The sequence below is a fragment of the Furipterus horrens genome, unplaced genomic scaffold, assembly GCF_987537825.1.
Source record: "Furipterus horrens unplaced genomic scaffold, mFurHor1.1.pri manual_scaffold_11, whole genome shotgun sequence".
NCBI classification, from domain to species: domain Eukaryota; kingdom Metazoa; phylum Chordata; class Mammalia; order Chiroptera; family Furipteridae; genus Furipterus; species Furipterus horrens.
The window spans coordinates 29,887,787-29,959,875 of NW_028327181.1; the positions used below are offsets into that span (position 1 = coordinate 29,887,787).

Consider the following 72,089-nt stretch of genomic DNA (forward strand, 5'->3'; position numbering starts at 1 on the left):
AATTAAACTGCATATGAGTACCAATTCTGAAAACAAAATTCTCATTATTAAAATGTTAGAAAAAGATAAAATATAAATATGAAGTATAATTTTGTTGTATTGTAAAGTCCAAAGAATTAAGAGTTCAAAATTCCTCCCTTCACAATTTCATATTCATCTAATTCTGAAGGGTCTTTTTTGAGATTATGGTTCCTTTTGTTTGTGTGTGTGTCTAATTTCTGGCCTCTCTTCTGATGAAATGAGGTGAGGTTCCTTTAATACTTCACAGTTTGAATTACTCTAATAGGAAGATTTAAATTAATTTACACTTCCCCAAATGGAAAATATCATTTTCACAGACCAGCTTAATACCTAAAATATTAAAAACAAAAGTAAATTCTTAGGTATATAGTAACATTCCAAACAAAATAATACAAGAGAGACCCCAAAAAACCCAGAATTATATTCTGGAGGGTGGGCCCCATGTAGTACAGGCTTCCCCAACCCATCTGTATTAATGTGCCAGCTGGTGTTGTGAGAGGCTGCATTCGACTTTGGTGAATTTTTTAAAAGACTCTTTCAACATGTCTGCCCATTTCATGATGGATGATTTACGTATGCACCTGCTCACACCATGCTGAGTGTTCAGTTGTTTTTGACCAAAAACGGCACGACCCCTGTGCCCTATTCACCTGATCCCACGCTGAACAACTTTTTTTGTTTCTTTGGATGAAAAAAGTCCTCAAAGAGAGGGATAAAAGAAAGGTGGAAGAGGGGAAACAAAAAATGGCAGAAGCACTAAAATGTATCAAAAGAGAAGTTCAAAAACTGTTTTGAGCAGTGGAAAAATGTCTCGATAGGTGTATTGCATCAAATGGAGAGTACTCTGAAGGTGACTGAATTTTAAACATGTAAGAATAAATACACAATTAAAAACCATAAATTATGGGCTTTTTTGGAGTCCCCCCCCCCCCCCATGTCCTCAGGACTCCGTACATGATATCATTATTGTCTAACTGCTATCTAGGCAAGAACCATGTGAAAGGCCTGGGCACTCTGGGCTGAGGGGCACAGACAGAGGCATGGGAGAGGAAGAGTACCACCACCTGGACCACCTGCCTGTCGGCCAGTCAGTTTGTGCAGGCGGCTGAGAACCCACCGACTGTGGATTTAGATTTCAAATTCACCTGTGAGAACTACTCTGTTGAGAGGTTGATTACGGTGTCAGGCTGCCATATCCTGGGGAAGAACTCACTTATAGATCTTCTCTTTAATAGAGAAATTTGAGATAGTTCAGATTTTTGGCAACACTCAGAAATTTACAGTGGTGACACTAGTCTCCCTTTCATTTGATATGTTTCTTTTCTTCTCCTTGTGTTAAATTTATTGAGGTGACACTGGTTAACAAAATGACACAGGTTTCAGGCGCACAATTCCACAGCACATCACCTGTATATTGTAGTGTGTGTTCACCACCCCAAGTCCATCGCCATTTTCCGCCTGTGTCCTCCCCCACCTCTCCCATTTCCCCCGCTGCTCCTGTCTCTGGCAATCACCACACTGTTGTCCACGTCCATGAGTGAAACTAAATGTGGAGTGAGATGAACGATGAAAGTCTTGATGAAATTTTGAGACACAGTTCCTTTTCTAATTCTGCCGCACCTAGTACAGGAACGCGCTCGTGGACTGCAGCGTCCGAGCACACAGGCTGAGGACCCTATAATGTTCTCAGTTTACTGTGTTTTTGGTGTTGTCGTATAATACTGAGATTGATGACATATATCTGTCCCCGGCTGAGGTATTTGGCAGGGCATATATGCGGAAGTGGTCTAGCCTTATGCTCTAATGTCCATTCATTTGGGTCTGAAGGTAGTAGTGTTTCTAGAGGTGAACTTACTCATTCCTATATCATCACAAACATCCCTGTGTTCAATGGTGATATTTAGGTCCAAGAAACACGTATCTTTTCTCTTAAAAATATTGCTGTTGTCTCTGCCATCTGTCTTGACTATGCCAATTGCCTTTTACATCTTACAATAAATAAATCCTTTTACTTGGTGTGTGGTGTCCTTGCCTAGCTTTTCACATCTGGTATTTGCAGCTCACTGGCACCAAGCAAGTGAAAAAGGAATTGTTTTTATTTGGTGGGTAATTTAGCAAAGATTTCATGCCAAGAAAAAAAATGTTTCTCCTATTTGCATTTCTTGCTTTATCCTTACTGCCATTTCCTCAACCAGATCCACTGGTCCCCAGTTTGAGACAGCTATATGGAATCCCATGGTTAGCATTTCAGAGTTGGAATGGAACTTAGAAATTATCTAGTCCAGGGGTTGAATCTTTTGAGATATTTTACGTTTTCTATCCTAAAAAGTGATGCTCCTCCCCAATGACATATGATCATCATACCCATCATTCCAGCAGACAGAGTTGGTCATATTCTCAACTAGATAGGTATCATATGCTTTATTTATGTTTTTAAAATATTATTTTGATACAAATAAATATAAGAGAAAGGAAAACTTTCCCTCATAGTAGAAAGCCAATCTGTAACTATCATAGGAATGATTAACTTACAAAATAATTATTTGGCAACTGTTATAATAATTGATTCAGGCAAGCATCATCCATGGATGCTAAAACTAGCAGGTAAAGATTTGAGGAGTAATAGAATAGTTTCATAATCACAAAGTGCCCCTATTCCTAAAAATGTCACTATTAATTAGGAAGGTTAAAAATAACTTTGACTTGAGTAATCTGGCAGACCACCTTAAGAAAATGGTCAACATTAACCTCATTGATAATGGGATAAATACACAGAAAATGTCTCCTGATAAGATATACTGGAAAGAAGAAAACTCTGTTTCTGAGTTAGTCCTTCTGCAAAGCATAGCCTGAATCTAATGCAAAGGAAACATCACACATGCTGAACCTGATGGATGTACTACAAAAATACCAGGCCTAAAATCTGGTTTAATGATCTAGAATACAGAGTATGAATCAGAAACATTCTACATAAAGAGAAACCAAGGAGAAACAACTTATGGAATGTATAATCCTGGATATACATATATTGCTATAGAAGCCATTATTGGAATCATTAGAAATTCTTACATGGCAAATGACAAAGCACCAGTGATGGGACTCACCTGTCCCTGGGGCCCAGTTAATATTTTCTCATAGCTCAGTCCACACTCATTGTACTGCTTACAGTTTCTACCTGCAGGAGTTATTTTCAATCACTTGTGCTGATAGACAAGAAGGCAAGTAAAGGAAGATAATCTTTCCATTATTTAAAGAGTACAGTTTTACTTCTAAAATACAGCTTTTGGAGGTTTTTGTCTTAATGCATTATTTCTTCTCTGTTTCTTTCCAAAATGGACTTAAGGACTAAGGTGGGTTATCAAAAAAGCCATAAACAACTGGTAAATAAGATAAAGCAGAAAAACAAAACAAAACAAAACAAAACCCAGATCAGGAAGAAAAAAAAAAGAGAATTAGGTAAACTAGGCCCGTGGGAGGATGGGAGCTCGGGTAGGTCCAGAAGCCGCCGCAGTGAGGCTGGTGGGGCTGGAGCGGCCTCAGGATGTGGCTTCTGCTTCTGTGTCCCTCAGTTCCAGATGCGTATCTGATCTCTTTGGTTGGTCACATGGCAACCTCTGTGGCCAGAGTACAGGGTACAGTGGAATGGAGATGGGCAGCTCTCCAAAATGTAGGGTGAAGGCCTATTGCCAGGAGAAAGGGGGAAGAAACATGCCAAGAAGCCAAAAGTAACCTTCAGCTGTCGTTTGAAGTATCTGTCTTATGCCACTTAGCATCTGTTAAAGCTCTTAGTTAAATGCCTGGCATACCCAGTAGATTTTTGGGGAAACTGCCAAATTTCTCATTGAATACATTTATTTATTTTTGCTTATTTATGCATAGATGGATTCATTTATTCCAGTGAGTACTGAGAACCAGTTATGTGGGCAGGGCAGTAATTTGCCAGGAGAGCCTGCAAGGCCAGGCTGGGGGTTAGACATGTTCCCTCTGCTAAAAGCACTTCATCTTTCTGCAAAGAAAAGGGTTGTATTTAAATCTCATAAACCTCATAAACTGCTCTTCAACGGGTAAGGAAAGTTAGGATCAAAGAACTTAAACATTTTGTCCCAAATCATGAAGTACAATCTGAAAAGAGTTGGAGTTTGGCCCCTTCTTTCGGACTTTTGGCCATAAACCTGAGTGTCAGGTTTCAGAGCTTAAGGACTCGTTAGGTGGTTGTGTTATTTCAGTGAATCTGAAATTTTGCCTTTACAAGTAAACTTAATGTTTTTGTTGCACATCTAATAATTAAAGGATATAATAGTCAATAATTTTATCATTCTATTTATTCTTGTCTTTAATAGTTTTTGAAGCATGCTGACTGACTTGGAAATATTGGTCTGTACACATAAAAGATGGTAAATATATTTTTGACAAGGAAGTAAAATGCCATTAAATTTATTTGTCTGGCAAAAACTTATTCAGGGAGTCCTGGACTCTCGGATGTCCAACAGAAATGTTTCAGAATCAAGGTGGCACATGCTAAGTTAATATCATGGTAACAGCAAAAACACAAATGTTCTGCATTCTCTCAAGGTCAGCTGTTGTCACCGATGACATCTATCAAGGAACAAAGAGTAATCAGATCTCAATGAGAAAGACAAATAACTCATAAAGGTTTCTTATTCTTGTTTATAATATCCACCAGAAAATGTAAAGATGATCCAGAACTATCATATACAACTAAAGTATAATTGTAAGTTGTATTTTATCTACATTTTAAAACAAAGATTCAATTTTTTATAAGAATAAATTGTTATTTTAAGCCGTTAAGTTTTCTGAATTTTTAAAATCTTTTAAAAAATTAAATTACAGTTTAGATTCAATATTATTTTATATTATTTCAGTTGTACAGCTTAGTGGTTAGCAAATCATATACTTTACAAAGTGTACCCCCTGACACTTCCAGTACCCAATGGGCACCACACATAGTAATTATAATATTAATAACTATATTCCCTATGCTGCACTTGACATCCCCAGAAGAGTTTGTATCTACCAATCTGTGCTTCTCAATCCTTTCACCTTTTCACCCAGTCCCCAACATCCCTCCCTCTGACAGCCATCACTCTCTTCTCTGTATCTATGAGTCTGTTTCTGTTTAGTTTGTGTACTCGTCAGATTCCTCATATAAGTGAAATCATATGGTATCTGTCTTTCTCTGACTGATTCCCTTCACTTAGCATAATACCATCCATAGGTCCATCCATACTGTCCCAAATGGTAAGATTTTGTTCTTTCTTATGGCTGAGTAGTATTCCGTTGTATATATGCACCACCGCTTTTATATCCACTTGTAACAGAACCCCTGGGCTGCTTCATTGAAACAGAACCCACGGGCTATTTAGTTAGGGGCCCGATTGCCCGCCGCCAGAATTGTAACTCTGACCAGAGTTTGGTGAAAAGAAAAAGAATTGTTTATTTACACATAGTCCTGCCTCCCCCTCCCAGACCTGGCCAGTCTTAGGAAAGTCAGAAACACCGTTTCCCTACTTCCTAGGCACAGTTCAGCTTTACCAGTAGCTGCCAATCACTCAGTTCTGATTGGGGAGGTCCTTTCTGTGCTATGGTGCCCTCCAGCTTTCAATGCAGGACCGCCTGGATTCTCAGCCTCCTTGTAAACTGCCTTCTTCCTGCAAACCGCATGGATCTCCTCTCCTTCTCCAAGCAGCCTGGCAAGAGCCCCTTCTTAAAGCAGCCTGGAGACCCCTTCTCCAAGCCAGATGGAGGGAGCCCACAAGAGCCAGAGAGTGAGGGCGTGAGGGCCAGAGAGAGCCTGAGAGAACCTCCTAGAGCCAGAGCCAGCCCAAAATGTCCGCAGCTGCTTCCCTCTTCCTCCCTGCCTCCTCTCTCCCCCTGCGTCCTCTCACACAGTGGGTGTTGCAAACAGTCCTGACCATTCACAGAACCCTATGTAAGCTCTGTCTGCTTCTTCCCTACCAGCCCACAGTCCAAGATCCCTCCCATCTTCCTGAGTCTTGGAAGTAAAGCGGATCTTTGCAACAATGTATCCAGCCACTAGCTCCAGGCATGCAAGGGCATCCTGAAAGCTGCTTCCTGCTGCCTATCTCCCAGCCGCAAACTCTGGGGTTTGTTTTTGGACTCCCCTGTTCCTGTAACACACTCATCTGTTGATGGGCACTTTGGTTGCTTCCATAACTCAGCCATTATAAATAATACTGAGATGAACATAGAAGTGTATTTTTTTTCCAAGTCAGTGTTTTGAGTTTCTTTGAATATATACCCAGAAGTAAAATTGCTGAGTCATAAAACAGTTTCATTTCTGATGTTTTTGAGGAACCGCCATATGTACTGTTTTCTATACTGGCTGCACCAGTCTGCATTCCCACCAACAGCGTATGAGGGTTCTCTTTTCTCTACATCTTCGCCAACATTTGTTGTTTGTTGTTTTTTGGTGATAGTCATTCTGACAGGTGTGAGATGGAATCTCACTGTGGTTTAATTTTACATTTCTCTGATGATTAGTGACATTAAGCAACTTATCATATGTCTGTTGGCCATCTGTCTGTCCTCTTTGGAAAAGTGTCTATTTAGGCCACTTGACCAATTTTTAATTGGATTGCTTGTTTTTTTTTGGTGTTGAGTTGTATGAGTTCTCTCTAAGTTTTGGATATCAATCCTTTATCATATGTATCATGACAAATATGTACTCCCATTTAATGGGTCATCTTTTCATTTGTTGATGGTTTCTTGGCTGTGCAAAATTTTTTTAGTTTGATGTAGTCCCATTTGTTTATATTTCCTTTTGTTTCCCTTGCTCAAGAAAATATATCAGAAAAAAATTACTGACAGAAATGTTCCAGATTTTACTGCCTATGTTTTCTCCTAGGAGTTTTATGGTTTTGAGTCTTACATTTAAGTCTTTACTCCATTTTGAGTTTATTCTTGTATATGGTACAAATTGGTGGTCTAGTTTCATATCTCTAATTTTTCCAACATCATTTATTGAATAGATTGTCTTTACTCCATTGTATGTTTTTGCCTCCTTTGTTAAAATATTAATTGACCAGGAAGGCATGGGATCACTTCTGGGCTGGCTGTTCTGTTCCACTGATCCATATGTTTTCTGCCAGTACCATGCTGTTTTGATTTCTGTGGCCTGGTACTATAGTTTGGTATTAGGTGATGTGATTCCTTCCACTTTGTTCTTTTTTTCTCAAGATTGCTTTGGCTATGTGAGGTCTTTTGTGGTACCATATACATTTTTGGATTATTTGTTCTAGTTCCGTGAAATACACCATTGATATCTTGATAGAAATTGTATTGAATATATAGATTGCTTCTGATAGCATGGACATTTTAACAATGGTAATTCTTCTTATCGATGAACATGGTATATGCTTTCATTTATTTGAATCTTCTTTAATTTTTTTTCTTCAGTGTTTTATAACTTTTTGAGTACAGGTCTTTTACTTCATAGGTTATATTTATTCATAGGTATTTTTTTCATCATTATTGTGCTTTGCTTTCCTTTCTAAATTTTTATTTTATTGTTCTTCTATTACAATTGTCCCAATCTCCCCCCCCATTGCTCTCCACTGCTCTGCCACTCCCACTCCCACAATCTCCACACTGTTATCCCTGTCCATGGGTCATTCATAGATGCTCCTTGACTAGACTCTTCCCTTTTTTCACTCTTTTGCCCCCTTCCCCCTCCCTTCTGGTCACTGGCAGTCTGTTCTGTGTTTCCATGCCTCTGGTTCTATTTTTCTTGTTTGTTTGTTTTATTCATTAGGTTCCTCTTATAGGTGAGATCATATGGTATTTGTCTTTTCCACCTGGCTTATTTCACTCAGCATAATACCCTCCAGTTCCATCCATGCTGTAGTGAAAGGTAAGAGTTCCTTCTTTCTTCCTGCTATGTAGTATTCCATTATGTAAATATACCATAGTTTTTTTGACCCACTCATTTACTGATGGGCACTTAGGCTGTTTCCAGCACTTGGCTAATGTAATAATGCTGCTATGAACATAGGGGCGCCTAGGTTCTTTTCAAGTGGTGTTTCAGGATCCTTTGGGTATAATCACAGAGGTGGGATCACTGGATCAAAAGGCAGTTCCATTTTTAGTTTTTTTAAGGAAATCCCATACTGTTTTCTATAGCGGCTGCACCAGTCTGCTTTCTCATCAACAGTGCAGTAGGGTTCCCGTTTCCCCACATCCTCACCAGCACTTGTTGTTTGTTGATTTGTTGATGATGGCCATTCAGACCAGTGTGAGGTCCTACCTCATTGTGGTTTTTATTTGCATCTCTCTGATGGCTAGTGATATTGAGCATTCTTTCATATGTCTATGACCCCTCTGTATGTCCTCCTTAGGGAAGTGTCTGTTCAGGTTTTTTGCTCATTTTTTAATTGAAGTTTTTGTCTTCCTGCTGTTTAGTCATGTATAAGTTTTTTATATATTGTGGAGGTCAAAATCTTGATACTTGTCCAAGGTATCATTGGGAAATATGTTTTCCCATAAGGTTGGTTCCTTTTTCATTTTGATGATGTTTTCTTTAGCCATGCAGAAGCTTTTTAGTTTGATGTAGTCCATATTGTTTCTTCTTACTTTATTTCCCTTGTCCTAGGAGATATATCAGTGAAAATATTGCTGGGTGGCATATCTGAAATTTTACTGCCTATGTTTTCCTCTAGGACTATTATGGTGTCACAGTTTATATTTATCTCTTTTATCCATCTTGAGTTTGCTCTGGTATATTGTGTAAATTGGTGGTCTAGTGTCCACCAATTTACATGTCTAAATCTCCCAACACTATTTATTGAAGAAGCTATATTCACTTCATTTTATACTCCTGCCCTCTTGTCAAATATTAATTGACTTTAGAGACTTGGGTTTATTTCTGGGCTCTCTATTCTGTTTCATTGACCTATGTGTCTATTCTTATGCCAGTATCAGACTGTTTTGGTTACAGTGATCTTGTGATATAGTTTGATATCAGGTATTTTGATCCCTCCTACTTCGTTCTTCTTTCTCACGATTGCTCAGGCTACTCAGGGTCGTTTTTGGTTCTATATACATTTTTAAAATACTTGTTCTAAATCTGTGAAACATGTCATTGGTATTTTAGTATGGATTGTGTTGAATCTATAGATTGCTTAGGGTAGTATGGACATTTTAATTATGTGAATTCTTCCTATCCATGAACATGGTATATGCTTCCATTTATTTGTATCTTCCTTAATTTCTTTCTTCATGTGTTCTATAGCTTTCTGCGTACAGGTCTTTTACCTCTTTGATTACGTTTATTCCTAGGTACTTTATTATTCTTGTTGATATAGTAAATGAGATTTTTTACCATAGGTCATGCATATGAGTTTGTTGGCTACTTCATTTCCTATACTGTTCTTAACATCACCCTATTCCAAACCTACAAATTTGTACTTCCCAGTCCCTAACCTTTTCCTCATTCTCCCCCTTCTCTCACCTAACTGATAACCCTCCAAATGGTCTATTTGTTTGCTTAGTTTGTTTTTTTGATTCAATTGTTGATAGTTGTGAATTTATTGCCATATTAATGTTCATGGTTTTGATCTTCTTTTTCTTAAACAAGTTTCTTTAACATTTCATATAATATACTTGTTGGCCATTTTTATATTTCCTTAGAGTGGTGTGTGTATGTGTGTGCACAACTGTTTATGTTGGGGACTTTACTGAAGTGTTCAATGTAAGAGAAATCTAAACTGTTTTAAAGATTTTTGTTTTTTCTGTGTGTGTGCGTGTATCAAACTGTCATTACCACACTGATTGAGAATTAACCAAAAGTGGTCTGAGTTCATTCAGATTTCAGCTTTCATATTCCTTTAATTTTACTTAAATGCAAATATATATTTATATACATTGGCCCTGGCTGGTTTGGCTCAGTGGATTGAGCGTCGGCCTGCGAGCTAAGTGTCGCTGGTTCGATCTTCCAGTCAGGGTACATCAGAGAAGGAAAACTCTGACTCCAAAAAACCTCCGCTGCCTTGCGGCATACCTCTTCAGGGGAAAGGCTAAGGGAGTAAACCCCGACAGAAAATCCGGAGCCGGAGTCCCTAAGGCGGTTTGACGTTGTAGTCAACACCGGCAACTCCTGCGGCGCACCTGAAGCCAAGCTGTATTGACTCCGTCTTTCCCTTGGACCCTTCAGCTGCGAAGAGAGGGGGGGGGGTCTGCTGCATGGGCAACAGCAGACCCTCCATATCACCCTGCCCAGGCTCTGTAGCTTCAGTTTCACTGGAGAGGACACTCCAGCGTCATCGCAAGATGTCAATTCAACACGGGAGGAGACAGATACCGTGTCACTCCCGAGTCGGACTGCACAGCCATTCTCGGCGGTGCAGATAGACTCTTAAGAAGCTACACCATCGTCTCTTGAGACGGACGGCTGCCGACGACGATTTATATACATGTATATTGTTATCTGAATCCTAGTTATTTCCCCCATGTTTCTCTTCTTATGTAAAAAAATATGCAATTACATCATAGTTTGAATTGCTAAGTAGCATTTATGTCAGCGAGCTATGTCCTCTGGATGCAAGAATGGATAAGACAAACATGATCTCTTTTTTTATGAAATTTTCCTTTGTATGAAAATATATATATTGAACAAGTATAAGTATTGATGCAATGAGTATCTGTTCATAGCACTGTTCAGGCTTTACCAGATATAGGATGTGGATTCTTCCATCAATATCTAGCATTAATAGGACAAAAAAAACCCCAATACTAGAATTGCCTGTATACAGAATGTATCTAGAATAGGTAGTCCCAAAATGTGAGAATAAGATTCTGTGAAATCTTAGGTTTTGCCAGTCATGTTAAAATGGGCTTTAGAAACCTCATATCATACATGAAACCATTTATTTATAGTTGAATGAGCTTAATTTTCTCCTTTATGCCTCATGCCTTTTTTAAATGCAGCAATTTATTTTATTTGGGATTTTTACTTCTTAGTCTGTTTAAACCTTTACCAGTAAGAAATAGAATTTGAAAGTTCTACAATGGAAACATAGAACAGAATGACAGTGACCAGAGGGGAGGGGAGAAGGGGCAGTGGGGTAATGGTGGACAGAAGAGGAAGGGACTAGTCAAAGAACATGTATGAATGACTCATGGACATGGACAGTGGTGTGGGGATAGACTGTGGGAGTGGGTGGGCTGGATGGAGGAGGGAAAAGAGGGAAAAATGGAACAACTGTAATGGAATAACAATTTTAAAAACCCTACAAATCACTAAAATGTCACAAAAACTAATGGCTACTGTATGTCTATGTGTACCTAGTAAATGGTACCCATTCTTTCTCCCTAGATTCTGGAGAAAATTGAGAAATAATTATCAACTCAGTGTTGGTGAAGGACAAGTTAGCAAATGTAAGTTAGTGGGAGATTCAAATGAGCACAGTAACCGAACCCTATAATTAGGCCATCTTCTCTTCAAATAACACTGGGCAGGAAGGCTTTTCAGTCCTTTACACTGAGGCATGTTTTGGGGTACTGGCGGCACGGTGCAGCAGGGAAACAATGACAGTAGGGGTTAAGAGGACCTGGGTCTGTGTCTGGCTTTCCCATAACTAAATGTGTCATGAAGGGCGAGAGACTCCCTGCTCTACCACAGTGTCCCCATCTGCAGGTGAGTACAATGACTAGGGGCACAGAATAAATAGAGATAATAGTAAAGTCAATATATAAACATGACATGTCAGTGCACATTTCACCGGTTTTTTATTGAACTTTAAGCTCTGGAGAAAGGTAATTAGGTGGCTAAACTGTCAAGTAAGCCTTTCAGGCTGTCATGTCATAGACGGACTAGGAGTAGGGACTTAGGAGTTAACTGGATCTGTTTGAGGTCCAGTTTGCTGTTTAAAGTTCAACCTTGGGTCCATTATTTTAAAGAGCTAATTCTCAAACTTTTTTTTTTTTTTCAGAAAGAAAACTCTACTTTATGGGTGTGATGTGGATATTAAATATGATGAAATGTATGAAATGTTCATCATAGAACCTGGGGACCAGATCATGCTCTATAAACGTTAGTTAATACCAGCTTAGCAGCATGGGGGAACTGAAGTGTTTATAGGCAGAGAAGGGAAATGATTACATTCCAAATGAAGCAAGAAAAATGAAATGAGGTGTGATTTTACTCAAAGACAGACTATTGAAGTGTACTTCTTGGACTGATAGAGATCATCACTATCCTCAAGCAGGCAAAATGGGCTGCCCTTAGTAATGATCAGAAATCTGCATGCTATGCCCTTTGGATTCCTTACCCAGAATTAAGGCACTGAGGATGATATTAGTTACAAAGTTATTTATAGAGTCTCACAGGTTAGGGAGACAAATAAGCATAGAAATCTTATTAGGCAAAGAAAATATAATAATTTAGAGGAAGTAGTTTTTATTTAAGAGGAGTATATTCATATAGAAGAATGTAGTTAAAAAACAACAAATTTCCAAAACCCACTACAAAACCCTTAACTTACCCCAGAAGTGTAAGTACTACATTGTGGAGCACTCTTTTCAGGGATCTTTTCACTTCCTTGTTCCTTAAAGAATAGATTAACGAGTTCAGCATGGGGGAGACGATATTGTTTAATATTTGCATCACAGCACCAAGCAAGGGGTTGGGTACGGGCTGCAGGTAGATGACGATTACAGGCCCATAAGCACAGAGGATGGCAGTGAGGTGTGCGCTGCACGTAGAGAAAGCTTTCTGTCTGCCTTCTGCTGAACGGATTCTCAAAATGGCAATCCCGATGTACGTGTAGGAGACACAAACACTGAACCAAAGAATTAAAGCCAGAAAGCCAACATCAGTAGAACCCACTTTCTGGGCCACGGAACTGTCACCACAAGCCAGGGGTAAGACAGCAGGAATGTCACAGAAGAAGTAGTCCACCTGATTGGGGCCACAGTATGGTAACTGAAAGGTGAAGGAGGTCAGGATAGTGGCGTGAAGACAACCCACCAACCAGGCTCCCATGACCAGACTGACACAGACTCCAGGCCTCATGATGAGCGTATACCTCAGTGGGTGACAGATGGCAACAAAGCGATCATAAGCCATCACGAAATAGAGGCAGCCTTCAGCGGAACCCAGGAAATGATAGAAGAAGAGCTGTGCAGCACATCCCTCATAGGAAATGGCCTGGCTCTGGCCAGAGAGATACAATAACATCTTGGGACAGGTTACAGATGGGAACAACATGTCAAAACCAGACAGGAGTCCTAAGAAAAAATACATGGGGTTGTGAAGACCAGAGGAAGAAACAATTGCTGTAAGGATGAGTAAATTGCCGAGCAGGGTAAAGAGGTAAATGAATGAAAAGATGATGAAGAGCACGGTCTCTAGTCCCTGTGTCTGAGGTATTCCCAGTAGGATAAACTCCTTTAGCTCCGTGTGGTTTCTCATGTTTCTGGATGGGAGGTCTAGATAGAGACAAAATACATGAAAGTATGGATGCGGAGACTGATCTGTGACAGACTCAAGGCCAACAGAATTATTGTCACCAATTTTTCTTCAAACATGATATTGAAATTAAAAATTAAAAATTTTTCCAAAGACATTTAGGGGCTAGTAAAGCAAATTTATGCCTCCATATCTAGAGATACCATACTCTTTAATGAAACAAAGCAAATAAAGCATTAACATGGTGAAGTACTGAATGGGCTAAGAAAACAAGGATTTCAATACTGAACAGATAAACATAATTTAATGAATGTTCCCAATCAATTATTCAACAATAAGTGCCTTAAAACAGACCAGGGTGGAAACCTAATCCTTCTGATTCCCTTCCAGAGCATGTCTACAGTTACTCAGAGACGTGATCAAATACTCTAAATATCCATCTGTGATCATTCTGGGCATCCGCAGCTCTGCTGAGAACAATGGATTCAGATCATGCATCTTAGTCCATGTGATAATTAGAACTAGAATAGTATTATCACAATATACTAATGCAATTGATTTACTTTGTCATTATTGTCTTACAATGTCAAGTCTTGAGGGAGATTCTGCTTGTGGAGGAAAGCCAGTATTCTTCATTTTTTTTTCTATACTACTTTAGTCAGCTCCCAGTTAGAGATCATCTAGACCTGAAGTCCCTTTTTACTTGTGGCTGATGCTGTTGAAGAAAGTGTGTGGCCACTGGGAGGTCCCCTACTCTGAAGTAGCCAATTGTTTACACTGGTATCTTTGCATGCTTCTGAACAATTTCAGTTAAATTCAATGAACCGAGAGGGCTAATAAAATTACCATTGGGGGTGGGGGACAGAATTCTGATATGGAAAGACAAAATTGTTGTGCCAGGAAGATGTGATTTTAAGTCTAGGTTCTTGCTTACTAATTCTGTAACTTTACTAAGTTTTAGTTTTCTTATACCCAAAATAGGCATGGTGTTACAGTCTAAGGATTGTTAAATAGATAAAATGCAATAATGCAGTATGAAGCACCTAATGTGGTGTGTATCATGTTTGGGTACCAAGCCACTGTTACAAACTCCTATACTCTGGGCAAGAGTAAAAACACTCTTGTAATGTAGTGGCTTAATATTTGAGCATGGCTAATGCTAAACAACTCCCAGTTTGGGGGAAGTGTTTAGAAAATAACTCTGGGTACCCAAACCAATGAAGTAGGTCAGGGTACCAAAGTAAAATGTGTCACATGGGAGACTGGAAACCATGCCTTAAATATCTACACTATCCCTTCCATCCTACATATAAGCACCCACCCACTAAGCCATTCAAAGCACAGTAACGTAGAACTCTTGCTAATGCCTGATACCAGTGATGTGCAATGTGACACATGAGACACTTCCGTTGGTTCCAAAGCACAACAAGCATTATTTTCTGTAAGATGCAAACTGACAAAACACTGAAAGCAAAAAAAAATTTATAAGAAATACTTTGTGGAAATAACACCATTTCAGATTGAGGTTTTATTTACCACGTTATTTTTAAAAAATTGTCCTATAACATCAAATACTGTTTTAAAAAAAAATCTTAAACGGTCAAGCTCCTCACTATTTCAAGACCCACAGCCAGACAGGTTTGCAGGTATCATGCACACATGGAACTAAGAATGACCATCCAAGCAGTAATTTAGGATTGCATCCGTAATAGAAATGGATACAGCTTTCCTAGAAGATTCCACTCAGACTGAAGCATTTATTTAGGAAAGAGACAACATGGCATATTAAAAAACAAACAAACAAGCAGGCTTGGATTACAGGCCTTAAGTCCAAGTTCAAGTTGCGATTTTTGGTGATGTGATTAAACTTAAACATCTCCGAACCTCAGCTTCTCATCTTTAAAGAAGCAGAAAGCATTTTCGGCACCAGTAACCTCAACCTTAAGTAATTCGTTGTAAGAACTAGGACACTTTTGAGAGTGAAAGGGGGCATTATAAATAATTAAGGCAGGACAATAAAGGTACACCAGGCAAGTCCCTGCCGAGGCGCTGAGCAGTCTCCTTGGTGTGATGCCCTCACTGTGTCCCACACCATTGTGTTTAGCAAGCACCGCTATAGTTGTAGTCCCTGGAAATGTGGAATGTTCTTATAATTGTGCTTGGCATATAGTGGGTGCCCACTAACTGCTTTGGATTAATTTAGGCAATCTTTACCGCATAGAATTGCTATAAAGATTAAATATGTATGATGATGTTCACAATTTTTTACTTCTTCATTTTTAATTAACTTTATTGGGGTGACAATGGTTAATGAAATTATATAGGTTTCGAGGGTACATTTCTGTGGCACACAATCTGTACATTGCATTGTGTGGCCAGCACCTGAAGTCAAACCTTCTTTCTTCACCATATATTTGACCCCCTTTACCCTTTCCTAACCCCACCCACTTCCCTCTGGTAACCACCACACTGTTCTGTGTTCTATGTTGCTTTCAGTTTTATTTTCCACATATGAGTAAAGTCAGATGATTCTTCACTTTTCTGTCCGGCTTATTTTGCTTAGCATGATATTTTCAAGATCTGTTTGATACATAATATGCTATATAATGGTTAATTATTATATTTGCTATAGTCTCATGCTAAACAACTTGGAAAGTAGTCACTTGTCTTAAGCTTGAATGAGGAGAGACAGGGTAATGTGAGGACAGTATAGTATGGAAGGCTAAACCTTGAGAAATACATTTGAGGAAAAGGAGAAGAAAAAGGAGAAGAAAAAGGAGCAATATAAGAAGAAATATATAGATTTTTCAAAGGATTTCCTCCATGCCATAGAAATATATTTTCTGTATGTTTGGGAATATAGCCAACTAATTGTTTTTTAATCCTAAACGACTGTGTCATGCTTAGAACATGATAGATGCTGAACAAATGATTAATGACCAAAAAAATAAATAAATAAATGCATTTCTACATGCTGTTTGATAGAGTGAATGGAGAAAAGGACACTAGACATTGCATAAAGTGAGAAGGAAGCCCTTAATGGTAATTTCTTCCAACAGTCCTTGCTACCCAGGCTCCAGAGTGGAGTTAAAAATAGAAATTGAGAAGATGAGATATTCTGAGCACTTACGTGGTAAAAAGGGTTATAACTGGCTCAAGTAAGGAAAACAAAACATTATTTCTTCCTTTTCATCTTCAGTTTCTTCTAAAGAGTTGTGGGTCTTTGCATCCCAAATGTCTCTTGTCCTATGTGCCATGGAATTGGACTTGGGTTCTCTAATTGCAGACCCCAAATGGCCTTTTTCATTCAGAATCACACACAGAGAGGATGTTGTACCTCTGATGGCCAACCTGTCACCTAGAAGGATTTCCTCAGTTAGAAGGAAAAACATCTCTTACCTTTGTAATATTTTAAATTACCTTATAGTCCCTCTGGAGCCTGAATTATGATATATCCCAAGACTCAGGGGCCAGAAGCCGTTTGGGCACAGGAGCAATTAAATGCTGGGTGTTGAGACAGTTTGGGAGAAAGTAGTAATCAAGATAATATTTAAAGCTTGCGGGTCCCCCTTGGCCACCCTATTTTTTTTTCTGGGTGAACATCCCATGGAACCCTTGTGTTTTCTATAGCTCTCAGGGATTTGGCCTGCTTAGCTGTCATTTTCCCAGTTTCTTTCTATTTTCTTACCTCTTATAGTTGTGAAGGAAATTGTAACATAAAAAGAGTACGATGTTGGATTCAGAATGTTCTGGTGTAAGGAACACATTTGTTTCTCATTATCTATAAGCTCTCGAGTAGGTCAATGGTCCTCACTGAGCCTTAATATTGTTATTTGTAAAATGGAGTAATGATAGTATTCCATAGGATAGTGCTTATGCACACAATAGGTGCTCCTCTGATTTTTATTAAAATTAGATGGAACACTGACTTGTCTTTATTATTATCATCTTTTCTCCCTACCCCTTTCCTTTTTAATTTTAAGTGAGTTCCCCCCCCCCCACTCTTTTGTCTGTTCGGTTGGTTTAGTTTTGTTTGGTTTTAACTACTAGTAATTATAGAAAAAGAAATGTTGAGTTGTAGGGAACCACTCCTCATGGTTCAGAAAATTGTAGCCCTGGCCTGATCAGGACTGCTGCCGGCATTCTGGCTGTGCTTGTCTTTAAGTCTCAACATAAGACTGTGCGTGGAACATAACCGAAGGCCACTCAGAGGGTTGCCATGGGAATTGGATTTAAAAAGTGCTTATTATGCTTTAGAACTTTGCTTTCTTTATCTATAATATAACATAAACAATCTCTAGCAAGGAATGTATGAAACCTTTCACCTAATGCTAGTGTGACGTCAAGATGTTTGATAGACCCTGACACAGACTGGTCACTGTACCCTCTGTACTAGTACATGTAATCTGTTACTGTCAACTGTAATCATGATGAATCATGATGATTCATGAATCTTGACCTTGTATCTCTCATGTGTATCCTCCTCAATAAAAGGCATGAGGAAGGAAGGTCTAATTTCTGTTCTCCCCTAGAGAGACAGACACCTTTGTTCCTTCAGACATAATAAAGTGTCCTGGGTAAAGTTTGTTCTGCCGTGATCACAAAGCCTCTGCTGGACAGAGCAGCTTCCAACCGAGCCTAGGGTGTGTGAGGCACCTCCGCCTCAGTGAGTAATAAAAACAAAACTAGTATTTCTATAGTTATAAAAAAATATGAGAAGTCTCAGAAATCCTTCTCATAATAATAGCCCATCCTCTATGGAATCTAAAAGACATACAATTTCCAGATTCAAGGGATTTGACCAGGCCAGTCTAAGAAAGAAAAGATGGAACTTACATTTAAAGAGTGCTTACTTATGACAGATGTCTATAAAAATATTATTTTACATACTTCTTCAACACCTATATTAGGTAGGCATTATCAGTCCACATTACAAATGATGGTGGTAGAGGTAGAGATTGAGGCCCAGGTTCTTTGAATCTAAAACTCACAGATGAAATTCTATGGCAGAATCAACTTGATTCTAATATATCATTACCTGGTTCCTGGTTTTCTCTACAGTTTTTGACCTTCTTGGTGAGTAAGGAATTTAAACTCTTGAGCTTGGCCCTGCCTATTTTTTTGCACCGATTTGTGCCTCTGGTTTGCCTAATGCATATTTGCTGTAGTTGGTGATGATTGCTCCTTTTAAGCAATAATCAGCATCTTCTAAGAAATTTCTGCCAAGTAGTTTTGTGATGTTGAACAAACTCAGAAAGAGCCTGGACTGGAGGCTTTGGTAGAAGGAAATGATAGAGATTTATTGAAGGATCTTACAGTTTGTAAACTGGAAACACAGCTAGGCAAAAAAACCAGGAGTGTTCCAGGAAGAAAAAAGAAAGAAAGAAGAAAAGTTAAAAGTCCTTAGAGAAAAAGTACATTTTTTTGAGCGTCATCAGTCCTGCGTTCTTAGCCCTCAGATTGGTCCAGGAGAAGTCATCAGTCAGATGACAGGCAGCGAGGATGGTAAGTGTGAGGTGGTCTGGGCAGGTCTGGTGGACCAGATCATGGGTATGAAGTAATCAGGTGGTCAGGACATGTGAGTCTCCAGGGGGTTGTATATCCAAGCATTGACACAGGACTGAAAAGTTTGAAAAAGATGTAAGTTTGCAGGCTAGTTAGAATAAGAATGCGATCTTTCTTCATGCCTTGCTCTTCATCATGTCGTTGATTTTAGCAGCTTTGTTTAAGTGATCCCAGTTTATATACTCCCTGTCTTCACTGTTCCTCAGTGATGACAGCAATTATTTCTGCCTGAAAGTTAAGCTGTTTGTCTTCCCATGTATACTAGTTGGTACTGGTTTTTAACAGTTCTTAATGTATAGTAGATTTTTTTCAGTCTGTATTACCTATTCTTTATCCATCTATGGTAAGATTCCATTGGGCTCAGTTTTCATGTGATCTCTAGAAACATAAAATTTGCAAGTTACCAGTGATCATACGAAAATGATAACTATTAATTGTAATTGCTATCATGAGTAGGTCAGCTAGAAAATGCTTATAAGACTTGTGTACATTTCTAACGTTTACTCTTTGAAATCTGTCTCACAGTATCTATAGTGAGGAGCAATCGTAAGTCCTATAAGTATATACAACCATCAACATTTATAAGCAGTTATTTATTAATCAAATAATTTTATGCATTTGAGCATTTTATTTTTTGCTTAAAGGTTTATAAGTTTTAAGAAAATGTAAAGGGTCCAAGTACGGTAAGACAATAGGGAATCTTAGATGAACTGCTGTGGAAGCATCAGAGGAGAGAAAGCAGGTGGAACAACAGAAGGAGTAAATGAAACTCCATGTTGATTGAGAACAGCAGTGAATGAGAAAATGAGCAAAACACCTCATAAAAAGCCTGTTTCTAACCAGTGATAATGTTCTATGTGGTAACACAAATAGCTTTTAGTTCAGGAAGGGCAATATCTCTCAGAAGAACTGGCTGAAAATGAGCAGCATTCTCTGCACAGCATACACTGACATCACTTGGGGCATTAGAGTTACATTGGTGGGTGCGGAATAAGTGGCATACTGTTCTCATTGTGCACAGACCTTTTTCCATTTTATGCAAATATACTTTTAATATTCAAAAGAAGATCGTTTCCTTAAACCTTTACACTTTTTATCGATTATAATTAGGTAGGATAAGAATTGTGTGGCACAGAGCCCAAGTAACTGCTACAAATCATAGGAAAATGTTAACTCCCCTTAGTGACAATCTATGCTAATAGAGCAATTCCAACCCATGAAAGCCTCTGGGATTTAGGGTTCTTTTTTGGTTTCTTTTCTATTCTTATGAATTATCACCATAGTCCTCCTGGTCCAAAAGGCTCAGAGTACATCTGCATTCCCGCCACTGAGCAGGAAGAGGGGAAGTGGAGGGGAGGACATACTCTTGTCTCTGAAAAGTGTGATGACGTGTTGCACAGAGTTTCTTGTGTCCTGTGGGCCAGATGTAGAATAAGGTCACACCTAGCTTTAAGGGAAGCTAGGAAATCTCTTTATTCTGAATGACCATAAACTTGCCTAAACTTGTGCTGAACTTGAGAATCAGTTTTGGAGAATACTTAGCAACATTTAGTTGCAAGAACAGATTTTCGGGTGCAGATACCTAATCTAAAGTAGCCTCTATTTATCCTCTATTATACTACATGTTTTATTTTCTTAATCACTTTTACTACCGGATAATTATTTATTTATTTGCTTATTAAGTATTTCCTTCCCCTGCAACGTAAGTTCCAGGTGGGTAAAACTTTCTGCCTTGTTGCCATAATACCAAGCTCTAGGACAAAGCCTTGCATATAGTAGAAGTCTGACAAATACGTGTTGACTAAAAAATGAATTATATACTTCTCTTTCAAAAGTTTGATCATTGGATTCATTAAGTATTTGTATGAAAAGAATAAAATTATTCATTGTGCTTAAACAAAATGTGAATAAACAGTAAAAATGCATTCATATTTTTAATAGCTATAAAGGTCTGTTTAATTGTATATATTGTGCTAGCTTCAGAGACTTTTCATATAATCGCTCTTCCAATAACCAACATCATATGTGTGTTTCCTGATTCATACATATGAGCTTTTTTCCAACCACGCTGCCATGCCTGATCTGTGGCAGGCTTCTAGTTATAGCGTCTTTAGCTCAGCTGGACCAGGTGATGAACTCTGCCCGCTTTTTCAACTTCTCTCTGCTGTTGCCCAGAATTTTTAGCCAACAGACAGAAGTTACAATCGGAAGACATAATACCAGATGTGGTTTCTACCAACATAAAAGAATAATTCCCCTTCACAGTGAGTTTGATACTGCAAAGAACATGGTTCTAGGGCCTAATACTGACAAAATGGAATGTGTGATTATATTGTGCTTTATTCGTGTGTTTGTGTGTGTATGTGTGCATGTGCGGGTATATGTGTGCATGTCCATGTGTGTATGTGTGTGTGTGTGTAGGGGTTCACTTTCACATCTATTAAGATCCACTGTATTTTTAAAAACAACCCCAGGAGCTGTAGGTATGTCCTTATCTCCATTTTACAGACAAGAAAACAAAGTCAAAGAGAGTAAATGTGCCACAATGAATAAATTGCAGAGACCAAAATTTACCTGAGCCGTCAATACATACATTCTTTCCGCTATACAGATTCTCAGCAGCAATATGCCTTTCTTTGAGCCTCAGATTTAATAGGTCATAGGGAGCTTCACTCTTCGTGTCCCTGAGGCAGGAAATTGAGCACAGATATTCTCAATTACCTACACTGTTACCCACCAGAACTAAGTTTAAGGTCCTGATGAAAAACCCATAAGTGACGCATGACTGGAAGACCTGATTCGTATGGCAATGCCTTGGCTCCTCACCCGCCCCGCCCCCCCCCAGCTCCAGTATACAGTCCCTTGGTAATTAAGTCTATTACAGAAATATGTAGTTTTTGATGTCGTTGCTATGTTACTATTACAGCATTTTCAGTTGGAAAAAAAATCCCTTCCCTTTGCCTGTCCTCTGATTGTCTCTGAGCCTAGACCAGGCAAAGAAAAAGGAAAAAATGTCTCGGGGTTGAAGAACTTTCTTTTGATCCAGAGAAAAGCGAATGTTAGAACTTTTGTTTAGGAACTTCTCCTCGAGCCCTTAGTCTTGCGGTCGCTACTTTATAACCGGTCCCTAGCAGTGGGCGGGTTTTCCGGGAAATTTTGACTGCAGTGTTTTCATCGGGTGACTCAGAAGCTCTGGACAAGCGATACCCGGTGGAAGGTAGGCTCGGGGCTGGGTCCCACGCCTCGTCCCCGAGGACAGAGACCCGCGCATTCTGACTCCCCTTCCCCGTCTCCAGGTCTCTGGGGCATTGTTTTGACTGCAAGCCCACGGGTGGCCCAGACTTTAGTCCTGGTGTGCGACCCCCGATGCCCCGAGGGTTCCTGCGGGTGTGGCCGGTTAGGGGAGTCTGCTGGGGCTGGAAGTGGGAGTAGCCGTTTCCGAATAACCTCAAAGCCCCTTTCCTTCTCTTCTGCTTCTCTGTCATTCGTCTTCTCTCTTTCTCCCTCTCCCTGTCCCTCTTTCCTACGGGCAATCGGTGTTTCCTCAGTTTTATGGCATTGGATGCTGTGTAAGTGGAGCTTCAAGCCCCCCTCCCTCCCCCCATCCGGATGGGATTGCAGCCCCGAAACCCTTGTGTATGGAAATTCAAGGGGCCAGCGCAGATCCCTTCTGTTAACGCCTGGGCGCTGAAGCTAGGAGGGAAGAGGTGAAAGTGCTATCACTCCTAGCTCCACTGCCACCCAGATCACTTCCGTGGCTGCACCCTGGGTTCCGCGCCCGCCCTCGGCAACAGGCTGCAGGGAGCGACCGCGGCGCCACCCAGCGCCTGGCGCCCGGCCCTCCCAGCTGCCTCCTGTTCCTGGCCCTGAGCTTGCTCTGCCGTGGTGGCCAGTCTGCCTACCTGTTGCTATTGATTGCATTTCTGAAATGCTGCCCTGAAGGAAGAAGGCTAGTTCTGACCCAGCAGGGTTTGTACTGGGAAGGGCGGAGGAGCAGGTGCAGAATAGCACATTCCCCCCCGGAGGGATTTGTTCTGGGGCTGGAATCCGGAAAGAATCCCCTTTCTTGGCAGGAGACGCCCTCTGCTCCGTGTCTTCACCTGAAAGCCGCCCTTGGTGAGTACGGCCCAGAGTGACAGATCTGGTTGGTCTGCCGTTTCTTCAGCTCTTGCACCTGTCCGTCCTGGTCTTCTGCTTGAAGCCCCCGCTGGTGTTCCTGGGATCCCTTCCCTCCCCCAGCCCCAGCACACTTTACCGGAGAACTTACCCCAAACACGTGTGTGCACGGAAACGCTTCTCCTGAGCGCCCCCCCCCCCCCCCAGCCACTTATGCAACAGACACAAAACAAAAATCCTGACCTTTCGGCGCTGGTTTGTAGGTGTGGGGCGTGGTGTATAAGACACACCATTGCTATCAGATGGGTGAGCAATGTGGCCCTTGCTCTGGGTTGGAGCAGGGTGAGGTGTTTTACTGGTTATTGGGATGAGCGCCGAGGGCCTAGAGATAGTCATGCCAAAAGCTTCAGAATCCTTGAGGTGGGGTGGGCGTTGTCCTGGGAAGGAAAATTACTTTTCTTGAGAGCCCACATGTTTTCTGGCCTGTAGGTTCTTGAATGAAAGTTTGGGTTCCCAGTGACCCATCTGCCCCTGGGGCCCTGGATTAGTTTTACTTGTCTTCAGCATTCTTTGTGTACCAAGCAATTAGATTTTGTCTCCTTGATGTTTATTTTCAGTAAAAAATCCCCCTAATTGGTGCTGGAGATTGTGGCTCAGGTCAGCCTTTGACCGACAGGGAGGGGTACGCTCACAGATGACTCAGTTCAGAATGGTTGCAAAGCAGTTTCCAGTGATAATAGGGCCGATGACTAGGACCAGAGTTACCTGTTGATTCTTTAGATACAAATGTTGTAATGTAAGTTTTAATCTATATGCATACATTTTTTGTTGCCATATTACATGAAATGGTTGTTTAAGATAATAATTTGGAAGGTATGTTTAGGATGGCCTGATTTAAAATAGAGGACATCTTGAATATATGCTATATTAATATCTTGGACCGAGAAAAGAAACAGAGCTTTCAATTATAAACCCCCAAAAGAAAAGGCATGAGGTAAGTTATCGAAGCTGCAGGGGTCCATTTTAGATCAGGCAACTTCTTATATACAGGTCTCTGAATAGCATGATCCAGAGTAACAGCCAAGGTCCATTAACAATAGTAACAAAAACATTACTCATGTCTATTATTGATTAAATGCTTCCTGTAGGCCAGGCACCATTCTAGAAACTTCATGTCTATTAATTCATATATGCATATACCGTGTGTAGGTATTACGATTTTCATTGTAGAAAGAATACTGAGGTTCAGAGGGGTTGAGTTAACCATTTGTTGGATATATGTAAGGAGTGGCATCATAAATACACTTCCAATAAAGTGGACTTGGTGTTTGAACTAGCCTTAGTATTTGTTTAGCAGGTACTTAGTGACTTTTACAGCTGTCAACCTGGGCCTGGCATTTATAAGAAGCCTTACTAGTGGCTTTTTGTCCCCTTCTTTTCAGCTTCTCTTCATTCCTATTTCTATCATTAACCTCTGGATATATTTTTTAAGTATATTTTATTTATTATGCTATTACAGTTGTCCCATTTTTTCCCCTTTGACTGCATCTGCCTGGTACTCACTTTCCCTCTATCAATCCCACCCCCCTTAGTTCATGTCCATGGGTCATGCATTTAAGTTCTTTAGCTTCTCCCCTTCCTTTACTGTTCTTAACATACGCTTGTCTATTTTGTACCTACCAGTTATGCTTCTTCATCCCTGTACTTTTTCCCTCATTCTTTCCCTTCTCCTTCCCCATTGATAATTGTCCATATGGTCTTCATATCTATGATTCTGTTCCTGTTTTAGTTGTTTGCTTCGTTTGTTTTTGTTTATATTTTTTTATATTCGGTTGTTGATAGTTGTGAGTTTGTCATTTTACTGTTCATAGTTTTGATCATCTTTTTCTTAAATATGTTCCTTTAATATTTCATATAATAAGGGCTTGGTGATGATGAGCTCCTTTAGCTTTACCTTGTCTGGGAACCACTTTATCTGCCCTTCCATTCTAAATGATAGCTTTGTTGGGTAGAGCAATCCTGGTTACAAGTCCTTGCTTTTCATCACATTGAATACTTCTTGCTAGCCCCTTGCCTGCAAAGTTCCTTTTGAGAAATCAACTGATAGTCTTCTGGGAACATCTTTGTAGGTAACTCTGCATTTCTCTAGATACCTTTAACATTCTCTCTTTATCTTTAACCTTTGGCATTTTAATTATGATGTGTCTTGGTGTGGTCTTCTTGGGTCCAACTTGTTTGGGACTCCCTGTGCTTCCTGTATTTGTATATCTATTTCCTTTGCCAAATAAGGGAAGTTTTCTTTAATTATTTTTTCAAATAAAATTTCAATTTCTTGCTCTTCCTCTTCTCCTTCTGGCACCCCTATGATTTGGATGTTGGCACTTTTGGAGATGTCCCAGAGTCTTCTTATTCGCCTTGTTTTTTGTGAATTCTTATTTCTTTATTCGGTACTGGTTAACTGTTTATTTCTTCCTTATTTCCAAATCATTGATCTGAACCCTGGCTACCTGCCCTTCACTATTCGTCCCTGTAGATTTTTCAATACTTCACTTAGTTTAGCCTTCATTTCTTCTCTGATGCATTTGTCATACTCAGTGAGTTCTCTGAGCATCATTATCAGCAGTGTTTTGAACTCTTCATCTGTTAGGTTGGCTATCTCCATTTTGCTTAGTTCTGTTTCTGGAGTTTTGATCTGTTCTTTCCTTTGGGCCATATTTCTTGGTTCCCTCAATTTGGCAGCTTCCCTGTGTTTGTTTCCTTGTATTAGGTAGAGCTGCTCTGACTCTCTGTCTTGGTGCACCTGTCACGTTGTAAGGGTGGAGCCTTAGGTATTGGCCAGGGTGGGGCAACCTGTTTCACCCCTTTGTGGCACTGTACGTGGGGTAGAGGTCAGAGAGGGAACAATGCTGCTTGCTCAAGACTCACCCTGTTTCCAATCACTACACCCACTTTCCATATGCGAATGGTGCCCCTCTAGCTGTTGCCCTGGTGATGGTTCCCAGAGTAGGTGGATTTTATATGTATTGTAGGACCAGGGGAGCTCTCTAAGCAAACTCTTCTGAGAGACTGGCAATATCTTCCACTGCCCCAACCTCCGCTGGCTTTCATCAGAAGCTATGAGGCTTTATTTTCCTAGAGCTGGAAACCTGGGCTATGAGGTCTGGCCTAGGGCTGGGATTGATCCCCAGGTGTCCCTCCTGGCTTTTATCTGTCACACATGAATGTGGGACCACCCGTTCTTCCAGCCACTGCCTTGCTGCCACCTCATCATTGCCACACCATGTCTTCTCTGCCCTGACTCCTCATCTCTGCCCCTCCTTCCTGTCTGGATGAATATTTCTTTAAATCCTTGATTGTTGTACTTACATACAGTTCACTTTTCTGGAAGTTCTTGTTGCTTTTTGTTTTGAGGTTAGTTGTGATGCTTCTTATGGTTGTGCGAGGAGGCAAAGTGTATCTACCTATGCCTCCACTTGGCTGGAAGTCAACCCTCTGAACATATCTTTATGCCAGAGAGGAGTACATAGGGTGCTGGTGTTTGAGTAGGTAATACCCAACATGAAACTCTATTCATGATGTGTCTTTTCCACAGTAACCCTGTGCCACCATGGTGTGTTCCTGTGGCCTACTAACGCGCCAAAAAGTGCCAGGTAAGCCTGACTCGTGAGTCTTACTTGCCATTGCAGCTTTGGCACCTAGCACAATGCCTGGCCTGCAGGAGACATTCTATTAAACGTTACTGAACTCTTAAATTCTGGTCTTTTTCCAGTTCCACTGAAGAGCATCTCTGTGAACTTATCCATTTGTGAGTTTGTGGCTGGCGTGTCTGCTACTTTAAACTATGAGAATAAAGAGGAGGTTCCTTTGGAGGCCTTCTTTGTTTTCCCTATGGATGAAGACTCAGCTGTCTACAGCTTTGAGGCCCTGGTGGATGGGAAGAAAATCGTGGCAGAATTACAGGACAAGATGGAGGTACTAGGGATGAGTACATTATCTCTTTCTTTCTTTTCTGTAATGCACACTCTTTAAGATCTCTATCAAATGCAACATCACAGAAGTGCAGATATTGAAAGCTTTGTCTTCCACTCCCCTCTAAATGAGCCTTTCCTAAAACTATTGGAGGGAAAAATCAATCAGAAGAACTCAAAGTACAGCTGTGAACTTGGCAAGCCAATCAGTCTCACCCCTCCAGACTCTTTCCTGTGCCACTCACCCCCTGATCAGACATGTCACTTTGATACCATCTTTCTCTCCTTGGTCTCCTTAGGCCCATGCCAATTATGAGGAGGCCATTAGCCAGGGTCACCAAGCCTTCCTCTTGGAGGAGGACGAGTTCTCCAGAGACATCTTCTCTTGTAATGTGGGGAACCTGCCCCCTGGCTCGAAGGTGGCAGTCACCCTGAAGTATGTGCAGGAGCTGCCCGTGGAAGCAGATGGGGCCCTGCGCTACGTGCTCCCAGCCATCCTGAATCCTCGGTACCAACTCTCTGGTGAGTATCCTCTTCCTCATATAGTAGTGGTGGGTGGCACAATTGGGAAGCCCCCACCAGGTTGTAGGGGTGCTCAAAAGTGTGGGAAGGGAAAACACCACTGAGGTAACTTTTTGTAGGACGGTCTGAGGACAGTTGCCTTAAAATGAAGATTCCTGCAGTCCCTTTGGAGGATGTGCCCTACACACTCAGCATGGTTGCCGCCATCAGTTCCCAGCACGGCATCGAGAGGATCCAGAGCAACTGCCCCTTGAGTCCCATTGAGTACCTTGGAAATAAGACTTCTGCTCAGGTACTTGATAAGAGAAAACTATTGTTGCCAGCACCCCTATTCTTGGGTCTTGATTTTCCTAAATAGCCAATCTTTCTTAAATATTCCTTACTTTTCCCAATTAACTGAGAGGGAATCACACTGAGCTCCTTCTTTATCCCCATTTGGTCTCCAGAGCCTCCTGTCCATTCTTGCCAACAGTGATAGTTCTAACATGGATTCTTTGCCTGTTCCCAACCCAGATTTCCTTGGCTGATGGACACAAATTTGATCGAGATGTGGAACTCCTGATTTACTACAGTGAGGTGCATACTCCCAGTGTAGCTGTGGAGATGGGACAACCTACAGCAAAGCCAGGTATTTTCTTCTGTCCTTTGCAGGTACCTCTTAGGGGGTAACTCTTGTTTTGGAAGTATCCTTGGATTAACCTCACTTTTTTTTCCAGTAGTGGGTAAGAAACTGAAATAGCTTACACTATGGCATAGCTATGTATAGCTTACACAAAAATGGTTCAGTTCAGTGAAGATCATGTGACTATCTATAGGCAAATTTAAGTAAATGAGTAGATAATTGGACAAAGAACATGAAATAGAATCCACAAGGGAAAACACAGCTAGTTTATAAACATGTGACAGTAATCAGTATCTACAAGTGTAAATTAAAATTCAATAAAAATAATGATGTGAACTTTTTACTTTTCAAGTGACCAAAGATTTCCAAGTTCTTGTAAAGCCTCATGTTTTAAAAGGTGTGGTGAATTTTGGACCCCTGTAGATTGCTTTTAGGAAGATAATGTGGTATCAAAGTTTTGAGAAGAAATTTGGCCATATGTGTCAAAATGAATATTCATTTTGGTAATTCCAATTTTAAGACTCTCACCTAAGGAAATAAATTTAAATGTAAGTAAAAAATACACTAAAATGTCCAGTGTTGTGTGTTTCTTTTTTAACAATTTTATTTATTTATTATTTAGTTATTATTGTTTTAGAGAGAGGGGAAAGAAGAAGGTGAGGGAGAAAAACATCACTGTGCGGTTGCCTCTCACGCGCCCACAACTGCGGACCTGACGTGCAACCTAGTCATGTGCCCTGACTGGTGTCCTCTGTCATTTTAATAATATTACATATTAGTAAATTATCAGAATGTCTTACAGTAATTAAGTTCACTATGTTAGGATTACTTGATGAGTTATGCAGCTACCAAAATAATATATATTGACAGATTGAAATAATATGGAAAAAAAGGCTTCCACAAAATGTTAAGTAAAAGAAAAGCAAGTAATATAGATTACTAAAAGAAAATAACCTATGGATTAAGAAAAACATTTAAAACCAGAGGAAATATGCAAGTATTAATTGTGATTAGATTAAGACTAAGTTTACTTTCTTAATTTCTTGTTTTATCTAATATATACCTTTTATTGATTGATTCATCACACTGACATGTAATCTCACCTAGAGTTCTCTTTTTGTCTTCTTTTTATTGTGGTAAAATTTATGTAACATAAATCTTAATATTTTAAGTAAACAGAAACTAATAATTTGGCATAATTTCATAATATTTAAAATCTATAAAATTTGGATAACATACATTTTACCATTATAATTATTTTTAAGTATATAGTTCTCTTCCCTTAAGTGTGTTCACCTTGTTGTGTAACCATCACCACCATCCATCTTCAGAGCTTTTTTTTTTAATTTCTCTTTTTACTGTTCTATTACAGTTGTCTCAAATCTCCCCCCTTGTTCTGCACTGTCCTGTGCTCCCCCCGCCGCCATCTTCAGGGCTTTCTAATCTTACCCTAGTTTCTTAATTTCTAAGACTAAGGTTAGTTTCTTATTACGTTTAGTTTTTAAATTTCTTTAAATTGTTTTATTTTCTAAATTTTTCTTAATATATATTTACTTTTTCTTTTGATTATAACTGACAGAGCACACATCAGTCTGTTGCTCTCTTGGGGCTTCCTGGGTCGCATGTCCCCGATTGCAGAGACCCTGACACGTAACTGGGGGGGTACTGACCCTTCTGAAGCATTGTCCACTTTGGTGGAATGGAAGCGTCCTTGGGGACCATCACAGTGAAAACGCTGTCTGGGGTTTGGCTCGTATTTCTGTAACTATTGCTGCTCTAAAACAATTACCTATAGTTGGTCTTCAATCGGCCATTTTTATATCTCATTGTGAAGTTTTGGTTGAGGTAGCCTCACGCTTGAGTTCACAGATCGGAACTCCTTTGTTTGTCCTCGTTTGTTCACCCACTGTTTCCTTGGGGCAAGCGGTCCATGCTACTCCTGTTGGAGGGGGTCCCAGCCTCAGCTGCGTGTGCTCCCCGCTCTGCACGCTCTGTCTTCCACATCAGTTACCTGGGTTTGTCCTCTCCTTTTACAGAACTCCCCTTTGTGTGCCCATGAAATAATCCCACCACAGTGACCTGATTTTTAGTAAAGATTATTTTAATCCACCCGAAAGCTTTTTTTTCTTTCTCCCATTTATTTATTTATTTTTAATATGCTTTATTGATTATGGTGTTACAGTTGTCCCAATTTCTTTTCCCTCTGTTCCCCTCCACCCAGTGACCTCCCCTCCTTCTACTTGTCCCCCCCCCTTAGTCCATGCCCATTGGTTGTGCATATAGTTCTTCTCAACATCCTCCTGTCTACTCCACTCCCTCCTACTATGCTTCTTAATTCCTGTACCAGCTCCCTCCCTTTCCCTTCTTCCTCCTTCGAACTGACCTCCCCCCAATATGTTCCCCATACCTATAATTCTTATCACACTCTCATTGCCTATTTAGTCTGCCTTTGTTTCAATTCCCTAGTTCCTGTTGTTGGTTGTTGTGATGCAGTTTTCATTTTAATGTTCATAGTTTTGATCCTCTTTCTCCTAAACAAGTCTCTTTACATTTCATATAACAGTGGTTTGGATCTGATGAACTCTTTCAGTTTTACTTTGTCCTGGAAGCACTTTCTCTGTCCTTCTATTCTGAATGACAGCTTCGCTGGATAGAGTAATCATGGTTGTAGGTTTTTGCTTTTCATTACTTTGAATATTTCTTGCCAGTCCCTTCTTGCCTGCAGAGTTTCTTTTGAGAAATCAGCTGACAGTCTTATTGGGACCCCTTTGTATATAATTCTCTTTTTCTCTCTTTCTGCTTTTAAGATTCTCTCTTTAGCCTTAATTTCTGACATTTTAATCATAATGTGTCTTGGTGTGGTTCTCCCTGGGTCCAGTTTTTCTGGAACTCTCTGTGCTTCCTGGACCTGTAAGTCTATTTCCTTCCCCAAGTTAGGAAAGTTCTGCTTCATTATTTTTTCACATAATTTTTCCATTTCTAGTTCTTCTTCACTTTCTGGCAACCCTGTGATTCGGGTGTTGGCCTGCTTATAGCTGTCCCATAGATTTCTGATCCTCTCTTTATTTTCCTCACTTCTTGTTTCCTCTTTCTGCACTGGCTGACTGTTTCTTCCCTATGTTCCGATTTGTTGATTCGATCCCTCGTTTTCTTTCCCTCACCACTAGTTTTGAATGTGTTTTTGTTCATTTCAGCAGTACTAGCCTTCATTCCTTCCCTGTCTTGTTTAAGATCTGCTGTTATATCTGTACGCACTTTTATAAGCAAAGCTCTGAACTGTGCCTCAGAAAGATTTCCTATCTGCTTCTTTTTTAGATTAGAAATTTGCTATTTGGTCAGCTGCGTCACTGGGATCTCTATCATGATCTGTGCCATCCTGAACAATTTTGTGTTTACCTTTGCTTGCTGGGCAGGGCTGTCGTACCTCCTACGCTATAGGGGGTGGAACCCTGTGCATGTGTCACTACCGGGCGTTTTCTGTGGGGTTGGGGAGTCCAAGATGGATGACTGCCATTCAATCTGCACTGAGAGACTGGGAGCCTCCTCCTCCATCCCCACCCCCACGGGGCCTCACAGTCCAAGGCAATGAGGGTCTACCTTCCCCAGCTTTGGAATCGCAAGCTGACAGGTCTGGTCTGCAGCCAGGGGTGCTCCCCAGGAGCTTCTCACCTCCCATAAATATGGGTGTCTGTGCTTACCTCTTTCTCACCTCCACTGTGGACAGCGCAGATTGACCTCTCATCCCTGGCTTCGCCCCTCCTACCTGCCCGGGTGAGCACCACTTCTTTATACCTTCATACTTTGGAATCCATTTATTTTCTGGAACTTCTGGTTATTGCTGGTTTTGTGGTAGTTGTATTCCTTCTTAGTTGTGGGGGGAGACAAAGCATGTCAGTTTAGGCCTTCAGCTTGGCCAGAATTCTCCTGTGTTTGTTTGCTTCCATGTCCCAGGCAGAGCTGTCACTCCTGTTACGTTGTAAAGGGTGGAGCCTTAGGTATTCGTCAGTAACCGATGACCTGTTTCACCACATTGTGGCGCTGTATGCGAGGGAGGAATCTGAAAAGGAACAATGTCACTTACCCAGCACTCGCCCCTTTTCCAGGCACCTCTCCCACTTCTGCTCGGGACTGGTGCCCCTCTAGCTGCTGCCCTGGCCATCGTTTCCAGTGTGGGTGGGTCTGCAGATGTTCTAGGTCCATGGGGGCCCTTTAAACAAGCAAACTCTCCTGAGACCAGAAGTTTTTGCCTCTGTCCCAACCCCCACTGGTTTGCACAGTCAAAAGCAATGAGGCTTGATTTTCCCCGGAGGTGGGACAGTGAGCTGCTCCTGTGAGAAGCTGGGAATGCTCCCCAGGTGTCCCTCCTGACTTTTTAAAATGTGTGACTGCACTTTCTGCCGGCCTGCTGCTGTTGCTGCTGCTGCCAGCACTACACCGTGTCTTCTCTGCCCCAGCTCCGCCCCTCCTACCTGTCAGGGTGATTATTTCTGCTTTATATCCTTGTTTGCTGGACTTTCATGCACTTTGATTTTCTGGAACTTCTGGTTGTCTCTAGTTTTGAAGTAGTTGTATTCTTTTTTAGTTGTGGAGGGAGACGCAGCATGTTTGTCTACACCTCCATCTTGGTGAGAAGTTCGCCAGAAAAAATTTTAAAACGTTGCCTTTTAGAAGGCAAGGATTGAGGTCTCAATTCCCGTCCTTCCAAGTACTTCTGTCGACCCCTTTGCAGATTTCCTCATCTGTCCACTGTGACCAGCTGTGTAGACCTGGGGGCTTCAGGGGTAGCCTTCATGAGTCTTGTATTTCCCCTGCAGCAGGGCCTCTCACGTCATGTATTTGGTCAAGATGGCTTGCTATTCATATCTATACAGAGAAGTAAATGACAGCTGGCACCTTGCTCACTAAAACCATCTAGAGTTCTGCCAAATGAAACGTTCCTCTACGTCAGGGGTTCCCAACCCCCGGTACTAAGCCTCCAGTGAAGTTCACATCACCTCGGCCGCCTCCTGTCTCCTCACGCCCCTTATGGTGGGAGAGCGAGTGAAGCTCACCTCCACTCTGCCTCAGCTCCCCTCCTGTCCCCCAACTCCTTCCACTTTGTGAAATTGCAAAATAGGCTTTTTAAACTTAGAATGTACTAACCATATTAAGAACGTGATTTAAAATATGTGTTTACAATTTAATACAAATAATTGTATCAAAAACTTTAATTTTATGAAACTAAGAGCTTACTCTGAATTGAGCCCTAGGTTGAGTTCCTTAAGTGAATTATGTCACTTAATTCTTAAAATAATCTTGGCGTAGTTATTACTACCTTGATTCTTTAGATCAATAAACTCAAGCTAGCAAGTAGAAAGCTAGGGTTCAAAATCCTCATTTAAAATTGAGGAAGCACAGACTTGGGGACTTGAAAATAACTTGAGCCAAGCCTAAAGTTTGTGTTCTAGTAGATATCACATCTGTAGTGCTGACTGGGCATCTGGCAGTGTTCTACACAGTTTAGCAATGCCAGCTCACTATTCTCAAGGTGGCCCTTCTCACCTGTCAGGTCCGTGCCCCAGTCACTGACCCTCTAGACCCAGTGGTTTTGCTGAATGGAAAGGAATCTACCTTGCCCATAAAGAAAAAGATACTCAGCCACTGTATATCCAGAGATATGGATTATGTAAAAGTTATCCTTGAATCAGTGTACTCTCACGTATTTGCTGAGGCTCACTCGTTTTACTTGGAAGCAGCTTGGTTATTGCAGTGCTCTCTGGGTAAGAGAGTCAACTGAGTCAGTCCTGTAGTCACACTGACTCCCAGGGCTACTGAGCATCTAAACCTGCATCCTGGGATGACTATAATATAGTTAGGATACTGTAACCAGATTCTGTGTCTTATATTCTCTGAACTGTTAAACTGGAGTTGATATAAACCAGCCATTCTCATTACATCTCTACCTTAATAAAAGCATTTCAGTTCAAGCCTCAGTTTTCGCTTGCTCCTCAAAATAAAATCATAACCATGGCTTTGACAAGCTGGTGACATAGACCAGCTCCCATCATCTCCTCCATACTATGTTTGGGTGATACTATTATTGTTTCAACATACATCCCTGTGCTTCTCTTGTTCTGGAGAGTATCAGTCAGTGCGCCATACCCCAAGCAGATGGACTCTCCTTGGTGTGTGTGACATACACTTACACTCCCAGCTTCTGTAAATTGTCAACAAAAGGGTTATCCACATGACCATCATTTCTTTAAAGCTGTAACTAAAGACTTAAACAAGGTCCCATGTGATAAATTTCCCATTGATTTGACTCGAAGAGAATTGTTTCTCTGCCAATATGTGAGGCCGATCCTTCTGGCAAATGTTGAAACCACTTAATGTATTTCATTAATTTTTCTACCTGCTGGGAAACTTGCATCCAATTATAGTATTTTAATCATCGCTTGTTCCTGGTAAACTACCTTCTTTCCTCTTTAATATCTATGTTGCTTCTGTGAGAAATGCTCACAATAAAAACACTGGGACAGAGGAGTTCAGCAGCAAATGAGGCATTTGTTTATTCACGGGTGGGCAGAGCCGGGCACAGCCAGCCAGGGGCATGCACGCCCGAGTAGAAAAAGCCAACTGGTTTTATCCTAATGGGAGTAGCCCACCTTCCCTCCTCCCACCCCCTCCTTCTCCTTCTCTGTTTTTCCATGCTGGATACTCTGGAGTTACAACTAATGTGATTAACTAAGTTAACTGAGGGTAGTAGTTAACTAAGAGTAATCTGGTTATAGGTCTGTCTCTAGCTCTGTTGAGATTCCCTAACTTGTTTGCTGAGTTGTCTAGCTCCATTTCCCATTTCTCTGTGTTTGGTGATGAATATCCTCCCCGCTTTGATCTCAGGGACATTCGTGATGAGCTTCAGAATATCATTTCCTGACTTGTATGCTCATATTTTCCCTTTGCTTTACTGTTGACTTAGAGACCAACCCCCTGATTCAAGATTCAATTACGTTGTTCTTAGTTGTTAATTATTTCCACCTGGTTTGAGAGTCACCAGTTTTTCTGTCCCTTACACTTCTATCTGTTATATGTTTATAACTCACCTGAGACCCTTTACCCGAAGATACAGAATAAAGATCAAACAGTTTTAGATTCAGGTTTTCTCAGCTTCGTATGTTAGCAACTACAACCAATTCTTGGTGTTGTTAGTATGTGTGTTTGAGTTCCTTTTCATCTTACAGTGTCCTTATCCTTTCTGAATAGATGGTTTGATGGGAGATCCATCTGCGATGGTGAGTTTCTACCCAGATATCCCAGAAGCTCAGCCGCCGAAGACGTGCGGAGAATTTGTCTTTCTCATGGACCGCTCAGGAAGTATGCACTCTCCCATGAGTAACCAGGATAAATCTCAGCTGCGCATAGAGGCAGCCAAGGTAAAGCTAGTTCTTTTCTTGTTCCAGTCAAGTTCTCAAGGGTTAAACTAAAGTCCATCTGGAACTTTGGGTCTGTTTCCACCTTACCTATAGCTAACGATACACTCTGAGGCTAGCATTGGAATACCAGACCTAGAGGCACAATGGGGGTGAAGGCTCACACCCTCAAGGTTTGGATTGGCAGGTCTGTGTGTCTGAGAGGACCCTCTCTCACTGCTTCTTCATACTCTCTTCGTTCAGGAAACACTGATTTTGCTGCTAAAGAGTTTGCCTATGGGCTGTTATTTCAACATCTATGGATTTGGATCTACCTATGAGTCAGTCTTTCCGTAAGTTTATAAAAAAGCCATAGAGTGTTCAAAAAAATACTCTAAAGAAAGGACTAGATTGTTAAAGGGACTACTGTAGAATTGACTTTGGCATTGGGGAGTTCATTGAGCTTGTTTACAGTGGGGCTCATCTCGACTCAGGGACTCAGTACTGGGCTGTGGCGAGTAGCTCTGTCACTGTGTGCGATTTTTTCAGGAATAGTGTGCAGTACACTCAGCATACCATGGAGGAGGCCCTGGGGAAAGTTATGCTCATGGACGCTGACCTGGGGGGCACCGAAATCTTGGAGCCACTCAAGAGCATTTACAGTGGCCCTTCCATCCCTGGCCATCCTCTGCAGGTAAGAATTGCAACAGAGCTATCATAAGGGGATAGAGAGAATTAAATTTCTGTTCAAGGATGTATAGCCCTGAGTTTCACTATAGGATTATCTAAATACGGAATAGAATTCTGAGTTGTCTATTATGTAGTGAAGAGGAAAAGACAAGAGACATTTAATAGCATTTCTCTTCCTTAGCATCATGCTATGAACTATAGATGATGGACATGTATTTATGGAGTGGCAGAGACGCCTTAGGTGGAACTAGTAGTGGGAGGTGATGAAAATGCCCGGGGTTCAGTACAAACCACATGAGAACACAGTGCAAGTGACAGTGTCCCATTAGAGATTTCACACCTGTCCGAGGAGGCATCAAAGTCTCTGGCATGAAGTGGTTGGGTTTTTCAAGGACAGATTTTGTTATTTTAAAAATGAACTTCACAGAGACCTAATGAATGTCTCTTTTGTTCAGCTTTTTGTTTTCACAGATGGAGAAGTTAACGACACATTTAGTGTCATTAAAAAAGTTAAAAGCAATGGTCTGAAGCACAGGTATGAAGATAATGTGATTTCTGGGTGACCGACCTATGCAGTGCCACATGTAATCTAGTGCCTCATGATACTGGGTTGACATTCCTTTTAGAGGACAGAATAATTCAAGAATTTTAGTTTTACCAGCTGATAAGTTTTTCTTCTACATCACTTTTCCCTCTCTACTAAATGATAAATGTAGTTTTCTAAATAACATCAGTAACACAGTACTACCTTTGTACAGTATTCTCTCTAAACCACAATAGGAAAAAAAGTATTGAATAGTAAGTCTTCTAAAAATATAAACATTTTCATCAAATTAAAACAGACAGAAAGCTACAAAAATCAAAAGTATAGCGCTGGATGAACTATTAATGGACACACATGTGTAGTCATCACACAGGTGAAGAACTGGAATATTGCCAATGTGCCACTCCTTCTCTATTCTTTTCTGTCACGTCCCCAATTTACTACCCATTTTTATCTCTCTAGACTAATAGCTTCCTGACTTACAACACTATGGATTATTTTTGCCTGCTTTTGAATAAAAATAAATGTTATACCTTATGTTTTTATTCTGAGTATTTTGCTTCCTCAGCAGTATATTAAGATTCGCACACATTTTGTATAAAAACATAGTTAATTTTCATTGTCGTATGCTTTTCCATAGGATAGTTAAACCATAGTTTATTCATTGATTCTATTGTTGATGGAAATCAGTTTCACTGTTAAAGATATTACTTTTGTGAATATCCTTGTGTTCTTATACATGTATTTATTGCACACACACACTTGTGTGTGTACACATATATGCATGTATACATATTCATTTTCACATATGTACACACATATTTTTTTGAGTTCACATTGTTGTGGAATTTATTGGGAGTGCCAGTTTCCCAAGCTACAGTTAATTTAATTCATACCAGCATTGGATGAGTGTTACAATCACCCCATTTTCTACATAAAACTTGGCATGGTTTGCTTTTTAGATTTTTAACTAAATTTGTGGGTTTGTAGTAGAATCTCATTATGATTTTAATTTGCATTTTTGTGGTGACTAATGATGTTGAGTACTTTTTAATATTTTTATTGACTACTTGGATGTCTTCTTTGGTATGTACATTAAAATTTGTTTTATATTTTTCTATTAGTTTTTTTAACTGATCCGTAGTTCATTCTGTGCTCTAGAATAAACATTTTGTTAACATATTTAGACATGAATTTTTCTACACTATAGCTTTCCTTTTCAGTCTCAGAATGATACCATTTGATTAATAGTTTTTCTTAAATTTAGTATAGCTTAATTTTTTAGTCTTTTTCTTTACAGTTTATGTTCTTTGTGTGTGTGTGTGTCCTGTTAAAAAGTCTACCTATCCAAGATCATGAAGCTATTTTCCTTTGTTATTTTCTAGAAGTTTTGTTACTTTTTATTTTACAGTTGGTCCTACAGTTCAGCTGACATTTATTTTTGTGCACTGTGTGAAGTGGGGTCAGGGGCTTTGTTTTTTGCGTGCACGTGAAATTGATTCTGTACCACTTATGGAAAAGCTTTTTCCTTCCTCACTTATATGCAATGTCATTTTTGCCACAAATAAGCATTTGTACCTGTGGATTGTTTCTGGGGCCTCTGTCCATTTCACTGGTTTATGTATTTCGATGTGTGCTAGTACCACACCATATAAGTTAATGTAGCTTTTTGATAAATATTAATTTCTAGTACAATCCTCAACTGTATTCTTTTCCAAGATTGTCTTAGCTATTCTTGACATTTTGTGTTTGTATTTTAGAATTAGCTTGTCAGTTTTTACCAAAAAAGAAAATCTTGGGATCTTGATTAGAATTGCATTGCCTTTATAGATTAGTTTTGGAGGAATTTACTATTAACTCTATTGAGTTTGTCAATTTATTTAAATAGTATGTATTTCCATTTATTTAGGTTTTCTTGATTCTTCTAAATGTGTGTCTCCAAAATGTTATTTCAAAAATTTAAACCTGAACAGAAATTGTAGAAACAGAACAAAAGACAGTCATATACCTTTCACCCAGGCCTGCAGTTAGCAACGTTTTACCACATCTGCTTCACTGTCATTGCTTTGTTTTGTTTTGCTCTGCCACGGGTATCATAATCATTCATGTGCAAATAAATAATGCGCTGATTTTCTAAGAACAGGACATTTTGACAAACAACCAGAATAAAACTACTAAATTCAGGATATTTAATGATGAGATAACACCATTACCTAAATATAGGCCATACATGTCCATTTTTCTAATAATGGCCTTTCTAGATTTTTGTTTGTTTGTTAATATCTTGTTCCAGGAGCAAATCAGGGCAAGTATTTATTTTAGTATGTCTTTCTAGTCTTCTCTGGGATAACGTCTCAACTTTTCATTACCTTTTATGAAATCAACATTTTGAGAATTCTAGCTAGTGTGTTTTTAGAATTTTGATTTATGTTCAACTGTGTAAAATCATGTTAAAGTTAATATTAAATATTTTGGGAGAAATATTCCAAAAGTAACTGGGTCTGGTGATAATTTGAGCGCTTATTTAGAGATGGTATGGTACAGAAAACTCGGACATTTTGTAAACGTCTTGTTCTCAGTAGTTTTAGCGTTCACTGATGATCATTGCCCGAGTGTTATTACTGTCAGTGGTTACGAAATGGTGATGTCTAATTTGTCAGCTTTTCCATATTTATTAGTTGTCATCCTACAGTAAAGAAGAGGTTTGTCCTCTTCCTCCTCTCCCTTCCTTTTGTTGTATTAACATATACTTTGAATTCTTTCTTCAGTTTTCAATGTTTTAAGACTCATTACTCTCGTTGTGCATTCAGATTCTCAAAATTTCCACATTTGGCCACTGGGAGCCCCTTTTAACTTGCTGCTATGTCTCTTTTCACATGTCTTTTTGGTTTATGAATATTTCCTTTTTTTTCTTAAAAGAATGATTCACACTCACTTCTACATTACCCTTTGTGTAGCCAGTCATTTCTAGAATGATCCTTATCCCTTTTTAGTGCAAATGATAAATAGAAGTTAATATTTAAGTGTTAGGTGTAACTCTTTGCCACTGGCCTATGATTTACTAGAGGCATTTTCAGCAGACAGAACTAGCAAATGGTTAAGAAAAACACATTTTTTTTACTGATACCCCTACTTCCAAGGCAACAGCATAACATTCTTTCTTTCTCCTATTTTGCATTTGTGTCTTCTTTTATCCATAATGAGAAACCTGGTTCCCCACAAAATTTACTTTTCTTAATCTAACAATACATGCAAAAGCTCCCTGTGATATTTTATAGTTCTCTGTATAGAGGTCTTCATGAGTTTTTCATTAGATTTTTTCCCCTAGGTCTTTGATGCTACAGTATATATGTTTTATCCTCACCTGAGGACATGCTTATTTATTTTAGAGTGAGGAAGGGAGGGAGACTGAGAGGGAGAGAAATATTGATGTAAAAGAGAAAAAACATCAATTGGTCGCCTCTCGCATGCACCCCAACTGGGACCGAACACGCAACCTAGGCATGTTCCCTGACCAAGAACTGAACCCTCAACCGTTTGGTTTACGGGATGATACTCCAACGAAGTGAGCCGCACTGGCAAGGCTAAATAGTATTTTTGAAAACGTTTTATTTATTGGATGATTACTTCTACATAGAAATTGATTACAATGACTTTTAAGATTTACATTGACCTTGTAGTCAATGACCTTGCCTAAGGGAGATATTAATTCTAATAGTATATTTGCAGATTCTTTTAGAATTTCTATGGTTAATTATGTTTGCAGATAATATCTATTTTTCCTTTCTAATCCTTGTATCTTGAATTTTCTTTCTTCCTGTATTGCCCTCATACAAACCTGAATAGAAGGGGTCATAGATGATATCCGTAACTTATTTTGGATTTCAGAGGAGCATAATTAACATTGCATTAATCGTGTGGTTGTTTGCTGTAGGTCTTTTTGTAGATATCCTTTAGCAGGTTAAGGAATTTTTCTATATTTCCATTATGAGAATTCTTTTTCTTTACATTTAAAAAACAAGAATTAATACTTGTTGAAATTTATCAAATGCCTTTTATGTACCTGGTGAGATGACTGGATGATTTTATCCTTATTCTTTTAGCGTATGAATTATAATGACTACGTTAAATGTTAGACCAACCTTGCATTTCTGAAATAAGCCCATATTAGTTGTGACCTATTAATATTTTTCATGTATTTTTTATTCTGTTGGCTAATAATTGTTTAGGATTTTCAAATCTATTTTCATGAGAAATATTGATTTTTAAAAAATAATTTCTTGGTGGGTTTTAATATCAATGTTACACTGGCATCATATAATGAACTGAGAATAATAGCCTGTTTTCTGTGATCTGAAAAGTTTCCTTGCACATTTACTAGATGTTGCCCGGAGGATTTTTCTGTAGAAAGGTTTTTAAATCTCTTTATTGAAACAAAACTATACTTTCATATGTTGTTGATTCTTATGGGAGTTTGTATATTTTATCAAAACTTTTAATTTTGTTGCATGAAATTGCCTTTGATGTTGCCAGATGATGTTACTGAATTTTGCAAAAACAGTAATAGTGTTTCCTTTTTGTTTCTGATGGTGGTTATTTGTGCTTACTCTACTTTTTTTTTTCTTGCTCTAGATGTTTGTCAATTTTTTAAATCTTTTTAAAAATGAAGCACTTTTGAGTTTGTGGATCCTCTCTCTGTTGTATTATTGGTTCTCTATCAATAATGTTTGCTCATACCTGTGTTATTTTCTTTTTTTTTTTTTTTAATTTTCTTTCCTTTAAAATTTTTGGGTTTATTGACTGTCCTTTTCATCAGATCTGGAGATGGATGCTCAGGTAGTTGAATTTTAAACTTCTTTTTCTAATATATGTGTTTAGAACTACAAATTTAAACATACCTGTGGCTGTATCCTAAATTTGGATATGTCATTTTCTGTTAGTATTCACTTAAGAATATTTTCTAATTATAATTATGATTTCTTTTTAAAGTCTGTGTTATTCCAAAGTATAGTGTATAATTCCCCCGAAATCTGGGGGCTTTGTATTTTATTGTGAACTGTCAGCTGTTGTATATATAAAAGTCTGGAAATATTTTGGGCCTCTGGATGATGTTATCATTCACTAAGAAGATTTACTGTTTGCTACTGACAGGTTGCTAGGCAAAAGACAGATAATCTTAGCCCAGTGAGAGTCTAATGAGCATCAGTCATTGGATGGCCGGTTTGTTTTAGATTCACCTCTCTAGAGTATAGTTCTACAGGCTTATATTAAAACACATGGGTGTCTGCCAGGGCACTGTCTCTTTGAAAAGCCCCAAACTGAAACTGCTTAGCTTTCTAACCATTCAGTTCTTGGTCTGAACCTGGCACTTACTTAAAGGTGTGAAGGGACACCAAGTAACACGTCACTCGTGGCTTCCCCCCCTCCCACGTCTCAGACCACAGATTCTTATTGTCTTGGCAGCCATCTGATGCTTTCAAAGAGATTGTTACAGATACTGTGCACAGCTTTTCTAGTTCTCCACTGCCCTGGAACAGCTCACTCGGGCATTGCTGTGAGCAGAGCTCTCCTAGGGTGTTACACTTCTAGTCGGAAGCCATATATTTAAGTTCCAGTGTTCCTGCTTCTTAGCTGTTTGGACAAGTCAGCTAGCTTCTCTAAGTCTCAGGTCCCTCGCTTGAAAATGGAGATAATAATTATACTTCTGCCACAGGTTTACCATGAGGGTTAAAGAGAGTATATGTAAGGAAAGCATTAGCGACTATGCTTGACACAAAGTAAATGCTATATAAAATTTTGCCATTATTGTAATTATTATTCTATTATCATCTCACAAAGCAGTTAAGTAAGTTGTAGGCATATAGTTAGGCATCAATAACTATTGTTCAGCTTCAGTTTTATACATAAAAATATTTAAACATCCTAGCACTTTATAAGCCATCAAGAACCTAGGCTGCAGTTTAAAAGCTTGTTGGAAATTTAAAGGTGATAATCTCAAGATGCTGGGAGGCGGTGACCTGCAGGGAACATTGTCACAGTTAAGTCACAATAATGAGAAATCTGGTTCTTAGCCTTACAGGTTCAGAGCGTTAATCCTGAGGCTGATGTCACTAGACATGGGGATGATGGTTCACACTACCGCAGTTCAAAAGAGACATAAGCCCAAAAAGCACAGTATTAGTTTATAATGAGAACTATGCTTGTCATGCTTCTAAATTGCTGGTATTAGTGTTACCAACATATTCTCTATTTATGTACAGTTCTACTTGGGGAGCCATATTGTGATTAAAAGGCTATTTGGTACACATGAGCTAGCGCACGGAGGGAACTCTCCAGTTAAAAGAGCAGGAGGTACCGTTCCCATCCTCAGGCTAGCCTCACGGGGCAGATATGGTTCCGGAACAGTGTTAGTCAAGAACTGAGGACAGTGTCTATTTTTTCCCCTAACTCTCCCACTTTCTTTGGATTTGTTATTAAAATAATCAATGAGGATATAATCCTATTATTTTGTTTTTTCTGCTTCTAGATTCGGTACAATATATAAGGATTTGTCAGGGGGAGCATGTAGTCAAGCAGATCAGTACTCAAATTTCATCTGTACCAGTAGGTCTGTGATCTTGGACAGAGTTCTAAGATCCTTTGGGCCTCAGATTATCTGCAAAATGAAACATTAGCCTGCCTCTTAGGAGTCCTGGAATGATTAAATTACATCATTAATTTAAGGCATTTGGCTTTCTAAAGCATAGAATGTACTCAATAAATGGAAGCTATTATGCCTGTGGTCAAGGAAGTACCTTCTCTCTCTGTGTTTTTGACCATGATGTATTGATTTTATAATTCCACCCTGCAGTCCCTGTCTCTAACCTCCATCTGTTTTACAATTGCAGATGTTTCTCATTTGGTATTGGAGAAGGAGCGTCCACCAGCCTAATAAAAGGCATCGCCCGGGCATCAGGGGGCACAGCAGAATTTATCACGGGCAAGGAGAGGATGCAGCCGAAGGTGAGAGATGGGCTGTGTCCGGAGGTGGTGACCAGAGGGTGTGTGGCGCAGAGGTGCACAGCTTCGTGAGCAGAGGCCACACTCTGCCTCTGGGACTCCTTGCTTTCTATCCCCAAGGCCTTGGGCTATGTACCTATTGAGCTTCTTCTGGCTTTATGTTAGAAGGGTCCACTGTCGTTTCTGGAGAAATGGCATCTAGTCCCAGCGGCTGGAAACCCAGAAACAAAATTGTGGTTGAGGTTAGGGCCTTGTGTTAAGTCAAAAGACAGAGAAACTAAGAATTTTGACTGTCATGAGTGACATTCCATGTGTGTATGGATGACGTCTTTTGGTCCTGTGCTCTATTCTGCATGCAGGTGACACAAAGAAAATAACAGGGACAATTGTAATATGTCTGGTAGATTGGAATAGGTGGTACACCGATACTCCATTTGATTAGTGTGCACAAGGGAAGGCGTCTTCCGCCTCTGGTTATATTTCCTTTTTCTTTTTTTTTCTTTTCCATTTAAAATTGTGCTGCTTGCACCCTTTATTTATTTTTTCAATTGTTGCCCTATTGCAGTTGTCCCAATTTTCCCCATTGCTGTCCCCTGTGCCCTTGAACCCCAGTCCGTCCCCACCCTGTTATTCAGGTACATTTCTAAGGTCCTCTTTCCCAGTCGGTGCCATTTCTTATCTGATGCTTACTTCTCGAGGGTCTCTTGCCGCAGACGTTTCCTTCACTCACATTTATTAAGTTTCTCTCCTTTAGCTTCCTCACGTGTAAAGCAGAAGTAACAACGCCTGTCTCCCAATAGGGCATAAGGAAAAGGACGACATGTGTTGGGCTGCATAGCGCCTGTGCAGAGTGAACATTCAGTTGGTAGGAGTATTGCCATTATTCCTTTTGGTTATTATTCTGTTCTCTTTCTTCCACCAGGTCCTCAGGGCCCTGAAACGTTCTCTGCAGCCTCTAGTAGAGGGCGTTTCTCTGAACTGGAAGCTGCCACGTGGTCTGTCTGCTAAAATGCTTTCTCCAGAACAGACTGTCATCTTTCGGGGTCAGAGGTTAATTATCTACGCCCAGTTGACTGGGAAGATGCCGGTGAGAGTCCATTGTTGTTTCTCCGTTCAGAGCGGCGCTGCCCTGAACGCTGCTCCGGACCCCTGGCAGGCAGACTCAGCCCACCCTTCTCTGTCACGCTGAGTCTCGGGTTTCCTGCGCTGCCTGGTTTCCAGTCAGACATTTTCATGTGCGGGGTTGGGGAGCTGGCCCAGTTCTGACACCTCTCTGGGTCATAGCGCCCTTCCATCGTTTCTACTCTTCTCTAATTTCCAGCAAGCAGAGGCAACAGGAGAAGTTTGCCTCAAGTACACCCTCCAGGGCAAGAGTTTTAAGAATAACGTGACATTTTCTCTACAACCCAAGTCTGATGCCAAGTGAGATTTGTTTTCCTTTTCTATTTTCTTTCTCCCCTTCCTTTCTTCCTCCCCCCTCTCCTTCTCTCCCTCCCCCTCCCCTCCCCTTCCCCTCCCATCCCTTTCCTCTTGTCTTTGCCATTTCAGGGGGTTGGTTTCCTGCCCTTAATTTTGGGCTCACTTATTTCCCTAAAATCACTTTCCCTTTTGAAGCCACTCAGCTTCTATCTGACCCCGTCTGGTTTTCCCTCCCACACCACCCCGAACCTTGAGGGCTCCGAGTGGCTGGCAGGTGGGCCTTCCCTAAGTTGCAGGAATCGTTTTCTTCCAGCCTCACCGTCCACCGCCTTGCTGCCAAGTCCTTTCTGCAGACCAAGGACATGGGCTTTGGGGACACCCCAGCAAATGATAAGAAAGACGTGCTGAAAGTCAGCCTCGAGTGTGGAGTAATAAGCTCCCACACAGCTTTCATTGCCATCAACAAGGATCTCAAGACGCCGGTTCAGGGGCCCCTGACTCATTGTGACATTCCAAGTCCCATGCTGGCTTATTCTTGTCCTACTCCATATATGGCCTCTCCAGGTGGTGAGTTTCATTCTATTTAAACTCATATAAAACAATGGTATCTGGATACATCATTTAAAGTAAATGCCTATGAAAGGTCCCCTTCCCCCCTTGTCTTCCCACATCTAGGGTTTCAGACTGGTGTCAAACTTTTCTGTCCTAGAAACTTAGAAAATATCCCATTAGCAAGAAAACTTGAAATAATCTAAGGGGAAAAAATTGAGGAAAATTAAACAAAAATACACATAAACACTGAGCAGTTACACTGTCTGAATCTGAAGCTGATCGATTCTATCAATAGTTAGAGGATTAATAGTTATATAGATGGCTGGCGAACAACCTGGCAATGTTCAGATAGGGGGGCTGATTGCGGGGATTGTCTCAGCCAGAAGCATCTAGGACATAACTAAAGTCAGAAGGCGGACGAGATTACTCAGAGGGCAGGTATAGAATGGGATGAAAATGGGGGTAAGATTGGAACAGTGAAGAATATCTAGGAGTCGATTTCTCAAACCATAAGCAAAAGGAATAAAGTAAGAAGAAGTGAGTGCATATCCCAAACAAAAGGAAGCTCTCATATAACAAAGGGAGTACAAAGTTCAGATACTGCAGGGGAGTCAAAGTAAAATTGGAAAGGTTGGGAAGGTAGGGGAGCCAAGTAGAGTGATCGCGCAAAAGGAAAAAAGAGAGAGAGAGAGAGAGAGAACTCATGGACACAGTGTGGTGAGTGCTGGGGGGTTAGGGTTGGTGGAAGTGGCAGAGGTTGTAGGGGGGATAAATGGTAATGAAAAAAAAATACTGAAGTAGGTGTATTGTGTTAACATCAAAGGAAGCCCCTGCTAATCTAATCAAGCACCGTTCCATTGGAGTAGCTCAGGAGAGAGCCTGGATTTACAGGTTAAAGGGCAAATGAGAGCTGGGAAATGAGACGCAGATTCTATACTGAAATGGGGAAGGAATTAGGAGAGATATTTATAAATGAAATTGTAGAGTTGTTTTATTTTAGTTTTTTGGTGTGCGTGTATGTGTGCATGTGTGTGTGTGTGCGTGCGTGTGTGTGTGTTATAGCGCTATCACTTCAGAATGGGAGAGATTGGAGGACGCTATCATGCGAACAGGAAAGTGCCCCTAGAGAGGGCCCACAGCACCTGGGAGAGGGGAGGGTAACCCGCTGAGAAGGGTGTTTGAGGCTGTGAGAGAGGGTGGGATGTAGAACAGCAGAGGAGGGATTCGCCTTTAACAGAACAAGTGCTAAAACGTTCTCCCTGCATTGCCGGGATGTGGAGGAAAAATGATGAATTAGATTTCAGCTCAGAGGCTGAGAGGCAAGTTTTGGGAGTTTCTGTCTGATCGTTTTCTGTTGTTTTAGTGGGAGACGGCAAGATTACCTAGTGAGTGGGAGACCAGAGTTGCAGAACAGAGAATTGGAGCGAAGGGTTGGAAATAGCCCTGTGGAAACCTGGAGAGCGAAATGCTCAGGGAGAAGCAGAGCATTTGACAAGGAGTGTTGAGGTCCGGTTTAGTTGTGATACTCTGACTTTTAGTGGCACCCAGCTACTAGGGGGAACCGGTTTGTGTGACTCAGTTCAGCGGTGTTCAGCAGCGTTGGTGTGGGAATGATTGAGGAGGGCAGAGTGTTGGCATAATTCCGAGGTTGGGTTTGGCCAATAGATGTGATAAAAAGGCAGTTAGGGACATGGGACTGAAGCTGGTGGTAAGAGAGTTGTAAAGTGCTGACCCTAAGATTTAGGGTAAATGGAAAAGAGTAAAGATACAAGGACGTTTTCATCTAGGATAAAACAGAGGAGACAAAGATTTAAAGATCCAGACGAAGTTAAGGGCCAGGTACAATAAGAATCTCTGAGTTAGAGAGCTGGAAAAATTGGGATGGGATGTAAATATTGTATTTACACGTAGATCTCTTACAGTGGGAATGATGCTGCTGGATAACCAGACCCTGGCTTGGGAGGCAGCGGCTGGGGTGGAATGGGGGCTGAAGCCTTTGATTTGAGAAAGACAAGAAGCTTTGAATTTGGGTATCAGATAGGTGGGCTACATGGGTCCCTAATCTCTCAAGATGATGGCAGGCTTTGCAGCGAGGCGAAAGTTCTGATCTGGTTTTCAGATACTTTAGTGACTGATGGGAGGTGACAAAGAGGCGGGAGGGTCACGCAGTGAGGACATGAGGACGGTAATCCAGGTGAAGATGGAGAGGAATGATACGGATGTGGCAATTGGACTCTTCAGGTTGCCATCTGTACCGACCCCACCTCTCAAACCTGGGTGCTTGGAGTGTGGTGCCTGGAGCACCACCATTGAGAACGATAGAGGGAGAAAAGATTTTTAGGAGGAAAATTAGTTTTAAGTAGTTGGCAGAAGCCTCCTATACCGAAACTAAAGAGGCATTAAAGGCCATTGTCATGTATCAGAGAGGGCGGGCGTGCATAGGAGTTGGGCTCATGGGAGAAGAAAAATGCACCATAAAGAAGGTGACTGAGGCTGCCATGGGTCAGACATCCTCGTATGTGTCTCAGATGATCAGGGCCCTTTGCCTGCAGCAGAGAGCTCAGGGCGCCTCCGTGTCAACGTCTGCACTGGTGATTTTCAGCTCATACACGGGCCGCGTTCTCCTGCCAGCCTCCTGCGTGCGTCTCGCCCGCCAGGGGCCCTTTTTCCTACCTGAGCGTTTGAGCCCAGGGGACGGGTTACCACTCCCATAGGTCCATGATTAACATGAGCCGGGATTCTCTCAGTGCGCACCTTTCCATGGACGTTTCCTCATCAATGCTTGTCACACGCGTAGGACCACGCACACACCGAGCTCCTGGTGGTGGACGAAACAAGAGAGCCTTGTGTCTCCAAGCATCGGCCCCTTCTGTGAACTTTCGTCTGCGGGGAGGAGCGCCAGCGCCCACTTCTATTCCTTACACCAAGGGAACAGACTTGGAAAGTCACCACACCGGTGAGATGGGCCTCCATTCTCTTTTCTGATCCATGGGAACTGCAGAACTAATCTTCGACTCTGCTGTTCTCTGGCTCTCTCTCTCCTCCAGAGGCAGGCTGTTTGAGAAGTGTCAGCAGAGGGTAAAACTTGTCCAGGCCCTGTATTTGCCAGGGTCAGCCCAGCGTCCGCGGTCTCCCGGACAGGACAGTGAAACCCACCCCGGTGCCCTTTGAGATGAGCCTTAGTCACACTAACCTTTGCCGCCTCAGCCCACGTGCCTTGCCCACCAGCTGGGGCCCTCCTCTCCCAGAATTGGCTGCCACCCCACTTGGGGCCCCAGCTGCATTAGCCATTCTTTTACAAGTTAGGCTTGAAGATAGATTTTTCTAATGCTCTCTGATGACTTCCTGTCACCAGAAGGTGTTCCTTGGTCATTTCATTGCCTTGTGTTCCAAGCAGCCGGGTTTCTCCTGTACCTGACACATTGAGTCCAAATACACTTCACCACTAACTTAAATAGGCTTAAAGGCAACTCCTGCTAGTCTCTCCAATTGTGGAGCCAGGGTTTATGGAGTGCAATTGTTTAACTGTTTAAACACCTTTGCCACTTACTCTCTGCTTATTCTTCTTATACTTCTAACAAAGAGAGGGCTTCAAGGTATAAGCTGGATTCAGATCTCTCTACTCCCAGTTCCTCTGGGGCTTTAGAAAAATTAGTTCACTTTTTAGAGCCTTGGTTTCCTCAGCTGCTCTCCCGTTCACCTCCTAGGGCTGTCATGAGAACCTTCCTCATGTTAATCCCTGAGCATGTTCTCAGTGTGCTGACTTCCTGCGCTGTCCTAGCTTTCTCTCTTATGGACCCTCTTATTAAAATAGAAATAAAAATTCCCCGGGGAGTCCTACTGGTTTTTGTGAATTAGTTGGCAACTACTGTTTATAGGGAGCCACTTATGGGCCTTCCAGGTACTTTCCTCTTTTCTCATGCATCAGGCATCATTGTCTCCAGTTTACAGGGGCAGCTGAGATTCCTGTCGGTTAAATAACTGTGAGATTTTGAGTGTTAGCAGAGCTGAGATTCAAACTCAGACTTTTGAAATTCAGAGCTTTAGGTCTGTTTTCCCATTAGAGTAGATCTGTTGTTCTTGCCTACTAAGATTCAAGTTACTGTAAGTGTATCCTCCCGTATGATAGATAGCCAGATGTGAGATACTTTCTATGAGAATTCTGTGGTCTTTTGTTTTTTTGAAGATTTTATTTATTTATTTTTTGAGAGAGGGGAAGAGGGAGAAAAAGAGAGAGAAACATCAATGTGTGAGAGATACATCGATTGGTTGCCTCTTGCAGACCCCTAACTTGGGACCTGGCCCACAACCCAGGCATGTGCCCTGATTGGGAATCGAACCAGCAACCTTTCGGTTCACCAGGCAGCACTCAATCCACTGAGCCACACCAGCCAGGGCAAAAAATTCTGTGATCTTTAAGCAATTTTCATACCACCAGGATTAGGCACTTGACTACTCTTTGAGATGGACTGATAACTGCTTCCTTATATTTGCTTTCTTTTGAAATTTTTGATAATTAAAATTCAAGCTATGTTGGTCTAGAATTCTTTTTTAGCATGCCTAACATTTTAAGGGTCTTTTAAACAAGACTGGATAAGACTTTAAACAGCACCATCATGTGGGGTCTCTAGTTCCCATATCTTTCTCTTGTTGCTGAGTGTTGAAGTGTGGTACATCCCTGGGACAATTCTACCCTGTCCCAGAGGGGATGCCTGTCTCCTGGGGAAGAACTGACATGGGCTTTTGGTAGGATCTGCTTTGCTCTGCATGCTCTGTAGCCTGTCCCTGAATTCAAAGCTCTCTCTCTCTCTCAGGTATGCCCAGGGGCCAGAAGCTTCTTAATTTCTCATCCTCTTTCTTTTTTTCTCCCCCATGTCTTTGAAGATAATAATCTTGTACAGCTGATTTCCCTCCAAAAGGCTGATGGTTCCTGGGATCTGAATGAAGGTCTGGCCACGATCCTAGGTGTGAGTTTGAAGGATATACTGGCTGCACTTCCTGTCAAGGTAAGATTCAGAGATGAAAAAGGAGTCTGTATATTTTGGAGTGGTTGGAGTCCATAAAGAGAATTGGGGTGAATCATGACTCACCTGAGGAAGGCAAGTATAGGAGGCCATAGAGTAAATAAGTTCCCAATAAGAGGAGGCTGAAGGTTTTTTCTGGGTAGGTTAGAGCAGAAAGAACAAGGAACTAATTGTCTATCTAGTAAGAGTTGATGGTCCCTGCCAAGCATCTTAGTTATAACAACTGTTCATTGAGCAATTACTCTGTGCCGAACATCATGCTAAGGACTGAACATTCGTGACCTTACTTATTCATCACAACAATTAAGGAAAATAAATCCTATTCATATTACTGTTTGTAGATGAAGAAACCGAGGCCCAGAGAAGTATAATAATGTGTCTGAGTTACCTTACCAGTTAGTGGGAGAGTTGGGTTCAACTCTAGGACTGTCTTTCTTCAGAACCTGCCATTATTGCTCCTCTTCTTACTAAAGGAAGTGTTTTAGAGATTAGCAAAATTTTACTGAAGTTTGGGAAGGTGAAGTATTAATAGGGATGACCTAATTATTTCAAACGTGTTCAAGTCTGATGAGAACAAATTATGTTCCAAAATTTCAAGGTAACTCACTAAATCTCCTGACTGAGACATTGTTGAATATGACAAAAGCCAAAAGCATGAAAAGGACAAGTGTCATTTTTAATTTACAAAATGTGGAAGTTAATTAAAAAACTTTAAATATCCTGTAGCTACAACATTCGGTACAACGTCTACTTACTAGTCAGATGTGGCTATTAAGCAATTAATATGGTTAATGGAAATGAACTAAAATTTTAATTGAATTGAGGTGTGCCATAGTTGTGAAATATATTCTCATTTTAAATACTTAATATAAAAAGAATGTAAAATATTTCATCAATAATTATTTTTATATTGATTATATGTTAAATGATATTTTAAATCCTGCCTGGGTAGCTCAGTGGGTTAGTTTCATCCTTATATACCAAGGTTGTGGGTTAAGGCACATACAAGAATCTAACAATGAATGCATAAATACCTGGATTAACAAATCGATGTCTGTCATTCTGTCTCTCTGTCTGTCTCTCTCCATTCTTCCCTCCCTTCCTCCTCTAAAAAAAATCAGTGAAAATATTTTAAATATATTAAGTTAAATAAAATATATTATTAATAAAATATTTATACCTTTTTATCTTTATATTTTCACATGTGGCTTTTAGAATACTTAAAATTATATGTGCATCTAGCACAATATTTCTATTGAAAAATACTCTTATTTGTTCATTTTGATTTCATCTTTATTGTATTTTTTCCATTACCATTCAGCGCCCTTATATTGTCTGTGTCCCTGAGTCCTTTTTGCTCAATCCTTCCACCCCTAATCTTCCTCTGACCCCTAGCGGTCAGCCTGCTCTGCATCTATGAGTCTGTCTCCATTTTCTTGTTAGTTCCGTTTGTTCATTAGATTCTACATATAAGTGAACTCATATGGTATTTGGCTTTCTCTGACCAGCTTATTTCAGTTAGCATAATGTTCTCCAGGTATATGTATATGGTTGCAGAAAGTAAAATTGTCTCCTTCTTCACAGCTGAGTAGTATTCCATGATATAAATGTCCCACAGTTGTTTTATTCACTCATCTACTGATGGGCACGTGGGCTGCTTCCCTATCTTGGTGATTGTAAATGATGCTGCAATGAACATAGGGGTGCTTATGTTCTTTTGAAGTAGTGTTTCGGGTTCCTTCGGTTGTATTGCCAGAGGTAGGATCACTGGGTTGAAAGGCAAATCCATTTTTAATTTTTTGAGGAAATGCCATACTGTTTTCCACCGTGGCTACACCAGTCTGCGTTCCCACTAACAGTGCAAAGGGGTTCCCCGTTCTCTATGTTCTTGCCAACACTTACTGTTTTTTGACTTATTGATGATAGACATTTTGACAGGTGTGGGATGATTTTTTTTCACTGTGGTTTTGCTGTACATTTCTCTTATGAGGAGTGATGTTGACCATCTTTTCATATGTCTGTTGGCCACCTGTATGTCCTCTTTGGCAAAGTGTCTATTCAGGTCCTTTGTCCATTTTTTATTTTTATTTTTTTGGTGTTGAAATCATAGTGTGTGTTTCTAGACTCAGAGAACAAGCACAGGGATTCTTACTGCCCTGACGGAAGTCCTCCTAAGAGTGAACGAAAGGGGCTGAGGGCTTTGATGTGAAACAAGACTATCAGAGGATGTTGTAGCTGTTTCCAGATTTCAAAGGTCATGATAAAAGAGGATCTGGTGTCTCTAAAAACTGGAATTGGGGGTCGTGGGTGAAAACTCATGGGAGCCTGTTTTTGGTTCTATGCATGAGACTTTCTATTGGGCTCTACGAGCCATGTGAGGTAAACTGGAATATTGGGTCTTCAGTCCCAGCTCCATCGTGCGCCAGAAGGCTAACTTTGGGCACACCATTTCACTTCTGTATGAATTTGTTTTCTCTCTTAAAAAAAAAGAAAATGTGGTTATTGATGAGTCTTCATTTCTTTGTTTTTGTTTTGGTGAGGATTCAAAAAAACCATGAAAATGCTTTAGAAAATATAAAGCAACAGTGCATGTGTTTCTTTTTGTTTTTTAAATCTTCACCTGCAGATATATTTATCGATTTTAGAGAGAGAGGACAGTGTGGGGTGGCGCAGGGGAAGAGAGAGAGAAGGAATGGGGGAGAGAAAGAGAGAAACATCGATCGGTTGCCTCCCATCTGTGCCCTGACTGGGCATCAAACCCACAGCCTTTGGTGTAGGGCCTGACACTCCAACCAGCTGAGCCACCGGGTCGGGGCTGCTATGCCTCCCTTGTCACAGCTGGCTAATTCTTGTTAGGGGCATTTAGGGGTTTCAAGCACTGCCCTGGTGGTTACACTGGCTTTAAAATGTAAGACCTTTCTATCCCAAGACTCAATGGACTCTTGCCCTGAGGTTTAGGGCCTGGCATTGTGCCTTGCGAGTCGTCAATGAGTTAGGGAGGGCAGGTAATCTCATTTAGTAGCAGTCTGGGGGCATGGTGAGTGAGGAGGGAGCGGAGGCTTCATGGGAGTCTGTCTGTTGCAGAGTGTGGATTCCTCAGTCTGGGCCACAGTCCTGGCAGTGCTCTGGCTGCATGACAACTATAAGGACCAGAAATGTGAGTGGGAGCTTCTGGAAAGGAAAGCTGTGGCCTGGATTCACGTCCATGCAGGTAGGAGCGCAACCCTCAGACCCCATCTTCCCTCCTTAGGGAGCTGGGCATCTTCCCAGACATGGAGCCTCCAGGCCTGGGAGAGGGTGGTCAGGAGAGAAACGCTGTTGTCCTCTCCCCAACCATCCTGGCCCAGGCCTGATCTGGTCTCCCAGCTAGCGCTCTCCTCGGCAGGATGAGGGTGCGTGTGAAATTGGGGGCGGTGGGGAGGTATGTGAAGAGGGAAGAGGATGCAGGTGGGCAGTGTGAACTGTGGGAAGGATGTGGAGGGGCGCTGACCATCTTCACTGGGTCAGTACTCCTGAGAGTTCATCATCTCACTGCTGCTGGCTACTTCTGGGCCAGAGGGGAGTGAAGGGAATTGGGCAACCTGAAGCCAGGGCTACTGCAAAGAGAGAAAAGCAGGACTCGGGAGATGAGCAGGGAGGTTTAGGGGAGACTGGCAGGAAGGCGTGGACTCTCATCATTGTCCCTCAGCCCTCATTTTTGTTTTCTGTTCACAATAGGCTCCGACCTCCAGGTGCTTATGGAAGCTGCAATTGCCCTTCTGAAATCATCTGTTGATCCTGCCGTCTTTGCCCCCTGAGGATACCGACCAGAAGAACAAGTGCCTCTTTTATGCTACTGTCCTTTCCTTTACCTTTTCTTCTGCTGTCATGTGTTCATTTCTTGTCATAAAAGCAAAGGGTGCCCAGCACACCTTGCCCCTGTATTCCAGGTTTCCTGTGGAAGTGACTCACCTTTCCCCAGCATGTGCCCTCAGAGTATAATGTGAAAAACTGGTGACGTGGGCTGAGACTAAAGATTGCAACACTGATGTTAGGAAATGGCTGAACTGGAAAACTCTGCATTGTTTCTGTTGATTCCTGTGATTTCACGTATTTATGTGACAGGACTGGCAAGCTATAAAGTTTTCTATCCTTGGATAGGATGAAGAGTTGGAAACCAACACCGGGATTTATAACCTCAAGATGACAGAGAGAGAGCCCAAGGGTCCACTGTGAGAATGGGCCCTGGTAGGGACCCTCCAGATGGATGCTGCTTGGGTTGTACCAGCCTTTACTGCTTGCCTTCCAAGGGTTGGGTCATACCTGTCGGAGACACATGTTTCTTCTTGGTCAGGAAGCATCTTAGTAAGAGGGTGATAGTGGAGTCCCATCCTAGCCTGAACCCGTGAGGCCTCTGAGTCAGGCTCTGATCTGGATACTACAAGGAGAAGCAGGTGCAATGGCAGCTTTGCCTGAGACCTGAACTCTGGGCCACTCAGCCTAAGAGAAAGAGCGGAGCTGACCTCTATGCCCCATGTACCCTATCCCAGTGGAGAAGACCCTACTTGATGTGTTGTTTCCTAAAATACTGTTTTATCAACATTAAAATGACTATCTCTACACTACGCTTTGTTGTATCTGACCGGTTATAGATTTAGTCATTGAACCTGCATTGTTTCTCTAATTCCCTGTGTTCCCTCCAAGCGTTTCCGATGCCTCCGCGGTTCACAGTGTGTCCTGTCCCCACGGCTTCTGTTGCAGACTCACTGCCTGTCTTAGATGAAGCAGGTGCAGGTCCTAGCTGCAAAACTGCCCTTAGAATCCTGACCATACCCTTGAGTAGTTATGGGATGATAAACAAATGATGCAACCCCTTAGGAGCTTAGTGTCCCTGTCTGTAAAACCAAATGATTAAATTAGAAGTCTTGCGACTTTTCAGCCTGAATACACAAGAATTCTGACAGGACCTCGGTATGTGTTCACTAAGGTAGAGGATGGCCAAGACCAGAGTCCCATGAGATTGTTGAGTGTAATGGTATTAGGAAAATTTGCCCACGTTTCATAGTGAAGATATATCTCCCAGGACCTTCCTAGTTTGTTTGTAGCTGAGTGTGACCTGTCTAGGACTGGTGAGAGATGGAAGCTTTCGGGCAACCACAAGAACTATTGTATTAATGCCTTCACTTTAACAGTCTGTGGGTAATTTATATGCATCTTGATGTTTAAGTAAGGGCTTAGCCCTTCATGAGCTAGGCTTGTATACGAGTCTGCCATATTGATAGGCCACCTTGATATAATGATGAGACGGTTCCCTAAGGACCATGAAGTGTGCAGAACTATCCTCTGTCCACAGAATATAGCCCTTTGTATTTATTATTCAGAGCAAGTATTATTACATTTATTGTCTACCTCCCTTTTCCTCAGGCTTCAGCTTCCTGACTAGGGTTGGGCTTGGAGATTTCTAAAGCAAAAGACAAAACAAACAAAAAACAAAAACAGTCTTGATTTTGTCTCTCTGATGCAGAATCAACTACAGTTTTAAAGTAATGTGGTTTTAGTTTTCCATTTGAACTCATGCTATAAAATCTACCAACTGTAAATTCCTCAGATCTAAACCAGTGTCAGCCTACATAACCCTCAAACCCATCTGCTGAAGTCCACTTTCAGGGCGCGAGGCTTCACGTGTTAGGGAAATAGGAAGCAACCTCTCTGCTTTTGGAAACTAAAGGTCTGGACCAGGAGCCCAGGAGAGAAGCTGTATCATCTCTCCCGTTGGTTGTCCTCACCCTGTGGTTGGTTCCCAGCTTCCTCAGGCTTGGCTGCAAGAAGAGTCGGATAGCATTGCCTGCCTCATGATTCACCTGCCCAGACTGAGCCCAGTGCTGCCAGTTCAGAGCACCATGTTCTACATACACTTATGAATGAAACCCATTGCCTATTTTCCCCATTTCCAACATAGCCACTCTGTGACTCATTTAGCATTTGCTGTTCCTCTCCCAACTCCCAGCCATTGCTTCCTTAAAAATGGTCCATCTGTTTGATGATTCTGGTTGTCCAAAGAAAACCAAGAAAAAAGCCCATGCAGCGAGTTAACTCTGTATTGTTTTCCTTTTTCTTTCTTTCTTTCTTTCTTTCTTTCTTTCTTTCTTTCTTTCTTTCTTTCTTCTTTCTTTCTTTTTTTCTTTCTTTCTTTCTTTCTTTCTTTCTTTCTTTCTTTCTTTCTTTCTTTCTATCTTTCTTCCTTCCTTCCTTCCTTTCTTCCTTCCTTCCTTCCTTCCTTCCTTCCTTCCTTCCTTCCTTCCTTCCTTCCTTTCTTTTAGTTCTGTCTGTTTTTTTCCTCAGGATTTTGATGTTCTCTTCTTAAGAATATACACATTTAAAATTATGGTATTGGAGAATCTGACACTTATTATTATGAAATATGTTTACTTTGATGATTTTCCTTTTTATAAAGTCTGATTTATCTAAAATATAGCCACTCCAGGTGATCAAAGATGACGGAGGAGTAAGTGGAAGCTACACTAACCTCCTCCCAGGACCAGTCTGGATTTACAACTTAATTTTTGGAGAAATAATCTGGAATAACCAACTGAACACTAGCTGAAGAGAAGTCTTATAACCACGGAGAGACAGATAAGGCCACTACATCACAATGTGACTGGTAGGGAGTGCAGAGACATGGAAGGGCTGACTGGGCTCCCATGGGTGGCAGCTGAAGGGACTGAGGAACAGCTCAGCAGCCAATGGGTCCCCCTGAGAAGGGCAGAATCTAAACCCCCAGCTGGGCTTCCCAGCCTACAGCAACAGAGTGGAAAGTAAAATAGTATCCAGCTGTGAAAAGTGAAAAGCCATAGGGTTTATTGCTAGCTGGGGAGAAATAGTGGGAGAAAAAGAGCTCTTATGTTGATCACATATGAAAATATTTTGGCCCCCACTTACCCTGGGCTCAAGCAGAGGGAAGGCAGAGAGGACTGGAGATGTGTGGGGAGAGTTTGGTGTGGCGGCTTTGAGGGGAGAACTGGGGGAGCAGCCGACCGGGTCCCAGTGCTAACTCATCCCCAGTACTGCAGGCAGATCATTCCCCTCCAAGTGGCGTTATCCTGAGGATAAGCAAAAGCCCTGCCTACAGGAATTAAGCTGCCACACCCTCGGTCCTTACGCTTGTCTGCTAATCACAGATTGAATAGATTAACAACTAAAGAAGACAGACAAAGGCAGTAGATCATTGGAAATCTCCACCAGGCTGCCTAGGGCCAGACTGGTACATGATCCCAGCCACCAGGGGCAAATCCAGGAAGTGCAGATCATTCTAAGAAGCACCAACAAACAATAGGAGTCATGAAAATGAGGACACAGAGAAACGACTCCCCCATCTAAAGGAAGGTAGAGTCCCCAGAAAGAGTGCTAAATGAAACAAAGGGGAGCAAACTATCAATTATGGAATTCAAAACATAAATTATGGAGAAGCTCAATAAGCTCAACGGAAACTACAAAGAACTCCAGGGAAACAACAAGCAACTCCAGAAAAACTACAAGGAACTTACTGAGAATTACACGAGCATGAAAAAGGACATAGAAACTATCAATAAGAGCCAAGAGGAAATGAAGAATATGATCTCTGAATTGAAGAACACAGTAGAAGGAATTAAAAGCAGGCTAGAGGAAGCAGAAGATCAGATCAGCGAGCTGGAGGACAACGTACACAAAAACTCCCAGACAGTGCAACAAAATGAAAAAAGACTGAACAAGACTGAAGAGGTACTAAGACAGCTGCAAGACAACATGAAACGTAATAATATCCGTATCATAGGAATTCCAGAAGGAGAAGAAGAAGATCAAGGGATAGAAAACCTCTTTGAAAAACTAATGATAGAAAACTTCCCTAACATGAGGAAAGAGTCACGCAAGTCTAGGAAGCACAGAGGGTTCCAATGAAGATGAACCCCAACAGGCCCACTTCGAGACGCATCATAATTAAAATGGCAACATTCAAAGACAAAGAGAATCCTAAAGGCAGCAATAGAGAAATGGCAAATAACATACAAGGGAGCTCCAATAAGGCTATCATCAGATTTCTCAGCAGAAACACTACAAGCCAGAAGGGAATGGCAAAAAATATTCCAAGCAATGAAAAACAAAGGCCTACAACCAAGAATACTCTACCCAGCAAGGCTCTCATTCAAAATGGAAGGTGAAATAAGGAATTTCCAAGACAAAGGAAGGCAAAAAGAATACATCTCCACCAAACCAGCACTGCAAGAGATGCTAAAGGGTCTGCTTTAAGAAGATGAAGAAACAGAGAGAGACAGAGAGGGACACGAGTACAAAGGGGGAAAATGACAATCAATAAGTACTTATTGGTAATAACCTTAAATGTAAATGGATTAAATGTTCCAATCAAAAGACATAGGGTAGCTGAATGGATTAGAAAGAATGACCCACATATATGCTGTCTACAAGAGACCCACCTTAGAACAAAAGATCTACACAGACTGAAAGTGAAGGAATAGGAAAAAGTATTTCAAGCAAATGGACATGAAAAAAAAACTGGGATAGCAATACTTATATCAGACAAAACAGATTTCACAGCAAATGCCATAAAAAGAGACAAAGAAGGACATTTCATAATACTTAAGGGAAAAATCCATCAAGAAGATATAACCTTTATAAATATATATGCACCCAACTTAGGAGCACCCAAATATGTAAGGAAAATTTTGAAAGACTCCAAGAAAGATATAGACAGCAACACACTCATAGTAGGGGACTTTAACACCCCATTGTCAACAATGGACAGATCTTCAAAGCAAAGAAACACCAAAGATATTGAGGCACTGAACAACACTCTAGATCAAATGGACTTAGTTTATATATATAGAACTTTTCACCCCAAAGAAGCAAAATATACATTCTTTTCAAGTGCACATGGAACATTTTCAAAGATAAACCACATGGTAGGACACAAAACAAGCCTCAACAAATTCAAAAAAATTGAAATTATATCAAGCATCTTCTCAGATCACAATGGCTTAAAATTGGAAATCAACCTCAAGGAAAAAACCCAAAAACATTCAAACTCATGGAGAATGAATAACATGCTATTAAATATTGAATGGGTTAACAATGACATCAAGGAAGAAATCAAAACGTTTCTGAAAACTAATGATAATGAACACACAACAACCCAAAACTTATGGAATACAGCGAAAGCAGTACTGAGAGGAAAGTTCATAGCAATACAGGCCTACCTAAAAAAGCTAGAAGAATCTCTAATAAAAATTTTAACCCTACAGCTACAAGAACTAGAGGAAGAACAACAAGCAAAGCCGAGATCAAGTAGAAGGAAGGAAATCAAGATCAGAGCACAATTAAATGACATAGAGACTAAACTAACAATTCAAAAGATCAACATAAGTAGGAGCTGGTTCTTTGAAAAGATAAACAAAATTGACAACAAAATAGGATTATAGAATCATACATGACCATGATGTCTGGTCATAGGTGTTTGCTCACCAGAGACAGGTGATCCAGACCTCACCTAGAAGTTTGCACAGCTCAGAGATAATACTTATGTTTGGCTAAAATTAGTAACAAGAAGCAAGTTGTCATCAGCATTTGTCCCCCATATCACTGTTCCTCTCTTTGCCATCTTCACTCTTGTTCAGTTCTAGGCTGGTATGTGAACTATTCATTTTGGCTTGGTCATTCTCTTTAGATATGTTTTGAAGGGGCACTTGCCTCAGTTTATGATTTGAATTCCCAAAGTGAATGTGTCTCTATTACTTGAGAGCTCCTATATGTCAAAGGTAAGACATTGTCTGACTTTTCAAACTAAATTAGATGTTAACCAGATGTGCAATAAAGTCAAGACTGGAAATGACCAGGAAGAAGTAAAACAAGAATACTTTCCCCACTTTAGCATAAAATGATGTTGTGAATTCATCTGGAAGGCTAGCATTGCCTAACTATGGAACAGGCTCTCTTCAAAGAGCATAGGACAATTTCTTAATGATTAAGTGTATAGGAAATAGCACAAAAAGAGGTTTCAGTCTTGGCTCTGTTATGTAGTTGCTTTATTAATTTAGGCAGATTTCTTACTTTTTCTAAGTTTCAGTTTCCTGATCTGTAGGTGGAAATAGTAGTAGTAGTAGTTTCTTCTTATAGATTGATTATGGCGGAGGTGATACACACACACTAGGCTCAGTTGGAAGTTGCTCTGTCCAGCAGAGGCTTCATGGCCATGGTGGGACAAACTTTTACCCAGGACACTTTGTTATGTCTGGGGGAAGGAAGGTGACTGCTTCTCTAGTGGAGACCAGCAGCCAAACTTTCATCCCTCATGTCTTTTATTGAGGAGGATACATACGAGAGATACAAGGCTAAAATTCATAAATTGTCTATTGTATTCAGTTGTTTGATGGTAACAGATAACATACACTAATTCAGGAATCACACTGACTGATTTAGAGTCAAGGTCTATAAAACATTCGGACCCAGTGCAGGGTTCCATATACTCCCTGCTAGAGATTGTTTATGTTACATTACTGATAAGGAAAGCAGAGCAAGTTCTAAAATATAATGAACATAATGAGCAGCCTTTGATCTAATTCCCATGGGAACCCTCTGAGGGGCTGACAGTTATGTTCTGCACACAGCCTTATGTTGAGACTTAGAGGCAAGTGCAGCCAGAAAGCTGGCAGCTCATCATGCTCAGGCCAGGGCTACAGTTCCTTAAACCACGAGGAGTGGTTGCCCACAGTTGATTTGAAAAATAAGTCATATTTTTAAAGTGTTAAACCCAATCCTTGGAACACAGTAAATATTCATTAAATGGAATGCATATGTATGCATGCACCTATGTAGTAGTATTAGTGTTAGTATGTGTTCTCAGAGGAAGTTTCTCTGTGTCTTCCAGACACCATGTCCTGCTCTTGACTTGTTTAACCTTCCTCGTCAGTGCTGTTCTTTACCTTTCTGCAACTTGGGTCACCTTATTTCTTTCTTCATCACAGTAACATGGATTTGATGCTTTCCTTGCTGCTACTATGTTTTGTTTTTGCTTAGCATTTCAGAGTTGCCTCAAGGGCGCTTAGAAAGGGTTAAAAAGACCAAAAGAACCAGAGCAGCATCTCCTGAGAGATTTGGGGATATTAAACCTTCCAAGTTTGGAAGGATGTAATCTGAAAAGGATATGATCTAAGTCTATTCAATAATGTTGGTTAATAAAACATTTATTTGGAAATAGTTATATAGTACCAACATTAAAGAAAGGGACTTAACTATGTTTAAGATACATAAGAGGAAGGAACACTTTTCATTAGAATTTATGTTTTTGCCAAATTTCAGACATTTCAGACATTTCATAAACTTTACTCTGATATTAGGGTATTTTTGTTGTTGATGTTGTAGTTGTAACAATAATTATGATTTTTATTCTGTTTACAATGGAACTATGTCTATGAAAAATATTGCGTAAGTTATTTAAACTAGTATGGCTAATATGTGCCCAAACCAGAATTTTAATTAAGTGTTCTGATTTCTAATGCAATTTCTTTTTCTGATATTTTTCAGAGTAGTAAATAGTGGGAGTTTGTTACTCAAAGACATTGTGAGACTTCAAAATATAAATATGCCTAAAGCAAGTTAATCCACAAGTTAAACAACTGTAGAAAGGTTTCTAACTTAACATAAGAAGGTTTTGACTATACCTTTAAATTTCTAATTTTGTCATTGAAGACAACTATCTGCCTCCACAAAAACACTTCTTCCAGGAGTTATCTAGACTGTGGCTTTAAAACAAGCATTTCTTATTAACGGATATTTTTATAGACCTTGCCATTCATAAGAAGGCTGGTTGCTGCTTGCTAAAAGCACAGTCAAAGCCCCCCACAGCAAATAGCTTGGTAATTTGATATTGGTGTTCAGATGTTGCTCTCCTGACTCGTTTTTCAAGGTCCGACCTTGTCAGAGACATGAGGAATGTCTCCTTGGTGACCGAGTTTATCCTGCTGGGCATCCCACACACGGAGGATCTGGAAACCGAGCTCTTTGTCCTGTTCTTGTCCTTCTACACCTTCACCCTGTGGGAAACCTGCTCATCCTACTGGCAATCATCTCCTCCACTCAACTTCACACGCCCATGTATTACTTCTTATGTCAACTGTCCGTGTGTGACATGTTTTTCCCTTCTGTGAGTGCCCCCAAGATGCTCTTCCACCTCTCAGGGAACAGCCGAGCCATCTCCTATGCAGGCTGTGTGTCCCAGCTCTTCTTCTACCATTTCCTGGGCTGCACCGAGTGTCTCCTGTACACAGTGATGGCCTACGACCGCTTTGTTGCCATATGCCACCCTCTACACTATCAGGGAATCATGAACGACAGAGTGTGTGCTCTCCTGGCCACGGGCACCTCAGTGTTCGGCAGTATTCATGCCACCTTTCTAACCACGCTCACCTTCCAGTTGCCCTACCGTGGCCCCAATGAGGTGGACCATTTCTTCTGTGACTTCCCAGTGATGCTGAAGCTGGTCTGCACGGACACCTCGGCCCTGGAGATGGTGGGGTTCGTCAGTGTGGGCCTCATGCCCCTCAGCTGCTTCCTTCTCACCCTCGCCTCCTACAGCCGCATCGTCTGCTCCGCCTGCAGATCCGCTCCGCGGAGGCCGCCGCCGCGCCTTCTCCCCCTGCAGCGCCCCCCTCGCTGCCGTCCTGCTCTTCCACACGCCGGTGGTCCTCAGCTACTTGAGGCCAACCCCCAGCCGCTGCCTGCATGCGACCGTCCAGGTCCTGAATAACCTGGTCACCCCCATGCTGAACCCCTTGAGCTACAGCCTCAGGAATAAGGAGGTCAAATCCTCTCTGAGGAAGGTCTTACATCAACTGGGCTTTCTTCCTGAGCAGTCGGAGAGAGAGAACAGTAGCTCGCACTTTAACTCTACTTTGTAACTTGTGAAATTTTTATGATTCTCCCAAATGTTTTTGAGTTTGGGAGTACAGGAGTTCTTATGTTTATCTCCATTTCACAAGGTAGGGACTAAGATTCAAAGAGTTAAAGTGACTTGTCGAAGGATGTATAAGGAGTGATGGCAGAACGAAGACTCTGGGGCCGGTTTTCTGACTCTGGGGCCTGTGCTTTCCGGGGGGCATCGCATTGCTGGTGAGTGAAGGAAGGAGCTGCCGCAGTAGGCGGAGGAGCCTGCGCCTTCTACCTCTCAGTCTTTATTTTCTACCCCCACCTACACCCCCTTCTCCCCTTCTTTTCCCCTCACTCTGACGCTTCTTCATCTTGGAGCACCGATTATCTCATCAAATGCCTGAATTGAATAAACCTTCATTTTATTGGTCCAGATGTTGTCGAAAACATGGGATAGGGGCATCCCCGTGGTTTCAAGTAGTACCCTAAAAAGGAAGTTGTGTGAAGAGAATGACTCACAGTGGGGACAGGAGGCAGGTTTTTTGTGAATGGAGCAAAGGTACTGGTGTGCTGGTATCACCCATAACCCCTACCTGTTGGGCTTTGACTTGGAAGCAGGTCCTGGCTGCAGCAGTGCGGCAGGTAAGTGACGACATGGAAACGGCAGCTGGGGAACCCATGGAGGGGTGACCATGGCCTGATACCATGTTAGGGAAACTGGATGTGCCTTTGTACTTCTCGGTAGAACCGGAGGATGATGTGGGGTTCAAGCTGTGACTGTTTTGTGCCTATGGTTTCTCTATTTAATTAAAAGTGACATTGTTCTCTATTCCTTTTTTTTTTTTTTTTTTTTTTTTGCTGAAATAAGCTAAGGAAAAAATGTACTATTTCAATGTGGTGATGCTATTGTTTTTATGACTAAATGCAGTGAGAATCCTATCGCACTTGGGACACATAGTCCCTATGAAGTTTTTCTAGCAGTCAAGTAGTACAGGAAGGAAAATCAGAAGAGGACCGTGGAAAAGGAAGTGACAGACGTGGAGGCCAGCTTGTCCGTACTTCTCATGATCTGAGAGCGACCCGGGAACATGACAGACCAAACCGGTATTGCTGTGTCTGACCCCAGGCACTGGGGTGACCCAGCACAGGCACCTGCAGTGGAGACACACCCCTGCCACTTCCCTTGCAAGCCTAGAACCCCGCTGAGTGCTCATTCTCCCCTGCTTTATTTCCTAGTAAACAAGCGCTTACAGAAGAAGGAGGAAATACAGCTCAGATTATTCCAAATTTAGTACGTCTCTGCTGAAGATTCTCCAAGTCCATTTGAGATCCCTTCCCACTCCTCAACTTCCTGGTGGTAGTGGTGCAGATAGTGAAAATACGACAGTGTGTAAGAATAAAAGATACGACTCGATTCTCTTCCACTTTACTTACACAGATGTCATCTGATGAATAACTTTGTGCTGGGGGATGATGCCGAGGTGAAGACGACATGACCCTACCAGAATGAGCCTCAGTCTGCTGGAGAAAATAAACAGATATGCAACTAACATCCCATGAGAAAGGTAGGAAATATAGCAGAAAAGGTGGAGTACATTTTTCTGGGGCTGGGGAGGGACCTCACAAAAGAGGTGCTGAGGGTTGAAAGTTTTTGTCTGTTTCCTCCCCACCCCCCACGATGAATGGCCTTTACAGGGAGAAATGTTTTATAGGGAAACAACATACTTCTCCATCTTTTGTTTCTGAGGTGATGGGGATGAGACATAATTCTCTTAGAGGGTATCTCAAATATCTGCCACCTAGGAGTTAATGTTCTTGGGAGAAAAATGGAGTGGGGGGTGGGCTGGTGGAGGAGAGCAGCAGGAGAAAAATTGAGAGAAGTGTACTAGAACAACAATAAAATATTTTATGAAAAATTCATTTGACCTGTTTTCAGAGTTCTTCCTTTCAGCCTGATAATCTGTCCCGAATTGGAGAAACGCCTTTTGCACAAAAGTACTGTCTCCATCTCCTGAACAAACGAACTCCTCTGCGTGCCCTCGGGTTCCTGCGCAGGAAGTCCTCCTGTCTGCGGGTGGTGTCTGCGCCCTCGTCCCACCTAAGCAGGAGCCCCGAACGTCAGACCAGCCTCGGGTTTGGAAGCCCCGTTTGGGTTTGATGGTGGAATATTAGAAAAATTTTGAAAAAGGTTCAGTGGGAGTAGTCCCCACCCAGGATATTTACTCTTCAGGGTGGATCACAGACAGTGGCTCAAGGCAAGACGGGGGAGCCGGTGTGTGTTGCAGAGATAAAAATACTGAAGCAGAGATTCAGAGTGTGTTCTGAACAGAGTGAATGGCAGCAGTAGCATTCCTTAAAGCAAATTTAGAGATGGTACAGGAGTGGCAGCTAATACCTGACCCCAGGTGGATTCTACTTTCTTTAAAAGGCTTGTGTTCACTTCAACACACTCTGCAACACACCATTAGAGTCTCTGATTGGGTTCTTTCTGCTCCTCCCTATACTTGTTACATAGCCGATGCTTGCTCTGAAGTTCACCTGTGCATTTTGTTTTACCTACATCCCTCAGAGAGTGAAACTATGATGTGAGCATCTCACGTGGAAACCTGGCAGTGTCGCTGAGCTAAGGGCTACTCACATGCATTGAGGGAGGGTATATAGACGTTTTCAAAGGAGGTTCACAGTGGCTGCCTATTCTGTTGATTCCTTGCCCTCCCCGACACCCTGCTGATTTGTTCTAAATCAAAATAATTGAAATAAAGAGTCAGAAGTAATGTTTTTAGTCACTTGATTTGCCATTTTTTTTCAAGAAATAATACTTGTGATATTGCAATAATAAATTGGTGAGAAATAATTATTTATCATTTCTTTATTTTACATTCTGTTGTTTGAAACTATTGTTTTCATGTTTGTTTTGGTAATATTCCAGATTACAGCATCAAAAAGTCATCTTTCATTGTCTAGCTCATTACCTTTTTAAGAAACTGTTTTTATTAAATAGCAATTAGGAAATAATATTAATAAAATATGTAAAGTGTAAAGAACTATATAAAATGAACACCTGGCTCCCACCTCCCACTTTAAGGAAGAGCACGGTGCAAATGCCTTCGATGTTCCCAGGGGCCCCGGGCCTGGCTTTCATTCTCTCTAGGAAGCATCACTCCCATGAGTTTTGTGTTTATTATATTCTTGTTTTTCTTTAAATTTTATCTCTTATGTTTTGTCTTTAAATAGCACATTGCAAGTTTTTGAACTTTATATGAAATTAATTGTACAGAAATTTGTTTTTTTAAACTTAAATGTTACTTTTTGACAGTTATGTCATTGTATATGTCTGAAATTAATTCATTCCTACCAAAGTGTAGTATCGCATTGTGTACATAAATAAACATTTATTTTCTCTTGTTGATTTTACTCATTAATAAATATGGATTGGGAGAATGTACGAACTTTTTTTTTAAGCCACAATATGTTGTTGGGTTCTTCATACCTATCTATATGTATAGATAGCACCCAAAGATGTCATCACTGGCCTTTCTTCAAGAGTTCCTTCTACTAGAGAAAAGAGGAAATAGAACATTTTTTAGTTTGGGTTTGCCCAATGACAGACACTGAAACAAGGGTTTGCCTGTAAGCAATTTATGAGAACGATAGTCCTGGGAGCAGGAAGGTGAGACAGGAAAGGACATCAGTTAAGCAAGTGTCAGTAAGTGGTTTTACTACTGTGGAGAACTGGGGCTCAATCATACCCAAAACCCTCTGAAAAATGATGTGTGAAAACCTCTAGGTTGTTCCACTGGGGTGTAAATAAAGCTAGGGTATTTTTATACCAACTCCGGCCCCACGTTAGTTGGTGGATGTTTTGGGGAACATTAATTATCAGGTATTCCTGGTTAGTTCCATGTATGTAGACTGAAATTTTTTCTTGTCCAGGGACTACTCCCACACAGAAGACAGGGGGAGCACTCAGGACCTGAAGACAATCTGAAGATGACCACTGCAGTGGGCTGAGGGGGCGTTGCCAGCGGCTGTCATCACTTTACATCTTAAACTAGTATTCTTACAAAATGCAAACCATATAACACTAGTCTACTCTTTTAGAATATTCAATAATTGTTGCTCATAGGTTAAATTAAAATAACTTAATGACTTAGTATAGTATCTGTGGAATCAACAATCAGACCCACCTTCCTCTTTAGACTTTCAAAGCCTTATATTTACCCAGCAACACACACAATACTCCTGAATTGAGCTAAACTATCCTGCTTACTCCTAAATCTATCTCTTTGCATTTTTATACATCCGTTGTCTTGTTTCTTTAATAAAGACACATTTATTGAATAATTACTTATGTTAAGCACTTGATTAACAAATATCTCTAAGTCATATTCCTAAGAAGCTTATAGCTAAGTATAGAAGGCAGATATAAACCTGACTGAAATAAAGTGTAATGAATACTTAATAGAAATATATAAGGTAGACAAGCAAAATAAAACAGGAATAATTAATCCTGTACAGAGGTTGAAGTGTTTTAAAGAAAACATTTAAAATATATTCATTCACAATTTCGTGCCTTTGTAGATTTTATTCACTTTTCTTGAGATGTCCTTCCCTGATTCCTCTGCTGGAAACCCTTCTACTTATCCTTCATAACCTCAGCTGAACAGTTAGTTATTTCTTTTGTAAAATTTTCTATTTAAGACACAATTAAGTTCTTATTTCTCTGTGTTTCAATTTTATATCATGACATAAAGTATCAGATCATCCAGTGAAAATCAGGTTGACCAAGTGATTCTCAAGGGTAACAGTTAACTTAAGTGCAAAGAGATGAAGAGAGACAGATGGGTACTTACAGTTTAGAACTGTCCAACCCTTCATTTGGTGAATGAATAAATGAAAGTGTGACTTCTGGATGACATTTTGTTGATGGCAAGGTCCTCAGTCTATAAATTTTAAGAAGCTATTAAGCATTAGCTAGAAACAGACTCATGTTCTACTTTGAGAATAGTAATGGTTTATCATTAGAGAAGTAATATAATCAGACAGATATGGTTTAAATTTGATCTTAACATGGATTATTTTATGATTTTTAACCAGTTATTTACCTGAATTGCTATGTTTTAAATGGCAAAATGGAGATATTTAAACCCACTTCATTTAACTTTAAGGATTGACCCTGATGGTTCTTCTTGCTTTTTACACAAAAGTTGATTCCAAATGAATCAAAGAACTGAAACAATAAAGTTCATAGAATAAAACATAGGTACTAAACTTATGGATCTTGATCTTAGGAAGGATTTTATGATTTTATGAATTTGACCCCAAAGGCAGGGAAAGTAAAGGTAAAAATAAACTAACAAAACTATATCAAACTAAGAAGCTTCTGCATAGGAAAAAAAACTGTCAATAAAACAAGAAGGCAACCAACTGAATGGGAGAAGACATTTGCAAACAACACCTCTAATAATGGGTTAATATCCAAAATATGTCAAGATCTCATAAAACAACAGCAACAACAACAACAAAAAACAATAGAATTTAAAAATGGGCAGAGGAGCTGAACAGACACTTCCCTCAGGAAGACATCAATCCTTTGCGACAGCATGGATGGATCTGGAGAACATTATGCTAAGTGCAATAAGCCAGTCAGAGAAAGATAAGTACCCTTTGATTTTACTCAGATGTGGGATCTAATGAACAAAATGAGTTAACAAGCAAAATAGAGATAGAGTCATAAATAGAGAGCAGGTTCATAATTCTGGGGGCATATGGAGAGGTGGAGGGATTGAGCAAAAAAGAAAAAAAGAGAACTCATGGACATGGACAAGAGTGTGGTGATTGTGATGGGGGATGTGGTGAGTGGAGGTAGAAGAGGTTATAGGGGGGATAAATGGTGATGGGTACAGAGAAAAGTAAAAAGCACATACCAATGGCCAATAGATATATGAAAAGACGCTCCCCTTCACTAGGTATAAGGAAAATTCAAATAAAAAGTACAATGATATACAACCTCATGTCTGTTAGAATGGCTATCATCAACAAGAAAATTAATGTGTTGGAGAGGATGTGGAGAAAAAGAAAGCTTTATTCACTGCTGATTGGAGTGTAAACTGGTACATTCCCCATGGAAAACAGTACAGAGTCTCCTCAAAAATTAAGAATAGATTTACCATATTACCCAGCAACCCCTCATCTGGGTATCTACCAAAAATATCAAAAACAATTATTGACGAATACATATGCACCCTTATGTTCATTGCAGCATTTTTTATGGTGGCTGAGAGAGGAAACAACTGAAGTGTCTTTTGCTAGATTCTTGGGTAAAGAAGATATGTTACATATACAAAATGGAATACTACTCAGCCAAAAGAAAAGATACAATACTGCCATTTGTGACAACATGGATGGATTCTGAGAATATCATGCTAAGTGAAATAAATCAGGCAGAAAAAGAACTATATGATTCCACTTATATGTGGGATGTAAAACTGAAAGCAACAAATGAACAAACAAACAAACAAAAAACTTATCAACACAGATAACAATATGGTGGATACTACAGAGAAGTGGATAGGAAGGATAGAAAAAGTAAAGCACTTAAAACTGTATCATGGATGGCTGGTAAGTAGGAAACTGTAAAGAGTGGAGAATTCAGGCCCAAGTCTCCAGTGAAAGATCAGCAGACTGGGGACTGGATGACCAGTAGCTGAACCCCGAAGATTTGCTGCAGCCAGGCAGGTGCCCTCACAGATGGGTGAGTCCAACCTCTACCTGTGGGATTACAGGCTCTGCATATCAGTGAGGCCAGGCTCAGGATACCCATGCTGCATGCATTTCCACAGGGGAAAGAAGAAAAAGCTCTGAAAGTGTCCTTTCCCAGACACTACAAGCTACACTGTTCCTTGGGGTCAGGGCCAAGAGATTAGAGACAGGTGCACCAAGGGGTGTTCAGGGCCCTGCCAGCCTTAGTGCCTAGACAGAGCTGCTGTCTGCACCAAGCAGCAAAGAGTTGTGCATTTAACACACATTGTCCTCTCACAGGAAATGCACAGCTACTTCACCAGAAACCATACATAATTGGAAAGAATCTGGGACAGACCAAGATGTGTAGCGAGGGGGCGGGAAAACGCTCCCAACATCTTCCCTGGAGACCAAACAGTGTCCCACCGTGGGTCCCCACTCACTAACACCAGAACCCCCCTCTGGAGACAGGTGGCCAAGGTACTGGCAGACCTCTCATGTCACTAAATGAACCACTCCAGGGCCCAGGGCTGATGGAAAGCCAGCAGGGCAGAGCAGTGGGGACAAGCCAAATCTGAAGCAGACAGGCACAGACTGTGGCTTGCTTGTAGTCTCAAACAGGCTGCCTGGGGCCAGATTAGGACACCATCTGACATTACCAGAGGTATATCCAGAAAGCAAAAACAGTGGTAAACACTGGGTTCTACGGAAACAAATTCCATTGTGGTCTTCATGATTTAAGTTATTTCCTCTCCTGCACAGCTTTTTAGCATTTATTTCTCGTCCTTCAAGTTTGTGCCTTTTATTTCATTATTTCAAATCTCATATTTTGCTCCTCCCTTTTCTTACTTCATTTGACCTTCTTTCTTCTACTCCTTATTTTTGTTTTAAATTTTATTTTTTCTCCTGATATGACTTGTTTCTATTCCACATTCTTACTATTTCTCCACCCTCCAGCCTCTTAAAAACCCTTTCTTACTCATTAGTCATCTCATATTCTTTTTCCAATTCTTAAAATACCCTTATTCTTTCTTCATCTTTATCAGTCTTGCTCATTGTTTGATGATATGGTGGTTGTTTTTGCAATTTTTCTATTTTACTTCTATATCTGCACTATTTTTGGATTTCAAATCTCAAATTTTATCCTTCCCCTCTTCTACTCCTCCTGTCCTTTCAATTTTTGTTTTAAATAATTTTTCTTGATCTTAGCCTGGTTTTCATTCCTCACTTAATATTCCTTCCCCCTCTATACTCTCAAAATCACCTTTCTTTTCCCCTAGATGTCTCTTAAGCTTTTCTTTCTTTCTCTTTTCCATCTTATTCCCATCCCACGTATATTAATCTTTGCTCATTTGTTGTTGATATTGCTGTGGTGGATTTTTAATCCAATTTGGTTCCTGTGTTTTCACTATATTTATTTCAAATTTTAGTTTAAACCTAATACTATACTTTTTCCTTTTCACTCCATTTTGACATCTTCCTTCCCTTTTTTATTTACAATATAAACTTTCTTTCTTTGCCTAATTTCTATCCCCTACTCTTATTATTTCTCCTTACTCAACCCTCTCAAAATAATTTTTCTT

General features: G+C 40.9%; 3 protein-coding genes across 3 annotated transcripts; 2 read left to right on the forward strand and 1 right to left on the reverse strand.

Annotated features, from left to right (window-relative positions):
• Positions 1-12,535: 12,535 nt before the first annotated feature.
• Positions 12,536-13,468, reverse strand: LOC149997318 (olfactory receptor 10N1-like). Its single transcript, XM_090257470.1, has one exon. The coding sequence runs from the start codon at positions 13,466-13,468 to the stop codon at positions 12,536-12,538; it is 933 nt and encodes a 310-aa protein (XP_090113596.1).
• A 9,676-nt stretch (positions 13,469-23,144) lies between these two features.
• On the forward strand, positions 23,145-55,478 carry LOC149997319 (von Willebrand factor A domain-containing protein 5A-like). Its single transcript, XM_090291017.1, has 18 exons — positions 23,145-23,206; positions 26,739-26,796; positions 26,916-27,118; positions 27,414-27,636; positions 27,756-27,928; positions 28,150-28,264; positions 35,501-35,670; positions 35,911-35,999; positions 36,196-36,340; positions 36,792-36,871; positions 43,768-43,882; positions 44,802-44,966; positions 45,201-45,301; positions 45,612-45,865; positions 48,648-48,806; positions 50,735-50,856; positions 53,959-54,085; positions 54,592-55,478. Exons 2-18 carry the CDS (start codon positions 26,754-26,756, stop codon positions 54,669-54,671), a joined length of 2,364 nt encoding a protein of 787 aa, XP_090147143.1. The 5' UTR covers positions 23,145-23,206; positions 26,739-26,753; the 3' UTR covers positions 54,672-55,478.
• Positions 55,479-62,825: 7,347 nt separating this feature from the next.
• Positions 62,826-63,797, forward strand: LOC149997320 (olfactory receptor 10D1B-like). The gene is given in 3 exon segments (XM_090257471.1): positions 62,826-62,934; positions 62,937-63,508; positions 63,510-63,797. Coding segments are annotated over 3 exon segments (969 nt in total).
• Positions 63,798-72,089: the final 8,292 nt, after the last annotated feature.

Bases quoted from the DNA above. Each gene is read 5' to 3' on its own strand.
- LOC149997318 (XM_090257470.1), bottom strand. From the start codon at position 13,468: ATGAGAAACCACACGGAGCTAAAGGAGTTTATCCTACTGGGAATACCT.
- LOC149997319 (XM_090291017.1), top strand. From the start codon at position 26,754: ATGGTGTGTTCCTGTGGCCTACTAACGCGCCAAAAAGTGCCAG. The intron at 45,302-45,611 runs GTGAGATTTGTT...GTTTTCTTCCAG, and splicing joins CAACCCAAGTCTGATGCCAA to CCTCACCGTCCACCGCCTTG. The intron at 50,857-53,958 runs GTAAGATTCAGA...TGTCTGTTGCAG, and splicing joins TGGCTGCACTTCCTGTCAAG to AGTGTGGATTCCTCAGTCTG.